Genomic DNA, 72,089 nt, shown 5'->3' with positions numbered 1-72,089 from the left:
ACTATTGACTTCACAGCATTGTCACAAGGATGAAAATGAGATAATATTTACCAATGGGCCAAGCCTAGGACCTGGCACCTAATAGCAGTTAAGTAAATGCTAGTTTCTTTCCTGCCTTTCAAACCTCAGGTGTGAGCATCCTCTCTTTTGTAGTTACTTCGAACCTCCAGCACACTGCTGTGTGAGCGGTAGAAGAGAACTTCTCTACCTCCGAGGGAAGATCTGCTTTTCCCTTTTATTCATTTGCTTTCTCTGTCACTTTGATGGCCCTGATATGAGAGGTATGGAATTTCAAGACGTGGAGGTGACCCAAAAAAATCAGATTCTTCTTAAAAATGAGGAAGATCCAGAAATCCATTATGTTGTAATGAATAATGCTTAGCGTTTCCCTTCTTCTTTCCCCTTCTTTTTGATAAGTGACAAATAACCATTCAGATCTTAATTGTGCTGATCCTAAATGAGATTAACTAATAAAAATTAACATTGTAAAAAGAAATCTGTGTCAATTAAAGATGGAAAAAAGAGAATAAACCCAATACAGAATCTTTTCTATGAAAGATATGTTTCAAAATGTTTAAAGTTTCATTTTGTTTCCATGGTACCTTCATTTCCAACTATTTTCAGTTATCTCGAAATACTCAGTAGGGTCAAGTATATCCTATGATATCCAAGTGTTTTCTCAGGTTTATTTAAAAGCATCATTCTGTAAAGGCAACTGAATGTTTGCAGACATCTGAAGATTAATACTGAAATGAAAATATTTAGCAAAATGTCTATCTTTAGATAATGCTATAATAATAACACTTTGAATTTATCCAGTGCCTTTGTTCTGAGCAGCTCAAAGGGCTCTGAAACCATTATCTCATTAATCAAACAACACATTCCTAAGCTAGAGTATCATGATGTGACTGGTTAGTGGTGTCAGCAGTTCTGCTCTGGAAACTGCATACTGTTACTAGAGGATTATTGGAGCAAAATGAAATGATCCAGGGGAAAAAAGCTCACAGTTATCTCAATGTGCAAGTCCTATTATGAATCATGCTCTCTATCAAAATACTTTCCCCAGAATACACTAACATTTTCTATGTTCCCAATGCAGATATTAGAAAAGAATGCTATCATTTTCCCAAACTGGCAATGCCAAGTAGAGTGGATATAGCAACAGACTGAGGTTAGGAGTCCTGGTTCTTGTGGAGGCTCTTCCTTTAACTTACTGGATATCCTATTATACGTGTTCTTTCCTCTTTGGACTAAACTTTCCTTGCCTGGAAAAAGAGAGGGTTGAATGGACCACTGTCTTCTATACTGCCCTAACAATTACTTTCCACCAAACAATGAAAATCCTCTTCTCATTTTTACTAGTCTTCTATGTAGGTATCTGCAAGATTTCCTGGGAAAAAAATTTTAAGTCTCTACTTCCATATTCATAGCAGCGTTATTCACAACAGACAATAGGTGGAAACAACCTAAATGACCATAAGTGGATGAATAGACAAAATGTGGCATATACATACAATGGAGTATTATTCGGCCTTAAAAAGAAAGTTCTGAAACACGCTACAACATGGATGAACCTTCAGACATTAGGCAAAGTGGAATAAGTTAGACACAAAAGATAAATATTATATGATTTCACTTATATGAAATATCTCAAATTGACAAATTCATACAGATAGGAAGTTGAATAGTGATTTCCAGGGGCTGGAGAACTGGGAGTTAATATATAATGAGGACTAAGTTTTAGTATTGCAAGATGAAAAGAGTTCTGGAGATGAATGGTGGTAATGGTTATACACAATGTTAATGTACTTAATGCTACTTAAAAATGGTTAAGATGGTAAATTTTATGTGTATTTTTACTATAATTTTTTTAAAGCAGAAAAATTTAAAAGCCCCACTATTAAAGACTAGTTTGAAAGAAGCAAGTAAAATCACTTCCAGATCTGAAGCATGCCTATGTAAATCTGGAAAAAAAAACAGTATTTTAACCAAGAAAAAGTGATGCCTTAAATTTCATTTTGTTATTGTTGGAAGATTGAGTCAATGGTGGTGGACAGCAAAGAAAAACCCCATTTCTCCATACTACCAAAGTAAGTTTTTTTTTTAACATTTTTTATTGAGTTATAGTCATTTTACAATGTTGTGTCAAATTCCAGAGTAGAGCACAATTTTTCAGTTATACATGAACATACATATATTGTCACATTTTTTTTGCTGTGAGCTACCACAAGATTTTGTATATATTTCCCTGTGCTATACAGTATAATCTTGTTTACCTATTCTGCATATGCCTGCCAGTATCTACAAATTTGGAAATCCCAGCCTGTCCCTTCCCACCCCCCTCCCCCTTGGCAACCACAAGTTTGTATTCTATGTCTGTAAGTCTGTTTCTGTTTTGTATTTGTGTTCTTTTTTTTTTTTTTTTTTTAGATTCCAAATATGAGTGATCTCATATGGTATTTTTCTTTCTCTTTTTGGCTTACTTCACTTAGAATGACATTCTCCAGGGACATCCATGTTGCTGCAAATGGCATTATTTTATTCTTTTTATGAGTGAGTAGTATTCTACTGTATAAATATACCACATCTTCTTTATCCAGTCATCTGTTAAGGGACATTTAGGCTATTTCCATGTCTTGGCTACTGTAAATAGTGCTGCTATGAAAATTGGGGTGCAGGTGTTTTGTATTAACAAAAAACTGTTCTCCAGAGTTTTGTAGAAAGAGTTCTTGGTCACTGCTGACTTCCTTACAGAGGGATAGTGGACCCAATAATTTACTTCACATCCAAGTGGCCAGTATAGCAGGTTGGAAGGAGCTAATGTGAGTCACTATTTTTCCCAAAGTTGTTAGATTGGAAGAGAAAGAGAGAAGGGCAAGTGCAAATGGGATTCACACTTAAAATGCCTGAGGGCTAAAGTGAACTACAGCTATCATGAAGTAAGTTTGCTTTTGGGGGGACACTTTAGCTGAGAGATAATTTGAGTCTTACTAGAACTGTAACATCCCCTCCCAGTCTTTCCATCCATGCCAGACAAAACTCAAATCCACCTCTGAGTGAAGGAATTGGGATCCTTTGCCTATGACTTCAGTCCATACTATCACCCTAACTGTAAACCTCCCAAAAGAAAGACAGATGAACCCAGTACACAGAATAACAAAGCTAGTTATGAAATTACATTGTCCACCATCACCCAAATGTGAAAGAAGGGACTGAAACTCTCCCTTTCATCCTAGTCTGTTCTCTCACATTGGGGTAAAAAAATACTTAGAAATAATTCAACCTGGAAAAGAAGAAAATTATCACAAAAAGTCAGGCCTGGCTGTGGCTGGGGTAGGGGAGGGGGACAGTCCATAAAGGAAACTTGGAGAAGGGGAAGGAAAGAATGGAAGGGAGGAAAAGTATTTGCCTTGTTCTCAGAGTAGGAGAGGCCCAGGTTACCAGGGTCTTTATAGTCAAGCTTCCTTGTTGGGGGATTGGTTGAGGAAGGGCCCTGTAGTAATGCACTTCCTCAAAGAAGAAGGCTATAGGTTGCCATGGGAACCCTGGTTCTGTATTCCTCTGACTTAGATGAATGTGTAAAAGTTGCCTAGCTGGAGATTTTATATTAATCACTAAATGTCCTTTAGGAGAGGATTTGAAGAATTCTCTTTAGCAAATGCGTTTCAAAACAAAGCTAATTTCTCACTGAAAGCTAGCTGTGCGAAGACCCAATTTGTTTAGAAGCATGGTGGAAAGCCTAGATGAGGAGTTAGAAAGCCTGGGTTTCAGTCTTTGCTTGGTCACTTGCCAGCTGTGAGACATTAAGAAAACCACTTCACTGGGCCTCAGTTTCTTCATGAAACAAGGATAATAAAACCTCCCCCACAGGGTTGTTTCCAGGCCTTCTCCCAATTTGGAAAAGCAAAGGCAGAGCAGGGAAGGAAGTACTGTAACCTGCCCCTAGGAGTGATATAGAGCTTCCCCAAGGGATTTTTGCATCTGCTTGTTGATATAATTACCAAGACAAGCTTCCTTGTGAACATTTTCTTTCACTGATTCTGAAAGTAGGAGGGACTTCTGACCCCTTCATTTGATAGATGAAGTTCTGGGATTAAGTGACTTGCCCAAGGTCATGCAGTTACAAAGTGGTAAAGCTGGGATTCAAACCAAATTTATCTGACTCCCAAGTTATGTGCTCTTTCCTCCCTACCAATTAGGTGTAAGAACAAATGAGCCTGAAAAAGAAGCTTCTCCACCTTAGAAGTCCAGGAAGGAAAAGCTAATGTTTAAAAACGCCTGTGTTGGCTGTGCTGGCGTATGCACACAAGCACAGCACGGATGTAGCACAGTCATGGTTTCCAGATCAATTAAACAGCACTTTACTAAAAAGCACAGTTTTACTAAAGTGGTGGGTAAAGCGGATCAAATAAAGTAGAAAAAAAATGTCTCTGTAGTTAGCTGGATTCATTTAGATAATTTCAAAGACATTTCTCATTCTTCCCGTTTTTGCAGCTTCTGTACTTTCATTAAAAAGAATAAAAGTCTCCTTTTATATATTTGCACATCTCAGGATTATGCCCTCCTAATACCTCCAAAGTCACACAATAAGATCAACCAGAAAATCTGAATAAAATTGCATACAGTTGGCTCCATGATAAGAAATGCTTGCTTAATGTAGTTTGTTTTCTTCTTAAATAAAAAAACCCTATCTTTAGCCATCAACCAGTTTGACAAACGGACCATCACTGCTTATTCTGTTTTGATATTCCTCTACACTTTAAAATTTGCCTTTCCTTTCCCATGGCAAATCAAAGGTTTTATACAAAATCCTTCACGGCTAAAGTAAAGCCTTAGTTATACATCTTTCTATTCTCTGATGATTAGGGTTGTGTTTTTGTTATGGTAAATAAGTATCTCATAGAAGTTCAGAAGGTCCTTTTTAGCAATCGTTTGCAAAAGTCTCGGAGGAAAACAGTCTCTTCCTAACCTTTATTTTAGACCTATATGATTCTTTTCTCCAGGAATCCTTGCACCAAGTAGGAGATAAGCTTTGTAACAAAGTTGGATGAGTTGGACTAAGTCTTAAGTAAATGAGTGGCCTTTTCAAGAAGATACTCTTGTTGGAGGAGAAAGATGTTCTGCACAATTAATGTTTGCAAGAGGGTCATTGAGTAGGTCAAATTTTAACTGGTGGCAATATATCACTCAACATCCAATGGTGAGTTGATGAAAGCATCTGATTGGCTTCAGCCATATGAACCCAAAGCCAGGAATTTCTGAACTTTGCAAGGAAAGAGGAACAGTGGGGGACAGCCTCTAAAACAGCTGCAAAATGTAACAGCTCTAAACCTCGAGTGATTCTACCCTTTTAAAACTGGTGGCTAAACAAGCAAGTACCTTTTAGCCAGCCACTCATTCTTCATAAGTCTATCAACCAAAAGAATGCTCCTGTGCACAGTATGAGAATCAAACATTTTAATCTAATTCTGTACCTGGGCTGATTCAAGTCTTTCAGAGCGTCAGTATAGTTAGATCAGTTAGCCCTAGCCACCCACCAACTCTTACAGAAAGATGAAAATCAAGACAATATAAGGATGTAGACTTGCGGAATATCAGAACTGGAAGAGAAATTAGAAAAATCAAAGTCGAAACTCTCCTCTCAACTTTTCAGATAAGGAAACTGAGGCCCCCAAAGGTGACTTGCCAAAGTGTACAAAAGCCTCCTCCTAACTTCAGACACTATTTAGCCAGTATTTTGTCCCACTTTCAAACAGAAAATGCCAAGACTTGGTTTAATATTCAAACTAACTCTACCTACTTCATAGTTTTGTTCCCAGGAGCTGCATGAAAGCAACGTCGTCACATCCTCACATCCTCACCCCCACCCCCACCAGAATCCCTAGCTTAACAGTTCCTGTTTTCTCACTATGCCCTTCCAGCTTTGTCTGTCTCCTCCCCTCCGTAAGGGTAGGTCCAATTACTTGGTAGCCCACTTAGCATAGCAAAGAGCCGCAGTCCAGAAACGCTGTGTGGAAAAACCAGAGGGCCCCCAGTTGATGCTTTGTTCCTCCCAGCTGTGCTTACTTCCCAAGCAGAGCTGCAATCCCCGCTGCTGTGGCTTCCTCCAGGTTTGGCTCAGGCTGCAGGGATACTGTTATTACATAATCTTGCATTGTGCCTCAAGGCAAAAAATAGTAATAAAAAAAAACCTACATCTCTTGTTCCATTTCCTTCATTGGAAAAATGGGTATCATCATCCAGGCTGCTCTGTGAACTGGGCCTTGCCCAGGACAATAGGCTTCTGAGGACAAGGTGATTAGGCCGGCAGTGCAGTGTGTTTGATTAGCGCCAACCAGCTCTTTGTAGGGGGACAATATCAGGCCATACAGTAACAAGATCACGTCTTTTGATTTGGGTTCGCTCCCTCTGTTGATACAATCCATTATCCTGTTTGCCTTTCTTACTACACCAAGGCACTGCACCAAGGGCTTCAAGGTTTTTTCTATAATAACCTCCAAATCCCTCAGCACCTGCCTTCTGCCAAAGAACCTCCCTCGTCACATCGGTGCTTTTCTTTGTCCTTTCAACATTACTTTGAATAGTTAGGTAAAGCTATACTCCCATCCCAAGGAAAAAGAAAACTAGGGCGACAACTACAGGGCCTCATATTTAATAAGAAACAAAATTAGGCAGAGCAATTGAGTCATTGTTTACTTAACCCTTTCCCTGCAGCCCTTGTCTTAGTTTCACTGTACCATGCACTATCTTTTCAGTCATTTAAATAGATTCGATGAAGAAAGGAAGACAAGTTACAGAACTTGGGGCAGCAGCCTTCACAAAGGCACATGAAATTTTTTTAAAAAACACACAAACAGTATGATGCCACCTTTCTCAGGACCCTAAACTACTCAACTCCTAAGGCAGAAAAGTGCACTCACCCACAATTTGTCCAGACTCTCCAAAGCTCCCTTAGAAATCACATAAGATGAATGGAATCTCTTGCATTTTAAAGGTGCCTTCCCAACCTTGCAAATGTATTCACATTTGAAAATATTTTACATCCAGAAACTTTCACAGAAAATATATGCCAAAAAAAATAATTTTGATGAGACCATTCATAGTATTTGCTGCTAGAAACCGGCTCATAGGTAAGAGACCAGAGAATATCAGGAATTGAGACTCGTGGGGAAAGAACAGGTTTTGTTTTAGTATGGACTGGCAAACCCCCTTAAGCTCTGGCAGAATTCGCATAATGCAGTATCTTGTTCCACACCCCCACCCCGCCTTAGCATCTTATGTATGTTTATGCAAGATACTCCTGATTAATTAGGATTCATTCCAATTTGGACTGTAAATAGAAGGCAAATTAATAATTTAGGGGGAAAAAAGACCTGGGCCCTTTTCTCCTCCGTTCATTCCTAGGTCAGCCGGCTCGTTTATGAATTAGTGCTCAAGCGGCCTGAATAGCAGAGAATGAATGTTTGACTAAATCCTCTAAGTATGAAAGCTCTTCACACCATTTGGTCTTGAACTGATCCAATAGCGAGGTGTAACCACTAGTGACAATAAAGCGCCATCTGGCAAAGTGAACTCTAGGCAAACAATGACAAGCAGAAGTGAAAAGAATTGCAATGATTTCCACAAACATGTGAAATACTATAAACTGTGGGACTTAGCAGCTTCCTCCCGAGGCAAGTAAACAAATGCAGCACTTTGGCGGTGGCGCTGATGTGTGGGGCTCCATCTCTGGGAGCAGGCTAGGCTCCATTTGCATTTAGCTAGGGAAAAAATGTATGCAGATTGGTGAACAAAAACATATATAAGCACTACTAACCAGACGTCACTTTTCCTTCACTCTTTACTGTCAGGGTGATGTACTGGAAGTCTTTATTTCTTTCAGCTTGGGCCTCTCGGTGCCTCATTCTCCTTCCAGCCTGTTCTCATGCCTTTCTCATCACCTGCTGAGGCCTTGATCACGGACAGAGCAGACGAGCAGCGGGGGGACAATTAGAGAGGAGTTCAGACTTTGATCATTTGACCATATGTGAATACAACAGCTGACCACATGTTTTAAAAGACAACTAACTTAAATGTATTTTAAAAAATCACAAAGCAAGCATAGATACTGAAATTTACATTTTAATTATCTGGCACAATGCTGCATTCAACTTTTTCAAAATATTTAATATGGAAAAATACATCTTGCCCCTTCAAAATAGGAAAGGAAAGCACTTTTCTGTGTTTTCTCCCCACCCCCACCTTCACTCCCCCCTCAAAATGTGTTCCCTTTCAGCAGAACATTTAACCACCGTGGATGGTGAAGAATTCTGTGCCGGAGATTTCAAAAGACACATTCAAAGCTGCCCTAAGTTGAGTATGATTACTAAAGGTAAATTAAGCTTAAAATAAGCACAATCTATTTTTTTAAACATGATTTTATAGAGAAAATATCTGTCCAGCACCAATACTGTAAGCTTTTTTTTTTAAATAAGAGGAGTATGCTCAATGGTTTAGCCTCACTTCCCTAATTCTTTAAAAGAGCCATTACAAAACTCCAAAATGTGTATTCTAAAATGTCTGAAAATAAAAGAATTTTTTGGCAATAAAATAAAATTATTTAATTCTTGGTTAGCTAGAAATAGTCTCATTGCAGCAGCTGTGCACAAATGAAGGTTTTTTTCATGGTTAATTCCATCAAAACATCGTAACTTTTCTTCTGTTTCTCTTTAAACTATGGATGCTGAACTGATTTCAGTCTGGCTAGGTAAAATGTGGAAATAAGACTATTCAGCTTAGAGCCAGTTCTTGTGTTTTTGTATGCAATTGATGATTTATCAGTTGCTTCTGAAGATATAGGGCCCTCCTTATCTTCTCCACCTACTAGATAATTAACATATTCATGAACTGGTTATTTACTCTCAAATAGGAGGATAATAGAAAAATAACACTAATTGTTTTGACAGCAGTTTACTTAAGAGTTATCTAGGGGAACAAATGTTTCTTTTGTAGTGTTAGGAAGACAAGCATTTATCTATGTATTAAGCTTATTTTTGTTCTTATGGTAGACAGACCAAACTAATCTGGGGTGGGGAAAAAAAGTCTAGAAGAAAATAATTTAAGTGAAATTTTATCTGACATTCCCCAAAATATTTTTTGATAGTCTATTTATTTCATCAGTTGTGAGGGAGGTTAGCAATGTGATATATATTGTAATAGCTATATGTGCTACCATATTTATTCATTATCTGTGTCATTGGTTTTTTTTTTAATATATATTACCCTTTACTTAAAAAAGTCCCACCTTGTTTTACTTTACTTTGGTATCATCTTAAATGTAACTGGCTTATATTTATTATCAGATGAGCTTTAAGCATGAGGAATCTTATTTTAGCACACAATGCATTTTTACTTCGAAAGAGTTCATGTTTAACACAACCTTTGAAACAAAGGTTCCTTAAAATACATATTCTTCTCGTAAGTAGGAGTGTCTTTATGGGGCTTGGTGTGTCACCTTGAGACCTTGGGCATGTCATAGACCTCTCTGGGCCTATTTCCTCTTCTGTAAACAAGTTAATAAATTATTTGATCTCTAAGTGTTCTTCTAGTGCCAAAGAATCTCAGATTCTATAATTTCCCTACCAAAACAAAAATCACTGTTGATACCTCTTTATTTCTTTCCTTAATAAACTTTGCCCTGTAGCATGAAGAGAGAGGTGAATGAAACTATCTTTTTACCTACTATGTTCCAGGCATTTTACAGATATTATCTCCTTTAATCCTTACAACCACCCTGCAAAGTAAGCATTATTGTCTCCACTTTATAGATGAGGAAACATAGGGCCACGTAGGCTATGTACCCTGCAACAAGCCCTATAGCTAGGGAGTTGTAGAACCAAGACCTACCGTCAGATAGGCATTCTCATTACTACACAACACTCCCTCACAGAAAGATAATGGGTATCAGAAGATTAAGTTTCTAGTCCTACTTTATCACTGATATCCTGGGACAAATCCTCTACCTCAATTTCCTTAGCCCACATAGGCGTTGTAACTCCATGATCATTATCACCTGCTTCATTATGGATAGAGACAAAATCAGAAGGGTAATAGTAAACAAAAAGCAAACCATGCACTTCCTCCAATATGACAAAAGAGACATTGTCCTTGCAGGTGGCAAAGGGAATGGAACTACCATTTCTGAATACAGAACAGCATTTGGTCGTTGAAATGGGATATGGAAAAAATATAACTTCAATTATGGCATTCTTTAATTTCTTAAGGTTAAAAGAGGTTTCCCAGGAAAATTCTGGGAAACATAATCAACAGCTTCTTTTGAACTGAAATAGAACCTATGGAGAAAGAAAACCCTACAAAATGAAAGAAATTGAAAAATCTACCTTGTAAATATGTTTTATTTCAACTTTGTATGAACTCAAGACTTTTAAAGTGAACACAGAGAAAAATCAGTTGGATTTGAACCTAGCCTAGGAGTCTTTGGAGCCACTGACAAACATGGGATAACATCTCAGAATGTCCATTTTTAACCAAGATTTCTGTAAGAAATGCATTTTTTAAGACACACAGAAATAGTCGCTGTGTTCAAGAGAACAGGAGCATCCCAGGGGAAGGAAACTAAGACAGGCTCAAAAATTTGGGATGCCAGGTAAGAAAGAATGTTAAGAGCTATGTAGATGGGGACTGTGGGCATCTTGTGTGATTGCTGTAATTTTGTAATTTTCCCACGTGATATTTTTGTCTTTTTTCTTTGTTTTATCTACTTTTCCTTAGTGGTTTGTTGTAAACACCCTTCCATCTTTATTTTGAAACATTTTGGAGGCCTAGTGTGCCTTGGAGAATATGAGGAAAGTTATGAAACCTCCTCCTACCCCTCCCCTGGTCCCTGAAGAATGTACAGAAGCACTAACCATTTACATGAAATTTCTTAAGAGTCTGATGCCCATCCAAGAACCCCCAGGTTATGGTGACATACTTAAAACAAGTTAAGATACCAGTGGACCATTTTCAACTATCAGATTGGCAATGAGTAAAATGTTAGACAAGTCCCAGTGTGGTTAAATAAGCAAGTTCACATACCACTGATGAAGTATAGATTGGTGACAACTCTTTGGAGTTTTTTTAATGCACACATTCTTTGATCTAGTATATTCAAGGCTGGAAAACAATATAAATATCTACTGATAGGAGGAGACTGGTTAAATGAAGGTAGGAATATCCACACTTATTTGTGGTGATGATGTCGCATTTGTAAGCAGAGACACTGTCCCCTCTCCCAATAGTCATTATGGTGAGTGGCTGCAGTTGAGAGATGCAGGAGTTGAAGTTTATACTAGGGGTTTAGCTGTGACTTAGCTAATGGGCCTCCTTATAAGGCAATTAGTGAGACAATGAGGGTGCTTCTGAGGTAGTCCTGAAGGGCTGTACTATTAGGGTATTTCAACAGTGGTTCTTAATCTTTTGGGGTTCAAAGACTCCTTTGAAAATCTAATGAGAGCTAAGGACCTATTCTCTAGAAAATGCACATATGCACAAATTTTGCATATAAGTTAGGGGATTCTTTGGCCCCCTGACGTGGGCTCAGGACATCAGGTGAATCCTTGCCTTAGGCTTCAAACAAAAGGAAATTTCTTCTGAGGGAGGCCTGGAGGGAAAAACAACTATATATAGCTAAAGACAATCTAGATTCTTTTTAAATTCCTGATTTCAGACCTCTAATGAATCCTCAAACCTTGCACAGAAATCCTATATTTCTTTGGAAAGCTCCTCTAATTTTTAAGACAACTATTTCAAGTCTATTCCTACCTACTACCCTCCTTAGCTGTGACCTTGCCACTTAGCTCATTGAGAAAATAGAAGCCATCAAACAAGAACGACTCCTCTTCCTATTACTAAGCTACAAACCAAACTACAATTACCCCCATTTCTTCCTCTACTTATGACTGAGGAAATGCCTATCCCATCCAAAGCCAACTCTGCCACTCATGCTTCTGGGTTCCTTTCTCACCTGCCTTTCCCAAGGTCTTCTGTTACGGTCCAAATAAAATCAAAACTCTGCTGTGGCCTACAAGGATAACACAAGATCTCATTTAAATTTTACACTCTTGCTGCTGTGCATAAATCTGGATTTGGAGAGGGAAAGCTGGGAGACCAGATATTTACTGATCACCAGGCACTGCTTGGTGCTGGGGATAAAGTGGTGAGCAAAACAAGCATGGCCAAGGTCTCATGGAGCTTCCAGTTGAATGGAGAAGTAAAGGTACAAAGTGAGAGGGGATTTCAAGGCTCACCCAGGTTCCATAACTTATTTAGAACCTAACAAAGCAAGTGAACCAAATCACAGACTCCACGCTCTCCCCTCAAAAACTTACTGTTATTGTCATTGTAGACAACGTTTTCAAAAAGTTTCACAGCACAAAGTTTGGTTCAGGGGTTCCATGAAAACATGAGCTGCACGAATTTTATTTAAACAACAACAACATAATGTCCACCAAGCAAAAATTTCTGAAAGTGAGCAAAGGAGAAAGCTCTAAAAGGAAATGTAGTAAAATAGTGTTTGAAGTTGTGTTTAAAAGCCAAAAGATTATAGGAGATTTTAAATTTTATTTATTGTTTTACATATTTTCTAACATGTTTTTTCCTCTAAGTCTGAAAAAGTTAGATGTATTGAGTACTCCATGTAGAAACATAAAAAATGCTATTAACATATCGTTAAGTGAAAGGAGCAGGTTATAAATCTAGGTATATGGCATGACTGCAATAGCATAAGCTGTAAGGAGATAGGCAAAGATTTGTAAAGTGACAAGCAGAAATGAAAATAGTTATGCTAGGTTTTGGAGTCAGAATACTTGGTTGGGCAAGCTTCCTGAAACCTCTGTACCTCTGTCTTTCCACCTGTAAAATGGTAATGAGGTTAGTGTGACAATTAAATGAGTTAATATATATAAAACACTTAGGTGGAGCACAGAAGACTTTTAGGGCAGTAAAACTATTCTACATGATACTACAATGATGGCTCCATGTCATTATACAGTTGTCAAAACCATGGGATGTACAACACCAAGCTTGAACAATAATATAAACTGTGGACTCTGGATGATAATGATGTGACAGTGCAGGTTCATCAACTGTAACAAATGTCCTGCTGTGGTAGATGATGTTAATAATGGGGGATGATGTGCCTGTGTGGGGCAGGGGGTACATGGGAACGCTTTGTATCTTCCCTTCAATTTTACTGTAAACCTTAAGCTGCTCTAAAAAATACAGTCTATTAAAAAATGCTCAGTATGCTGACTGGCATATAGGAAACATTCAATAAATGTTAGTTATTATTTTATTACTATGATTATTACGTTATAATATACTGAGGGTCCTGGTAGGTGCTCAGTAAATGTTACTGGTGAATAGTTGCCACATGGTTGCATTCTTCCCCTTTAGACCTCTGTCCTGGGCTCCAGGCCTGATCATTCAAGAAGAATTCCCACTAAGCCACCTACCCCCACCTCTTCACTGTCTATCTGTGGCCCCAGAGCAGTCGTCTCTTGCAGCACTTAGGCCTCCCCACTGTATCATCTGCTTTCCTGCCTGTCTTCTCTACATCACTTCACTGCAAGCTCCCTAGGACAGTGATATTCCTCACTCCTCTTTGTATCCCCTGCTCCCAACTCAAAGTCTGACAGTAAAGAGAGATAATAAAGTTTTCACCGAATGAATAAATAAAAGAAATGAATAAATGAATACATGAATGAATGAACAGCTGGTCCTATCACTGCATATTCTGTTGATTTAATGTGAACATAGTCTGAGCAGTGCCGATATGTCTGGCTCAGCGGCCCCTACACTTCCAGCTCCTCGTCAATGGATGTAAATGCCATCCGAACATTGCAAAGGGGGCCTTTCCTTACCACAGAGAGCGTTTTACTTTGCGGTTCACAAAAAGCAAGAGGACTATTTTTAGAATTTTTGCTTATGAGCCCAGATTTTAAACCCTCTCTACTACTCACACCACACGGGGCAGCCCAGAGACTGGGGCCTTAGAGTCAGCAGCCCCTTTCTGAGCCCTTCTCCCAATGAGACCATTATTATTACACTTGCTGTGGAGTACTGAGGAGAGAAGAAACAAACTCTGCAAAGTTTTCCAAGGAAATGTATTGTTTGCCACTTAAGCCTACCCTCAGCAGTGAGAGTCCCAGATAAAAAGGTAAAGACTTCCATGCTTCTCTCTCTTTCCATTTCTTTCTCCTACCCTCACACATACTATTATATGTATACATGCAAATATATACGTGTATGTGTACATTATACAACTATATCATATTATACAACTATATCATAGTATTAGAATTCAGATTCTTTTCTTGTCTCTATTTTTCAATATTCTATTTTTTGACTATTCTATTATAGGAGAGCTTCAGTCAAAATATAAGAGCATTTGGTATAGAGATATAGTGAAGGAGAAAAACCACTGTAGACAAGTAGGCCGTGGCATGGACAGTAGATGCAGGAAGACTGGGGAAAAGGGGGGGGGGGCTACACCCTGCTTTCCTGCAAGCTCTAGCGGTCCATATTCAGAAAGGTACTTAGGGCGAAGTAGAACGCTCACTAGGAATTTGGAACTGGCCAAACTGAGTTTGACAATTGTTTCTGCAAATGGTTTAACTTCTCAGAGCCTCAGTTTCTCTATATGGGTACAACAATACCTACTTCACAGTATTATCATGAGGATTATACAAAATGTTTCTTAAAATATGCAATGTAGAGAATCTCTAAAAATGTTTTATCTAAATTATAAGTCCCAACATTTTTGAATTTGAGAATACCTTTTGAATGCCAAATATTTCATAGACCCTCCTACACACACACAAACACACACACACACACACTATACTAGTGGATTGGGAAAATACGTGACAAAAATCTACTATATACTTCACACCTACTAGGATGGCTCCCAAAAAAAAAAAAAAAGGAAAATAAGTGTTGGCGAGAGTATAGAAAAATTGGAGCCATTATACATTGTTGGTGGGAATAGAAGATGGTATAGCCGCTGTGGAAAATAATTTGGTGGCTCCTGAAAAAACTCAAGCATGGAATTACCATATGACCTAGCAATTCCACTCTGAGGTATATACTCAAGAGAAATGAAAACACAGAATCAAACAGATAACTTGTATGCCAATGTTCATAGCAGCATTATTCACAGTAGCCAAAATGTGGAAAGAACCCAAATGTCTCTAAACAGATACATGGATAAACAAAATTAGTGTATACATACAATGGAGTATTATTCAGCCACAACAGGAATGAAATTCTAATACATGCTGCAACATGGATGAACCTTGAAAACATTATGCTAAGTGAAATGATATCAGGCACAAAATGACTAATATTGTATGATTTGACTTATGTGAAATATCTAGACTAGGCAAAACTTTAAAGGCAAAGTAGATAAGAGATTACCAGGGTCTGGGGGAGAGGAGAGTGAGGAGCTATTGCTTAATGGGTACAGTGTGTCTGTCTGGGATGATGAAAATGTTTTGGAAACAGATAGTGGTAACAGTTGCACAGCATTGTGAATATAATGAAAGCCACTGAATTGTATACTTAAAATGGTTAAAATGATAAATTTTATGTTGTATATAATTTACCACAATTTTAAAAGGCAAATAAAAAGGCTACTATGAATTCATTAGTGCCTTACATATAAATATGAGATATATTGATTAATCTGCATATGGATTTGTGGACCACTTACACGTATTCTAGTGTATTCAAGGCTGTATACTTGGCAAATATTTACTAAACGCTTCCTGAGTAAATGGGTCTCTTTAGCACAATATCCAAGCAGTTCATATTAGCCAATTAGAGACTTTGTGAATAAATGAGTGTGTGTGTGTGTGTGTGTGTGTGTGTGTGTGCGCACGCGCGCACGCACATGTGTATTGGGGGGAGGGGGCAGAAGACAAGAAGTGTTATAAGAAACAAAAAGGGAATGCCCCTGAATTCTAGCTAATTGCTTCCTTTCAGGAGAAGCACCAAGGATGGAGCAGCCTGGCCTTTGCCCCCATGCTGGTTTCCGCAGGTGCAAAGGGAGGACTACTGCTAACACGACAGAGATGCGCCATGCTGCATATGGTGCCCAGATAAACAGGTCCGGAGCCTACAGAGCTGTTAGCCTAGTGCCTTTTATGAGCCTTAAAAGTGAATCAGAAAGAAAACAAAGAAGGGTCACTCTTAAGATCTGTGCTTCTCGCCATTGCTGGAAGTAAAGATGAGGCATCTGGGAGAAACAGAGCCTATATTCAAAAGTTTACATAAAACTGAACAGGACGGGGAGCTAGGGAGGGGTAGTAAGAGATGTTATACAATAAAAAAGCAGACAGAGCATCCTTTCAAAATATATTGAGAGCTTCTAACACTCATCATTCAGCAAGAGCGAATGAATCTGAATTCCTGTGTTGCTATCAGTATGAACAGTACTAAACATTACCACAAGATGATTCTTTTTCTCTTCACTCCTTAAAAAGTAACCAAAATCGCAAGCTGATTTCTTTGGCTTAAATAAGTTTGCTTTTTCCTCTGGAATGAGCATGTGAAAATGTATTCAACTAAAAGTTGTCACTGATCAATTTTTTTTTAAAGTTGCTGCAAGTTGTCTTTGGTGGCCATACTTTGAAGTAATCAGCCATTAAACACTGGAAACATTTCAGACATATTCATTGGATTTTCTGATTTCATTAAAGGGACTACATTTCTTTGTAGTTAGAGCAAAATCTGCCAATACACAAAATTCTATTAAGTGATACCTATTTTTCCACTTGATTTACATTATAGGATTGGAGACATGTTTTACTTGGGGAGAAACTGATCCTTCTATAAAATCAAATTGCCCTTTATACTAGAGCAATTCTTAAAAAAAAAAAACACTCATTTTGACATATGTCTGTATGTGCATACTGAAAGCTCTGAAAGAATATACAGCCAACTTTTACTGTAGTTACTTCTGAGGAGGCGCGTGGGATGGGAAACAGGTCACAGGGAAATGTGAATGGAGACTTTTACTGTTTATATATTATTCTGTGTTCTTTGAATTTTTTTCACGATGAGTATATAATTACTTTTATAATTAATAATTTAAAAGTAAAGACAAATGAAGCTCCATGGGTGCTGAGGGGAGTGAGTAAACTAATAAAACATCACTTATTACACCATGCAAAATAATTTACCTTTTTTCTCTTTTTATAAAATATTAGAGAGAATAGTACAATGAAGCCCGATGTACTCATCACCCAGCTTCAAAAATTATCAGTTCCTGCCCAATCTTGTTTCATTCATACTCCCTCAAACACTTAAAAATACACACAGCTAAATTTGTTAAAGCAAATCCCCAACATTATATTATTTTATCTGTACATACTTTACACATTTTAACTGAAACTATACAACAGTATAAGCAACTTTTCAGGATCATACCAACTTCCTAAAAATGTGTTTTCAGAAAGGAAGAGAAGGCAGGTTTTACAAAAATAGAAATGTGATTTTCCTGAGAATCAACACGACCCTTATTCAAATAGTAAATCATCCAAATCTAGTCTACTTAATCAATGACCAAGAAAATGTGGTCAAATAGGGCAGAACCAAAGAACAGCAAGTAAGTTAGAAAAATGAGTTCAAGAAGATACATCTCTCCATCTGCCACTTCTGAGCCTTAAAGTAAAGCGTGCAAATACTTTCTTGCTAGTTAGTTCTTCACAGCTAGGTCTAAGCATTAGAAAATATAGTTGCTGCAACCTGACAAAATGACTGATGAATTCTTCACGTATGCACTGAACTGAAATCTGCAACCTGTGGCTTCCCTGAGCTTCTTCATGACAGGTGAATACAGCATGAAGCATGCTTTAAAATTTAGGCCAGGGCTTATACCGTGTAACCTGCATTGTCCACCCTCCCAGAACTAGACTTTAAGGTCCCTCCCTCAAAACTGAGGAGGGGCCTGGGTAGATACCCAGGTGTCTCGGTCCCACACATCCCCACCGCTGCTCGAGAAATCATTTCTGGCCCGTGGCTACTGACTTTAAGACCACCTCTTTACTTCAAAGCTCAAGCAGGTTTTAGTCCAGGGATGTTGCCTTGGCTCACAACCCCTAACACTTTGCCCAAATGTGCAAGTCCTTTTCTCACAGGCAAAGCCCATTAACAATTCCCAGGAAATAAAAATAGAATCTGGGTAATAAAATGAAGTCTAACCTTTTTCTTTTTCTTTGTGTTCATCCTAGTTTCATTTGCTCATTAGGGTACTGCTTGCAGAGGCCTCACACCCGGAACTTCAGACCAGAGTTCCCAGTGCGAAACGACTGCGCGAGGCGCTTCACTTCAAGATGGCGGCGGGGGCGGCAGCGGCGAGGCGGCGGGCGGGTGCGGAGAGGCTGCTCCCAGCACCGCGACCTGGAGCATCAGCAACACGCCTGCGCCCACGGACATCCCGCGAGAGCTCTGCCTCTTCCCTGCTGACGAGATCTCTATAAAGCAGCCCGACACCGCGGCCTGCCGGTTCGCTCTAGAATGTTAGCTCGTACTTCTCCACTCTTTGATCAGAAAAGAAAGCCTTCCTTTGCTTCTGAGCCCAACTCGATCTCATTCTATTGGTCCGAATGACACCGGACAGGAGGTCCTTTGTTGGGGCCCAACTCACACTTTGGCTTTAAAGTTTTTTAAAAACATTCTTTTGGGTCTTTTCCTTAGGCTCATGAAGCTAGGTGAGAAACAGTTAACCGTACCACCGTCCCTGAAGTGTATCAAGCCAACATTCACCGACCTGGACAATGGTCTAACAAGCAGCCTACGTTAAAGCCCTTTCATCTCATCCGTATGGTTCCGTGGCACAATCATGGTAAGCATTCTTACGTCCCTCTTACAGATGAGGAAGCAGAAGCCCACAAAGATTAAGTGACTTGTCAAAGTTCTCACAGCTATAGAAGATAATCAAGTTTGAATCCAGGTCTTCTGATTTCTAGTCTATTGCCCTTTCTACTAAACCAGACTGGCAATCTACAGGCCAAACCCAGCCTCTGAACGTATGTGGCTGACATCTAAAAATCAGCAAAGTTTTCAGAAATTTTTGAAAAATGATAGGATAGTAGCCACACTGGGTCTGCATTCCCAAAGGGCAGTCATTTGGCTGGGGGTGAGGAATTTCTGGCCTCTGAAGACAGAACACATTATTTCCGTTTCACCTCAGTCTCCCTCGGCCCACTTTTTCATTTATGTTCCTGGCCTGGTCCCCACAGGCCTTTGAGATCCTGGCTTAAAACCAAGGTTCCTGTCAAATGTGTAGAATTTGATTTTGGAAACTTTCATGCTAAAAATATGAGATGGTTATATTGCTCAATCTGCCTTCATTTTCTTCTCTTTGTAGCATATAAGCAAATAACAAGCCCCAAATCGCATGAATTTAGACCCTTAGGCTATGAGCACATCCTAAGTGCCACATTACAGACTTGGCTCCCGCGGTGACTACAATGATTGCAGCAGTTTGGATACTTAGGGAATCTCAATTTGTCCTCGTTAACTCTGTAAGTTGTATGCTCTTGAAAGTAGACTTTGCTGTTGCTTGGTCATTAGAATTTTTTTCGATGAGTATGATTTACCACAAGTTTGACTGTCAGTGAGACCTTAGCATTCAACAATATGCTAGGAATGGACCCAACAAAAATAGATACCAAATTAACAGGTTAGTAAGTCCTCACTGCATCAGAGGACACAACATCACAGACTCAGAACTGCCCATTGCTGAATAACCAAACTGCATAAATATACAAATGTTTTGCTCCACAGTGCTGGTCATCCTGCCCCCATCTTGCTTCTGACACAGCGGACTCTTCAGTAATGCACTCTGCACCCATCATGGAGTGGACATAGGAAGAGAAAGCGGGTGTTTGCAGGTTAGCCTATCACACACTTATGATAACCCATTATTCTCTTTTTTGGAGAAGTCATAACCAGTGATATCTCTGTGCCTACATACATCAGCAGTTCCCCTTGGCTGGCAGATGTAATCCATGCCACTTACCCATTTCTTTCAGAACCCTAGTGATCATAATGAGGATGGAATCAGCATTTACTTGTCAAAACTTGTCAGATCACACACAAATATACAAGTTTGACACTATTGTGCTACCCTATTTACGGCTCTGATCCTTGATTTTTCCGGGATGGTATTTGTTTGAGTGGAGAGAAATAATTATGAAGGCATGTGAAAGTGTTGGAAGGGCCAGGCTGACATTAAAACGGAAATTTTATGTGGATACTTTAAAGGGATCAGAAGCACAAACTTAGGTAACAAGGGAGTTATTCTCATTCCTCACACCCCTTTGCAATATAATATGGTGAGTTTACTGTGGAACAATAAACAAAAGATAATTGTCCTCAAGGGTCAATGACAAGATACACCTATGTCACTCTAAGGTGTGTGTACCTCTATTGATCACCAGGCCCTATAGGTGTGTAATTCAAATACTACTTCTTTTGGAAGTTGAACACAAGAGCCTAGGTTCTATTCCTGATAATGAGGGCAGATACCCTGGTTGCTGACATTGAACCTGAGAAAGTCCATGCATCAAGTAAACTGGAGCCATAGAGCTTTGGCATGGAGCTGCCCAAGCATTTCACTGATGTCTTGTATCTATTAACTTATTTAGACCCTGGTGCATTCTAACACTTGAGAATATTCAATGGCTGAGGTGAGGTAAAATTGATTAATTTAAGTTGGGTTTTTTGTAATAGTTAATTTTAATGTGTCAACTTGACTGGGACAGGGAGTGCTCAGATATTTGGTCAAACATTATTCCGGTTGAGATTAACATTTGAATCCATAGACTGAGTAAAGCAGATTGCCCTCCCTAATGTGGGTGACCCTTATCCAATCAGTTAAAGGACTGATTAGAACAAAAAAGCTGAGTAAGAGAGAATTCCTTGTGCCTGACTGCCTGCGAGCAAGGACTTTTTTTTTTTTTCTAAATTCGGACTCAAACTGAAACATCAGCTCTTCTGAGTCTCGAGCCTGCCAACTTTCAGACAGAAACTACACATCAGCTCTCCTTGGCCTCTGGTCTCCAGTTGTTGACTGCAGACCTTGGGACTTGTGAGCCTCCATAATCACGTGAGACAATTCCTTATAATGAACCAATATCTCTCTCTCTCTCCCTGCCCCTCCCTTTCTCTCACACACACACATACACTCACACATACCCTAATGGTTCTGTTTCTCTGGAGAACCTTGACTAATATAGTTTTGATGTGCCTGAAAAGGTTATGGACTACAGAAGATTTATAAATTTTAGAAATAGATTGATACATTTAACATTATTTATCATGTGTCTCCTATGTGCTAGGCACTGAGCAAACTAGTATGGAATGAATAAGGAAGATCAGAACATTGGCTTTGTCCCTCAAGAAATTTACAGTGTAGTCAGACATTTGTGTAAACTTCATATAACATAGACATGTGTACCATAAAATGCATTCAAAGTATTCAGACAACAGGGGGATGAGTTTTGGCTAGAAAGAATCGGGGGGTGGGGGCTTCATGTAGGAAGTGGTATTTGATCTGGCTCTTAAACAATGAATAGGCCTAACACATGCAGATACAGAAGAAAATTCATTTCAGGAAGAGGAACTAGCAGGAGCAAAGCAGAGATGGAATACATTGGCCTTTCATAGGATGCTTAGGTAATTCAGTCCAGCTAGATTGTCTGGTCAATAGAGAAGTAAGAAACAAGTCTAGAGAGGTTGGTTGGGATCATCTTAGAGCATCACAAATGCTAGGCTAAGGAGTTTGGACTTTATTGATTAAATACTTAGGAGATACTGAAGGGTTGAATTAGAACTGTGTTTAGGACAATCAATGTTGTAGCAGTGTGTACTTTGCACAGGAATCTATTATACTAGCCTAGCAGAGAGATAACAAGGTTCTGAAAAAATTTGAATGAATCTGCAGATGGATTGGATGTGTTGTTAAATGAGGAAAAGAGAAGAATCAAAGGTGGCTCAGGATTAGACCCTTAGAGTTGGACAATACCTTTGATGTCATCTAGTCTTGCTCACTGACTCTACAGATTGGAAATCTGAGGCTGAAAAAGGTAAGTAATTTGTCCAGAAAGCAAATAAGTAGGTCAGGACTAGTACTAAGGTCTCCTGATTCCCACTTGAAGGGCCAGTGGAACCTTTAATAGAAAAAGGGAAAACAGGTTTTGAGAGAAAGAGGAGGAGTAGGTTTTAGATTATGTGAATTTGGATGCCTCTACAATCCGAGCAGAGACAGCCAGGGCAATTAGCTATGCAAATCTAGACTTGATCTCTGTGGAGCCACTCTTACCTCCTCAGGAATCCATTTTCCCCTCTGTTGTATCTTCACCTCTTTTTCTTATTTGCTCTTTCTTATAAGGATTAAAGATACTTGTATCACTCTCATCTTAACAATAAAAAATAAAAGAAGCCTTGTTACCTACCACTCCCATTAATTGATTGGCACATTCATTCACTAAATGCATTTTTATTAAGTGGCTAATGTGTATCCAGCACTGTTCTAGACACTAAGGATAAAACAATAAGTGTGTCATGGTTTCTGCTCCAATTGGAACTTAAAGTCTGACTGGAAAGACAAATTTGGAATAAGAAATTAACAAGAGGGTTTAGAAAAAATTTACAAGTGAAGCATCATTGTACTATTCTCCCTAGTTTTGAATTATGAAGTTTTTCATAATAGCAAAAGTTTTTTATTTTTTTTTATTTTAAACTTTTTTTAATCGAGTTATAGTCATTTTACAATGTTGTGTCAAATTCCAGTGTAGAGTACAATTTTTCAGTTATACATGAACATACATATATTCCTTGTGGCATTTTTTTTCACTGTGAGCTACCACAAGATCCTTGTATATATTTCCCTGTGCTATACAGTATAATCTTGTTTATCTATTCTGCATATCCCTGCCAGTATCTCCAAATTTTGAACTCCCAGTCTGTTCCTTCCCAGCCCCCTCCCTCTGGCAATCACAAGTTTGTATTCTATGTCTGTGAGTCTGTTTCTGTTTTGTATTTATATTCTTTTTTTTTTTTTTTTTTTAGATTCCACATATGAGCGATCTCATATGGTATTTTTCTTTCTCTTTCTGGCTTACTTCATTTAGAATGACATTCTCCAGGGACACCCATGTTGCTACAAATGGTGTTATGTTGTCGTTTTTATGGCTGAGTAGTATTCCACTGTATAAATATACCACAGCTTCTTTATCCAGTCATCTGTTGATGGACATTTAGGCCATTTCCATGTCTTGGCTATTGTAAATAGTGCTGCTGTGAACATTGGGATGCAGGTGTCTCTTTGAAGTAGGGTTCCTTCTGGATATATGCCCAGGAGTGGGATTACTGGGTCATACGGTAAGTCTATTGCTAGTCATCAATCAGAAAAAATAATATAATAATAATAATAGCCAAAGTTTTTTAATAGAGGTATAATTAACATATAACACTGTGTGAGTTTAAGTTGTATAACATGTTAATCTGCAATTTGATATATTGCAATTTGATTACCACTATAGTGGTAGCTAACACCTCTATCAAACCACGTATCATTTCTTTATTGTGATGTGAACAATTAAGATATAATCTCTTTTTTTTTTAATCTCTTAGCAACTTTAAAGTTTATAGTACGGTATAGTTGACTATAATCAATATGCTGTGTATTAGATCTCCAGAGCTTATTTATCTACTAGTTGCAATTTTGTACCCTTAAACAACATCTCTTCAATTCCCTCATCCCCTAGCCCCTAGTAACCACAATTGTACTCTCTGTTTTTATGAGTTTGGCTTTTTTAGATTTTACATATAAGTGATGCCATTCAGTATTTGTCTTTCTCTGAATTATCTCACTCAGCATAAGGCCTGCAAGTTCCATCCATGTTGTCATAAATGGCAGGATTTCCTTCTTTCTCATGGCTGAATAGTATTCCATTATATATAATATAATATAATATAATATAATATAATATAATATAATATAATATAATATAAATCACATCTTCTTTATCCATTCATCCATCAAGGGACACTTAGGTTGTTTCCATATCTTGACTATTGTGAATAATGTTGCAATAAATATGGGAGTGCAGATATCTCTTTATAATCCTGTTTTCATTTCCTTTGTGTATATACCCAGGAGTGGAATTGCTGAATTTCGAAAGCAAACATTTTTTTAAAAGGTTGCTATAGGAATGTATAAGAGGGGGATTTAACCTCAGTCTCAGGGAAACTCTCAGGGAGGACTTCCTGGATGAAGAGAATTTTAAACTGGGTCCTGAAGGATGGCTAGGAGTTAACCCAGTAGAGGATTAAGAGACCGTTCTGCAGTGAGAATAACAGATCGAAAGACTGAGGCAGGAAAAAGTTGTCTCACTGGTAGTCAGAAATTCAGTCATTAGTTTAACCAGATAATACTCAGGAGACTAAGAGTCTTGCCCAGCAAGAGAAAGAAGGGAGAGAGAGAGAAAGAGGACAGAGACACAAAGAGAGAGACAAAGGACTTACGTAAAGATTCGATTTTAAGGACTTACATCTTTAGGGATAGAAAGAGTAAGAGCTAGAGTAACCTGTGTGCCCTATGGTTAAATACATTTTTATTTATATATTTATCAAATATATAATAATATATAATATACATTAACAATTAAATAACATAAATATAATATACAACTTCATTTTATTATACACACAAAGTTCCTATAATTTCTCTCAGGATCACACTTTAGATTGAAGGAAATTTGCATTTTTGCGCAAAGTGTTTTTTGGGGGTAGGGGGTGGTAATTAGGTTTTTGTTCATTTACTTATTTATTTATTTTCATGGAGATACTGGGGATTGAACCCAGGACCTCGTGAATGCTAAGCATTCTACCACTGAGCTATACTCTCCCCGCTACAAACATTTTTGAAAAGCTTAGATTTATAGGCTGTAATCCATAAATTCTAGCCACCTGTTATAGTATCATTGAAAAGTATGCAATAAACTTTCTAGATTTCCCACCTATTGGACACAAGATATTAGGATCTCAACTGGTGAACAGTATATGGAATATTTGAGAAAATCCAAAGCTCTCTCCTGTAAAGACTCCTGTCTCTACTTGTGCATGCTGCTGCTGCCCACCCCAATGTGGAAATGAGCTGGTCTTCTCACTTAGTGGGAATATAAGCCTGCTGTGAAACTTTCCCGATACAATAATGGCTTTGTCCTCATCACATTTGGAATGTCATGAGTGTCACTCTGGAACTAATCAAACACAAAAGTCATGCTTACTAGAGGTGCTCAATTCTGAATTGACCACTCCGCAGCACCTTTAGTAAACTGGATGAAAATAATCATTATTAATCTCTAGCCCTTAAAAGTTTGATCACTAGAAAGCAAAATACTTATATCATATAATTTGAATCCCTTTGAGAAGTGTCTACCCTGTTGTGCAATTTTATACCCTCAATCTTGTAGTTGATACCCACTTATTTAAATAGAGTTGCCATACCTCCTACAAAACTCTCATTGAAAATATTGTTGATTGTTATTCAAAATGGTTTATAAAAGATCTGGCAAAGCAAATTCCCTCTTGGGCTTAATCTCAAGGAGAAAAACTATGTATACCCATAAATGTATAAAATGGCTCTTCTCAGATAAGGAAAACTGTACAATCCAATCTCTTTCCTATTTGGCCTTTGCTACTTGGAAACAGCACAATTCACTTACCTGTCAGCATCTATTCTGCCTAATTTCTGTAAAACACATCTATTTTGTTTAATCCTTAATTCTCTTATTTTGCATTATGTGTAAGTCTGTAAATTGTATCAAGTCCTCCAGAAAGTATATATCTTAAGTAAAATACCTCCTCATTTTGAAGCTATAAATACATCAGGCTTGAACTGCAAAGAAATCAACAGAAATGAGCTCTTAGGAAATAACACAAATGATTAAGATAAAGATTAGGAAAGATATTTCTCATTAAGTGAAGAGCAAACAAAAATTTTAACTTTCACAATAATTTCCTAATTATCTACACACTGACTATACAGAGAAGAGGAAAAGAAAAAACAAAGCAAGAGATTATCCTAAATTGTTTTAGTTTAATATTGGAATCAACCAGTATACATTTCTTGAACTTCTGATATGAGTTCGACTCAGGCTTTCATTATCTAGTATGAGAGACAACAAACAGTGAGCAAATTTAGCAGCAAACCTGCCACATTCAACAAATATCATCAGCCAGACTATACCCATTCATCTATTGTTGAACACAGGTTGCTTCCACCTTTCAGCTATTGTAAATAATGCTACTATGAACATTGGTGTACAAGTGTCTGTTTGAGTACCTCTTTCAATTCTTTTGGGTATAGACCTAGAAGTAGAATTACTGGGTTATATGGTAATTCTATGCTTAACTTTTTGATGAACCGCCAAACTGTTTTCCACAGTAGCTGCAATATTTTACATTCCTGCCAGCAGTGCACAAGGGTTCTAATTTCCCTACAATCTCCTCAACAATTGTTGTTTTCCATTTTTAATAGTCATCTTAATGGATGTGAAATGGTATCTCATTTTGGTTTTGATTTGCACTTCCTTAATGACTAGTCATATTGAGCATCTTTTCATGTGTTTATTGGCCGTTTGCCTATCTTCATTGGAGGAATGTCTGTTCAGGTTCTTTGCCCATTTTTGGATTGGATTGTTTGTTTTTTGTTGTTGTCAAGTTGTAGGAGGAGATCTTTATATATGCTGGATGTTAATCTCTTATCAGATATATGATTTGCAAATGGTTTCTCCTGTTTTGTGGGTTGTCTATTCACTGTGTTGATAATGTTCTTTGGTGAACAAAAGATTTCAATTTTGCTGAACTCCAATTTATCTAATTTTTCTTTGGTAGCTCATGCTTTTGGTGTCATATCTACAAATCCATTGTCAAATCCAAGTACATGAAGAATTGCCCCTATGTTTTCTTCAAAGTGTTTTATAGTCTGAGCTCTTACGTTTAGGTCTTTGATCCATTTTAAGTTAATTTATGTGTATGGTGTAAGGTAAGGGTCCAAATTCATTCTTTTGCATGTGGATATCCAGTTTTCCCAGCACCATTTGTTGAAAAGACTATCATTTCCCCATTGAGTGGCCTTGGCACCCTTGTCAAAATTCTATTGACCATACAGGTGAGGGCTTATTTCTGGGCTCTTTATTCTATTCCATTGGTCTATATATCTGTCCTTATGCCAGTTCCACACTGTTTTGTTTGCTATTACTTTGTAACAAGTTTTTTTTTTTTAAGTGTTAGTCCTCCAACTTTGTTTTCTTTTTCCCTGGCTCCAGAGTCCCTTGAAATTCCATATGAATTTTAGGATAGGTTTTTCTATTTCTGCAAAAAACTGTTGGAATTTTGATGGGGATTATAGTCAATTTGTAGATCACTTTGGGTAGGACTGTTGTCCTAATAATGTCTTCCAATCCATGAATACAAGCTATCTTTCCATTTATTTAGGTCTTCTTTAGTCAGCAGTGTTTTGTAGCTTTCATTGTACAAGTCTTTTCTTTGGTTAAATTTGGTTAAATTTATTCCTCAGGACATTATTCTTTTTGATACTATTATAAATGAATTTTTTCTTAATTTCCTTTTGGAAATTCATAATTCATTGCTTGTATATAGAAATGCAACATTTTTTGTATGATTGCCTTTTGTTGCTACCTTATTTATTTCACCAGGAAATCATAATATGGGTGTTCAGCATTCTAATTCATTTGGCTGTTCATCTATTTTTATGAGTGATCATATACTTTATTGTACTAACAGCAACACTTTCTAGAGAGAAAAGGACACTATCGCACAGGTGAAATAGGTGTTAATTTGAATTTCCCATAGAAAGCATAGATATATGGTACTCTACCTCCTGAGCATACATAGAGGGCTCCTACATCACTGAACTACATTTACCTTGGTGCTATAGTGGTTTATAAACATTCTGTATCCTGAACCAGTCTACCAGCTTCTTGATGATTAAAAACAATTTCCCACTGTCATTGTATGTCCCAGAGTCTAGCACAGTGCCTTAAATGTAATAAATACCCATGAAATGTCCATTGGATGAATAACGACCCTTATTTATCTCCACAGAAATCCTTGTTCTTCTACTCACAGAGTCCCTCTGAAAGGGAATTCCCCACATAGAACCACTAGTAGTAAATAAAGAGCAGTTGACCTATGACCTAAGGTAAATAAAACAATCATACGGTTGATTTAAAAGATCATCTTCAAACAACCTACAGAATTTAGCTAGCCATACAGTAGGATCCATCAAGATGGCAAAGTCATTTCCAATTTGCACAAAAATTACAGAATACTAGTATTTTTATTAACAATTTGAATAAATGGCTGGTTAAGACTCGCACGCTCTCAAGTCACTTCCAGTAGCAACAATTTATTTGGGGAAATGGGATAACAGTGAGTTCTACAGAGAATGTGATGTGTCCTCAGACATTTTAAAACATATTCAGGAATTACCCAATTTATATGCTTTACTTTTCTACTAGAACCCAAGTGATGAACTATATTCGTTTTCTTTCCCCTTTGGATGATGAAGACAAAAAAAAATCAAATTGGACCCCTACCTCACATCATATACAAAAGTTAACTCAAGTGAATCAACCACCTAAATGTAAGAGACAAAACTCTTAGGAAAAAACATAAAGGTAAATCTTCATGACCCGAGATTTGGTGTATCTATACTTGGCTGATGGAAAAGTAAAATGTTGCAGCCGCTTGGAGAAGAACATCACATTAAACTAGAAGTGTGATGTTCACCCAATTTTCCTAGATGAACCCTAGTTTTTCTTTATAAGTCTCAGTAGTACCAAATCTAGATTTTCATCTGTTCAGTGTATGACAGCTGTTAAGGGGGATGATGCTTCCCAATTCCTGATGTTCTCTTCCATAGGAGGGAGTTCAATTAGTGTGGCATTTCTAGACTCTTTCCACCTTTTCACAAACCAAACTACAGGATAGGTGGGGTGACTTACCATTTAATGAGTCTGGGAAGAATAAACAAGGTATGTTAGGCACAGAGCCACCTTTTTTCTTTTTTTAGATCAAACTTTCTAATAGAATGCTCTTTCGTATTTTAAATTTTCTCTGGGCAGGCACATTGGACCTGGTCCATTGCTGCCAAGGCTGGATCAAGTAAGTATACCAGTTAGTTTTTACCATGTAACAAACCAATTCCAAATTTAGTGGCTCGATTAGTTTCCTAGGGATGCTGTAACACAGTATCACAAACAGGGTAGCTTTAAACAACAGAAATTTATTTTCTCACAGTTCCAGTGATTAGAAGCCTGAAATCAAGGTGTCAGCAAGGCCATACTATCTTTTAAGGCTCTAGGAGAAAATCTGTTGAATGCCTTTCTCTTAGCTTCTGGTGACAGCCAGCAATACTTGGCATTCCTTGGCTTGTAGAAGCATCACTCCAATCTCTGCCTCCATAGTCACATGGTATTCTCCCTATGTGTCTGTCTCTGTATTTCTCCTCTTCTTATAAGGACACCAGTTATATTGGATTAAGGGCCCACCCTACTCCAGTATGACTTCATTGTAACTTACATCTTAATTATATTTGCAAAACCCTATTTCCAAATAAGATCACATTCACAAGTATCAGGGGTTAGGACTTCAGTATCTCTTTTTAGGAAACATAATTCAACCCACAACAGTAGCTTAAAACAGTAAACATTATTCTTCATGATTCTATTGGTTAGCTGGACAAGACCTTCTGATCCAGGTTGGCTCAGTTGGGGCTCGATGGCCTACTATAGCTTCACTCACGTGTCTGTGGTCTCACCTGGGACAGCTGAGATAACTGGTACAGCTGGGGCCTCTGTCCACATGATCTCTCATCCTTCAGGGGTCTAGCATGAGACTGTTCTTATGTTGATAGATTTCCCAGCAGTAAGAGGGGAAAGCTTCAGTGTATAAGTTTTTCAGTTTCTGCTTGTGTCATATTTTCTAATGTACCATTGGGCAAAGAAAGTCACATGGCTGAGCCCAGAGTAAGTGCAGGAGGGGACTTCCCAGGGAGGTATGAACAAATTGGGGCCATAACTGCAACAATCTAGCACAGTAAATATCTTCTTAGGTTCAGCATTCATAGTTCTACATGCCTTTAGATATAAGAAATGTCCTCTAACTTAACCATTAATTAATAGTAATAAAGATGACGTTATAGTCTCTAACTGGCCCTCCTTTATCTTTTTTCTCATTTTTTTCACAAAGAGGATGAGCAGTTTATTGGAGCCCCCACAACTTCATCATTATTTTCATATCACTTCTAAGAAGTGATAGCATCATTTATTCATTCAACAAGCATTTATTGCAAATCTGTTACACAGCAAGCACAAGAGTTTACATTCCAACTCCCAGTTTACAGGTCAGGTGATGGTGAAACCAAACAGCAGCTGAGGGTGAAGAGAGGCCTAATTTCCTTCCTATAATCTCTAAAAGCTAGCCTCCCTTCAGTGCCACCGCAAGGAAACACAGAAACTATGAAAAAATATTGCATGCTATGTAAACACAGCCTCAAAACAAACATCCTAGCCCCTTCCAACAAGATGCCTTCCCAGAGCCTTTTCTACACAGAAATTCTGGAGTGGTCACCAAATTCAGTATTTCTCCAACTCTTTTATAAACCCAAACTAATTTGGAGGCCATGCAACTGGCCGAATTGAACCAGTGTTCTGGTTTCACCACAGCTTGAAATGCTGGTCACAAGGTAATCCTCATAAGGCACCCTTAATGTATATTTCGCAATTTTTGAAACAGCTTTATTGAGATATAGTTCAAATACCATACAATTCACACATTTAAGGTTTGCAATCCAATGTGGTTTTTTTGTAATTTCACAAAGTTGTGCAATCAAACCCAGTCAATTTTAGAACTTATTTATTACCGTAAAATGAAACACAGTACTAATGAGCAGTCACTCTTCATTTTCCCCTCAAGCTCCCCAGCAGTAGGCCACCACTAATCTACTTTCTGTCTCTGTGGATTTGCCTATTCTGGACAATTCTTATAATTGGAATCATACAGTCTGTGACCTGCTATGACTGGATTGTTTCACTCAGCCTAATGTTTCCAAGGATCATCCATGTTTGTAGTATGAATCAGGACTTCATAACTTTTTATTACTGAATAATATTTCATTGAATAGATATACTGCATTTCATTTATCCATTCATTATGTGATGGACATTTGAGGTGTTTCCACACTTTGGCTATTATGAATAATACTGTGATAAACATTCAGGTACAAGTTTTTGTGTGGAGTTGTGCTTTCATTTCTCTTGGATATATATGTCTCCAAGTTTTTGAGGAACTGATAAACTCTTCAAATGGCTGAAACATTTAATTTTCCCATCAGCTGAGTATGAGGGTTTCAATTTTTTCACAGCCTTGACAATACTTTTTATTATATGTTTTTTAAATTATAGCAGTCCTGGTAGGTGTTCACCCTTAATTTTATTCTGCACTGGTACCTGGGTTATAATCAATTTAAGTAACTATAACTTAAGACCTTACTACCTCAAGGTGTGGCTTATGGATGAGTAGCATAGGCACCATCTTGAAGCCTGATAGTAATTCAGAATCTCATGTCCCAACCCAGACCTACTGCATCAGAATCTAAATGTTAACAAGATCCTCAGGTGTTTCCATTTGTATCAAATACCCAGACCAGGTAAAACCATAGAGAATGGTAAATCCATAGAGACAGAAAGAAAGGTAATTGTGGTTGCCAGAGGTGGGTGTAATTGTGAATTAGAAGTGACTGCTTAATGGGCAGAGGGTGGGTTTTGTGGTGATGAAAATATTTTCGGAGACTTTTGATTTCTGGTTCCACATGCGAGGAGCTTGGAAGTTAGACTCCATCATAACAAGTAAAAAGCTAAACAAACTGAAAAATCAACAAAACTTCTAGGTTCAATAGAACAGAGGAGAACACAGGATATACTGCTGCCCTCCAAGATTGGAGAGACCAACACGTGAACACATAGAACTGTGGATTACCAAAGCAGAGAATCACAAGCAGAAACCCCTATGGGAAACAGTGCTGGGGTAAGAAAGCCTGAAATTTAATTGATGGATTACTGGAGGCTATGTGTGGACGACTCAGAGAGTTAAAAAATCCAAGGAGACCTAGTCATGAAGGGCCACAATTTGTGAGATTTACCACCAGAAGTTAGATCAGGTTCTCACAGTAAATATGTTTTCTTCAAGGGGTTAGGGGGAAGGAACCATTTTGAAATACACCACAGTAATGTTATTAACAAGGCCTGCCATCAAGAGAAACCAGTTAACCAGAGAATAATCTGTTGGGGTATTATCAGAGCCTAACTGACCTGGGGGAAGGAACATATTCAACTCCAGCTAGCTCTAGCCTTCCAAATAGGAAAAGGGAAATACCCAACTCTAGCTCACTCTAACCATCCTGCTCCACGTAACATAGGAGAAAAACCTAAGAATCTCTTGTGAAACTCACAGTCTAGAGGAATAGGCTCACTAAAAGACTGACACCTAATCATAGGACAAAAGAATGGTTCTCCTCCCCCTACACTTCAGTACCACATCACTGAAGGCCTGTTTACATCAGTTCCTTTTACCTAGTAAATCATGCCTGGCTATCAAGTAAAAATCACAAGGAATACCAAAAGACAGAAAACACAATTTGAAGAAATAAAGCAAGCACAAGAACATGACACAGCAGGGATGTTGGAATTATCAGACCAGGAATTTAAAACAAGTATGATTAATATGCTAAGAGCTCTAATGGATAAAGTTGACAGCATACAGAAACAGAGAATGCAAGCAGAGAGATGGAAATGATAAGAGAGAACCAAGAAGAAATTCAATGGATCAAAAACACTAAAAGATATGGAGTACCTCTGATGAACTTATTAGTAGGCTGGACACAACTATGGAAGAATCTCTGCACTTGAAGATATCTCGGTAGAAACCTCCAAAACTGAAAAGCACACAGAATAAAGACTGAAAAAAAATAGTCTGGAAAAAAAAAAGAAATAGAATATATAAGGACTGTGGGACAACTAGAAAAGATGCAACATACACATAATAGGAATACCAGAAAGAGAAAAAAGAGAGAAAGAAACAGAACTATTTGAAACAATAATGACTGAGAAATTACCCAAATTAACCTCAGGCACCAAATCACAGATCCAGGAAGCTCAGAGAACACCAAGCAGGATAAATGCCCCAAAAAACTACATCTAGGTATATCATTTTCAAATGGCAGAAAATCAGAGATAAAGAAAAAAATCCTGAAAGGAGCCACAGGGAAAGACTTTACCTATAGAGGAACAAAGATAAAATTATACCCTTCTTCTCCTCAGAAATTATGCAAGAAAGAAGAGCGTGAAATGAAACATTTAAAGTGTTGAGAAAAAAATCATCAAAATAGAATTTTGTGCCCTGCAAAATTATCCTTCAAAAGTGAAGGAGAAGTAAAGGGAAACAAAAACTGATGGGATTTATTGCTGGTACTTCTACTTAGCAAGTAATGAAGGCTTTAGAGACTACATCAAACTAGAAAGCTTTTGCACAGCAAAACTATCAACAAAATGAAAAGAGAAGATATTTATAAATGACATGTCCGATAAAAGATTAATATCCAAAATATACAAAGAACACATACAACTCAACATCAAAAAAAACCCAAACAAACAACTTAATTAAAAAGCAGGCAGAGGACCTGAACAGACATTTTTCCAAAGACAAACAGATAGCCAACAGGCACATGAAAAGATGCTCAATATATCTCATTATCAGAGAAATGCAAATCAAAATTACAATGAGGTATCACCTCACACCAATCAGAATGGCCATCACTAAAAAGTTCACAAACAGTGTATGCTGAAGAGGGTGTGGAGAAAAGGAAACCCTTGTACACTATTGGTGGAAATGTAAGTTGGTGCAGCTGCTATGGAAAACAGTATGGAGGTTTCTCAAAAAATCAAAAATAAAACTACCATAGGATCCGGCAATTCCACTTCTTATGTATTTATCTGAAGAAAATGAAGACACTAATTCAAAAAGATATATGCACCTCTATGTTCATTGCAGCATTATTCACAAAATACCGAAGATATGAAAGCAACCTAAGTGCCCATCAATAGATGAATGGATAAAGAAAGTATGGCATATATTTACAATGAAATATTACTTAGCCATATAAAAGAATGAAATCTTACCATTTGCAACAACATGGATGGACATAGAGGGTATTATGCTAAGTGAAACGAGTCAGAGAAAGACAAATACTGTATGATTTCTCTTATATGTGGAATCTGAAAAACAAAACAAGTGAACAAACGTAACTAAACAGAAACATAGAACAACATAGATACAGAGAACAAGTAGGTGGTTGCCAGAGGAGAGGGGGAGGAGAGAGAGGTAAGTGAGATTAAGAGGTACAAACTTTCAGTTACAAAATAAATGAGTCAGGAGAATGAAATGTACAGTGTGGGGAATATAGTCAATAATTATGTAATATCTTTGTATGGTGACAGATCGTAACTAGACATATCATGGTGATCATTTTGAAATGTATAGACATATCGAATAACTATGTTGTGTATCAGGAACTAACATAGTGTTGTAGGTCAATTATACTTCAAAAACAAACAAACTCATAGAAAAAGAGATCAAATTTGTAGTTACCAGACGCAGGGGGTGGAGGGAGGGAGAATTGGATGAAGGCTGTAAAAAAGTACAAACTTCTAGTTTTAAGATAAATAAGTACTAGGGACTTAATGTATAATGTGATAAATATAATTAACACTGCTATATGTTATATATGAAAGTTGTTAAGAGAGTAAATCCTGAGAATTCTCATCAAAAGGAGCAAGTTTTTTTCTATTTCTTTAATTTTGTATCTCTCTGAGATGATAGATGTTCACTAAATTTATTGTGGTCATCATTTCATGATGTATGTAAGTTACATCATTATGCTGTCCACTTTAAACTTTTACAGTGCTGTATGTCAGTTATATCTCAATAAAACTGGAAGGAAACCATAAAACTGCATAAAACTAAATTCTTTAGCAATAAGGAAAATAGTATAGGTCAGAAACTTGGATCATAAAGAAAGGAACAGCATGGAAGAAGGAATAAGTAAAGGTAAAATAAAAAGTTTTACTTTTCTTATTCCCAGTTGATCTAATAAATAATAGTTTGTTCAAAATAATGGTAGCAACCATATATTCAATTATTTATGCTTATGAATATATCTTATGTGTATACAAGATGAAGGAATTTGGATTATTTTGTTATTATAAAGTACTCACATTACCTATGAAGTGGTATAGTGTTATTTGAAAGTAGACTTGGATTTGTTGTAAATGCATATCGCAAACTCTAGGGCAACCAATAAAAAACGTAAGAAAAAGAAGTATAACTGATATGCTAAGAAAGGAAAGAAAATGGAATCATATAAAGTCCTCAGTTAAAACTGCAAAAGGCAAAAAAGAAAAAAGAGTAGGAGGTGAAAACAGGAATAAAGAACAAGGGCATTAAGTAGAAGATAGTAACAAATATGGTAGTCATTAATCCAACTTTATTAATAACTTTGAACGTCAATGGTGTAAAGGTAACAATTAAAAGACAGAGGTTGTTAGATTGGATCAAAAAACAACTGAACTATATATTATCTACAAGAAACCCACTTTAAATAAATAGACATATGATTAAAACTAAATGGGTGGAAAAAATATACCATGCTAACACTAATCAAAAGAAAACAAAAGTAGTCATATTAATTTCAGACAGAACAGAGTTCACAGCAAGCAAAGTTATCAAAGATACAGAAGGGGACTGCATAATAATAAAAGGGTTAATTCTCCAAGAAGACAACAATCCTTAATGTGTATGTGCCTAACAACAGTGTGACAAGTGATGAGGCAAAAACTAATAGAACTGCAAAGAGAAATAGATGAATCCATTACCAGAGTTGGAGACATCAACAGAAATGGACAGATACAACAGGCAGAGTATCAGTAAGGACATAGTTGAATTCAACAATACCATCAATCAGCTAGGTATAACGGACCTACATACCGACCATGTGATCTAACAACAGCAAAATACACATTCTTCTCAAGCTCACGTGGAACATTCACCAAGATAGACCACATTTTCGGCCATAAAACACACCTGAGCAAATTTTAAAAATGTTTCTTCTCAGATTCCTTTGTCACTAACATTCTGTATACAAATTAGGTTTTGCTGATTTGATGCACTCACATGAGATTTGGAAGGCAGAATAAATATGAAGGCCATCTTCTGTTATTGCAAGCACTGCTGTGGAGATAATGAGTTTTTCCGTCAAACTGCATTTCAGTATTTAGTCTCTCATTTCACTGGTATCTCCAGGTAGCTACTGGAATGGCAGTGGCAAGATTTAGCATTTTCCTACTCAGTCACCAGCTTCGTAGGTGTTAAAAGACAGCAGAAGTGGCAGAAAAAAACGTCATGATTAAGACTTTCCGTTCTCTATAGTGCAACTAGAACAGTGACTTTGGGACGTGAGCCTTCTTGACTGTGGCACAGGTAGTGTCTCCCCAGGTAGGGAAACTCTGCACTGTTGTTGGAGTCATTCTGAGAAGCCCAGACTTGAACATGCACCTCCAACCCTTGTGAAGTTTTTCTAAGCACCTAATTCCCTGTATAGATTCATTTATGCTTAACATATCTAGAGTGGTTTCAGTTTCCTCCGCTGACCTCTGATACAGAAACTCTGGGTGGTTCATATTCTAACTGCTAAGAGATCCAGACTAAAGACATTCCATCTGGAATTCCATCTTGAAGAGTCAGAAAGGTTCCAAGGAGGATGTGGGACTTGAGCTAGTCCAGGAAGAAAGGAAGGCATGTTGTTGGCTGAATTGAATTCAGAGAAAGGGAATTTGGGGGCTGAGGTGACTGTCAAACACTGAGAGGAAGTCATTCTGTAGAGTTCATCTCGCTGTTCCAAAACTGAACTTGCTTGAGAGGTTCTTGGTGCCTCCTTTTGAACTCCTGCTACTTGTCATGATGCTGACGGACTCAGCTTCTCATATCATAACTGACACTGGCCTAACCTGCCCTCTGGTTTCCCTCCATGCCAGTCCCCTAAGTTGAAAAGATCAAGACAGGAGCAACATTAAACAAAGACTAGAAACTGGGTTCCTCAAGGAGTGGAAAACACCGGCCTGAGTTGTGAAAATAAGAGCAGAAATTAATGACACAGAAAATAAACTACAGATACAGCGGAGACACACCTCTGGTAAATTGTTTAAGAGAAACAGTGAGAAGGCAGACATTAAAAACTACAATGAAGAAGTTATAATCACAAGTACAGTCGAGATTTTTAAAATAATAAAATACCTAAAATAAAAACATCTCAACATTTTGTGCTGGGAACTTTTCCAATTATTTAATGCCCTGGATGAGTCTAGGAGATAAGTACCGTTGATATTTCTGTTTTATAAAAGGGGAATTGAGCTATAGAATAGTTAAGTAACTTGAATTAGCTAATAATAGCTAACATTACCAGAATTTGAACACAGGCGTTCCAACTCCAAAGCCTTCATTCGTAACCACAGGATACTATGCAAGATTTTATGTCAATAAAATAAAATTGCAGCACTCATTATAATGAAGAAAAGTCGGAAGCAATCCTACTATTTCTTGGTGCCGTATGGAAAAGGAAACTGTGCTTTATTCATACAATATAGTCCATTAAAATATAAGAAACAGATCAACCTATATCAGCTTATATACATCTCAAAAACATAATACCGAATGAAAAACATAAGTTGTGAAATAATATGAACAGCATGATTTTGTTTATATATAAATTGTTAAGACACACAGAGGTGGAAAAATACCCAGGGGTGGGAAAACTGCCCCCAAAGGGCTAATCTGGCCCCCGGTCTCTCTTTGTATGTCCGGGATCCAAGAATGGTTTTTATAGTTTTGAAGGGTTGTTTGAGAAAAGAATGCAGAATATTCAACAGAGACCCACAAAGCCTAAAATATTTACTATCTGGCCCTTTACAGATAAAGTTGTCCGACCTCTACCATTTTGTGGAGACACAACACAACGCATATAACAAGAAACTTACATGAGAATGATGCTCACCGATTTCCTGGTTGGTGGTTACCTCTGGGAAGGGAAAGAATAGGAAATATATACTTGTGCCATTCTGTTTCTTTACAAAAAGGGATCAAAACTGAATATGGCAAAACATTAAATTACATCTGTTTTATCCTGGGGAGTGCATAAGTGTCTGGCATATTATACTTAGTTTAAATGTTTGAAATGTTTGATAATTACAAATAACATTTTAAGAACCTAATGAGTAAGTTTATGCAAAAATATTGAAGCCCTCCAGCAAAAATTGGAATAAAAACATATGAAATTCAAATGTGACAGGTTAAACTTCCTAGAGAAATTTGGGGAGCTAGGGACAACAGGTGAACACTGAGATGGACTTCAGGCCTTCTGGGTACCTTGTAAGAAAGGCAGGGGCATGCGTGGGGACTTCCAGAGATCTCTGCCATTTTGTGGTTTCTCTGGGTTTGCTATTTGTTCTCACTTCTTTTTTACTTTTCTTTAGTGGTTAGCTATACAACCTTTAAGTGCTTTTGAAAATACATTTTTGAGTCTCAGACCCCTTTGAGAAACCAATTTATCCCTTCCCACCTTGGTAACCATAAGGTTGTTTTCTATGTCTGTGAGTCTGAAGATTTCTGAACCTCAGTTTTCGGTCTGTAAAATTCAGATAAATAAATGTCCTTAATTTACAGGAATGCCCAGAATAAAACAAATAACAGGATTGGAAGGGCTTCCTGAACTACATCACTAAAAGTAAGATATTACTCTAAGGTAAAGGTCTTTCCAGTGCTAAATAAAATAAGCATCAGATTTCCACTTCTTGTTCACACAATGATGGATTTGTCTGATTTTGCCCTGCACGTTTTCTGAACCATGCTAGATTTTTAACTCATGATCAGATTGTGGTTTGCCATGATCCCTCTACTGTAGACGAGATTATTTGGTGGAAAGATTAGAAGATGCTTAATTCACAGCTGCCCATCAAGATAAATGTATCTTGTCTAGTACTTCAGAAACCAAAGCCATAGTCCTCAACCGAAGCTGACCCCACCTATCCTGAAGGGGCTCGTAGACCGGGGAGACAGCATCTTTGTCAGAACAAGGGACATTCCTAGCTTTAGTGGACAGAGGACAGTGCTAAATGCCTTGTAATGAGAGCACACAATGAAGAACTGTTCCACCCCAATGCCAACAGTTCATAAAAAAAAATCCCTGCCCACTCTTAAGGAGAGGCTTGTATTGATAGGTTGAAATTTTGTTCATAACATATTTAACAACGCTTCCATCTAAAAGAGGGTTGTCCTCTTCAAGAGTCCGTTTGGGAAGTTGCACTCTTACTCCAACTATAAACCCAGTAGTTTTAACCTTTTTTTTTTTTTTAAAGTTTCTTTTGGAATTAATGTCCCTCTCCCCTAAGAATTGTTATGGCTTTCTATTTTCTTTTTTTCATTCCTCTTAATGATTGGCAAATATTCATGTCTAGGAGTGGTTGTAATTTCTGGAAAAATTCAAACTCCATTCCAAACACCAGGAGATAAGGCTAATATGTCTTTAAAAATGACAAGATTGTTTTTTCCCCTCCTGTGGCTTATATTTGTTGAGAAATAGAAAAAAACTGAAAAGTGATGGCCCAAAACATATCCCCTCCTGAATAATCAAGACTTGGCCATTCTTGCTGTTGGAGTTAGGATGACCACCAAGTAGCCACATTATAGGTGATTTTTATTTTTCCTATTAATATACCCCAGGATTTCCTAGTTTTTCCATAATTACCATGTATTACTTTTATAACAGGGAGAAGTCAATTCAAGTCATAATATAATAATTTTCTCACTATGTTCAGTTTTTCCTTTCCCACCCTCCTCTGCTCCTTTCCCAGGAGAAGGGGACATACCATCCTGAGAGCTCACATTACCTACCACTCACCACAATAGGAGAATGACTTAATGAAGTAGGATATATTTACTCACTGGGAGGTTACACAGCCATTGATAGGACCATTTTGAAGACTGCAGAAACATGGTAGCAGTATATTTAACACAGAATACCAAGTGAAAAATTCAAACTATAAAATAATAGTTACCTAATGATTGCAATGATATAGAAACCTATGCATATGGATGAAAAGTCTTCAAAGAAAATAGACAAAAATTAAAATATTAGTCAGAGGTTACAGGGGTTATGGATGGGTTTTCTTTTATCAAAATTGTCCTAGATATTTTTATATCATCTTTTCATTTACATATATTTTGACTATAAAAGGGAGATATCTGAGTTCATTACATTTATTCCAATTGTCCTAAAGAAGTATTTTTATAATTTAAAAAATGCACAATGATTGATAACCTAGTATTAAGTAATACATATGTGATGTTTTTGTGAATTCATTTTATGCAGAAATTATCATTAGTTTGTGAAACATAATGTCTTACCCTGTGTAACCTTCCATTTTCCCTTCTATGGGAAATAACATTTTCTTTGTCTTCACTATGTCTGGATAAGGGCTGATTGTGGACTACTTCACATTTATGGATATTTGAAAACTAAATTAAGTGATTGAAAGTAAAGATGCAAGGCTTTTGCTTAATTTTTTCTCATTTTCTCCTTGAGGACGTTAAATACTCTAAACAATTCTCCTGGAAAAATAGAAGCAAACATAACTGACTTTGAAAAGATCAAAACCCAAATCAAATTATTATTTGTTCTCAATATTATCAGAGGTGTGGTTTAATTGCAAATGAAAAAAAAGAGAATGATTTATGAGTCCTATTTTCCAAATTATCACTAGCTTTCTCCTGCCTCTGTGATCTTAGAATAGTGCAAATTTTTTGGCCTTTATTTTTCTCTCCTGGGACTGCAAATAACTAGAAATGGATGTCCTTTTAGTGTAATTTACTATTTGGAGAGAGTCATATGGTAATATCTCTGTTAACAAGGAAACTATGTACCAGACCCACATTTTGCTGCCAGAAACTTTATTACCAAAGGCAGAGAGAAAATTCAGGATGAGAGAATGGATCCAGAGTATAAATTGCCCCCTGTGTACCCCTGCAAATCATTCCCCACTTCTCACCTAACTCAGACCTTATCTCCTCAGCCTCTGAACAAGGTGGGGAGGAGGCAATGACTTCTACTTTAACACACTTCTCCACCCACTGAAGATCACAAGCTGAGACTCCCTTTGCCTCTAGTTGTCACCACCCTGATCCAGCTGCAAACTGATTGGCATTTTCCCCAATGCCCTCTGTGCCCAGGAAGACTGTATAAAAATATGCTTTGACACTCATTCATTCATTCACTCACTCAACAAATATCTGTTGAGCTCCTACCACTTGCCATGTTGTCAGATGTGGATCCAGGTTTCTGGGTCTTAAAGTTTATACGATTTGTAGGACTATCTTTAAGAAACAGAGTACAAAAAATGTAAATACAAAATTAGGTAATAAAATAAGTATTTACTTAGAATTGAGAAATCACAACAAATCACATATTTTTAAAAGCCGAAATAGCACAAACATTACAAAATCCATAAAAATAACATAATATTTATATTCATTAACTGCTTGCCACATGTCTACATTTTCCCACTTTTTAAGCTGCATACTCTTTGATTATCTTTTCGTATGACAATGATTTTGTAATGTTAATTTCCATAGAGAAACTAGAAAGATAATGCAATCTTTCCTCCAGTATGATTGATCAAATTTTGTTTTTATTATTATGGATAGTTTAGAAAAGTTTCTTTCATCATCACAAATCTTTATTATTAGTATCATGTAAACTTAAGAGTTTTTATGAAAATAGGAGGAAAACTCTATCCAGTTTCTCTCATAGATGACCTGTAAGATTTGGAAGAATTTTCTACAGACTAGCTTCTGGTTCTGTAGATTTCAATCTAATTTCTCTAGCACTAACCACATACTTCCAATGATGGGCACCATGGGATGCATTCATATCAGGATATCATTTCTGGGCCTGCACTTCCATGTCATGGTGCCAGGTGAGATGGCAGAGGGAGTGGCAGTGCAAGCCATTCCTACCCCTTATAGGTAATGATAACATGATTGTAACCCCAGGTGACTGCAAATAACATAAATATATCCCATTAAACCTCAACTAAATGTATCCCCACTTCTACAAAGTTTCAATCATATAAGATGAATAAGTCCTAGAGATCTACTGTACAGCATAGTGTCTATAGCTAAAAATATTGTATCATATACAATATTGTATAGTGAAAAATTTGCTAAGATAGATCTTATGTTAAGTGTTTAAGTCATCATCATCATCATAAATAAAGAGGGAGGGAGGAAATTTTTGGAGGTGACGAACCTGTTTATAGCATAGATTGTGGTGAGAGTTTTATCTTCAAACTCATCAAGTTGTACACAGTAAATACGTGTAGCTTTTTGTATGTCAATCAGACCTCAATAAAATGGTTTAAAATATATATCCCCACTTCAACTTCCCCTTAGCCCACCCCCAAAATACCTGCAGTGACTCAGATGCTACTCTACAAGAAGGCAGGTATGAGGGAGAGGAACTCAAAATGGAGAGAAAGTTTTCAAATTTTGCAAAAACATAAGACCACATGAACACATTGCTTTGGGATGGGGCCATGTAAATGATGGACCCTGATGCTTATTCCTAATTTGCTTTATGGTAAACCCCCTACTGCTTATTGTGTATATAAAATTTCCTGTCTCTGTCCACTGAGAAGGCCTAGAAACATTAACAGCCCAGCAGCAATGAGCACACCTAGTTCCCAGATCTTGATGCTTTAAATAGCATTCCCCAATAAATGGAGAGAGATGGCTGGTTATAGGCCTGGGAAAGGGAAAAACACAAGATGAGTCTGGGAAATCTTCTTGTGCCAGAAAATAAGAAAGCCTCCCCAAAGTGATGAGGGCATGCCAAAAGGACACAAGAACCAACCTGAAGTGGTTCTCATTGACCAAATCTGAGATAACTTGACCATCAAAATAAATAATGATGGTAACTAACATTTTATAACCTAGTCTGTAAAATAGAAATTCATATGTCTATGCTATATTTTTGTAAATAAACAGGGAGGAAAGGAAAGTTGTCCCTTACAGTAGAATGCTAACTAGTAAGTGGTAGAATTAGAAAATCAGCATTGGAACAGAATATTTACATAGTCTCAAAGTATCCCCCAACAAAATATTTCTTTATAACAAATGGAAAATGTAACTTTTTAGTAAAGAAATCTGATAGATACCATCTTACCAGTGATTAAGTTAACATCACTAGTAATGGGACAATTCAGTGTGCCTCCTGATATGATACACTGAGAAAAACACAATGTTACTTCTGTGATATTTTTGCCAAAAAATACATAAGTAGATATACTCATAATGAAACATCAGACAGATCCAAACTAAGGAACAGTCTACAAAGCAACTGAACTGTACTCTAAAAATGTCTAAGTCATGAAAGACAAGGAAAAACTGAGAAAATATTCCAGATTGAACAAAACTAAAAAGATGTGACAGCTAGTTGCAACGTGTGATCCTGAATTGGATCCTGGACGAGAAGAAAAATATATTTTATTTATTGATTAATTGATTACTGTAAAGGACATTATTGGACCATTGGTGAAATTCAAATGGAGTCTGTGGATTAAATGATAATATTATAAAGATGTCAATTTCCTTATTTTGATGGTAGCACTGATTATATAGGACAGTATTTTTGTCTTTTAAGAAATATACACTGAAATATTTGAGGGCAGTGGGCATCATGTTGGCAACTTACTCAAGATTAGTTAGGAAAAATAATAAAATATATTTATTTTAAGAAAGAACGATAAAGCAAGTTGAATAAATGAAGAGCATATGGAGCTCTTTGTACTATTTTTGCAAGTTTCCTGTAAGTTTGGAATGATTTCAAAATAAAAATTTAAGAAGAAAGCAGCTGGATACACATTGCAAAATATGACATTAAGGAGTGGGTTGTCTACTTAATCGAAACTAGTCTACTTTAAACACTACATTTAGCTCACTAACTACTTTGAGTGGTTAGAGACCTCAAGGAAAACCATTCATAACATAAAGGATCTTAACATAATTGTAAGGGTCAGTGTAAAAATATCGTTCCCCTCTTGACCTGTTCTTAATCATACAGAAGTTCTTCAACACTTCTGGAGTGTAAAGTAAGCTATACTAATTTGTGCAAATCAGTCATGTCAATTAAACCTGAGCTAGAGTTACTGGATTTATTAAGTGAACAATGGAGGTGGTAAGAGATATTAATAAAAAAAATAGAGAATGTGATTGTAACAGTAGCATTGGCATTCACTCTCAATGTTCATTGACAAGAGTCTTAAAAATTAAGTGAAGGAGATAAAAACCTAAAAATTGATCTAAAAGACTGCCAAGTCTCAAGTACCGAGGAGAAAAGAGCTATAAAATACCAACTAGTGATCTTGTGACTATTGTCATTATGCTCATTAATAATTTTCTCAAGCGCATGATTGCATTACCTCCGCACTGTGTCCAAGTGGAGTGGGGCAAGGAGGACAAGAACATTCTCTTTAGGGATTTCTCTTTTGGTTATAGAAGCCAAAACCTAAGATAGGACAGCAGTTTGGGACTTTTTATCAACTCTTGGTAAGATGCCTGATTTGTAAGGATATTGAGGATATAAGGGCTGGGAGGGTCCCACTTAAGAGATTATGTCTGCTACGAAATCTTGATTTCACTGAAACTAGTCAGTGGCAGAGTTAGGGCTTTAAACACAGTCCTTCCCTAATGCAGGCCTAGCCTTCTTTCTATTGCCACTCTGCCTTTCTGATGCAACTACATTATTTTTCACAAATCAAAGGTTTCCTTTAGAAACCTGTGGCACTTAATGAAAAAAATTTAACTCCACACCAAGTATAGAAGCTGGCACGAGTACTAAGCAGTGGCAGTTAACATGAGCACTGTTATTAGGGAAAGTATTTAGGCCACTTCTTTCCTATCTCACTGAATGTTTACTCCCCAAATCTCAATAAAACAAAACTAAACGGAACCACCACCCATTTCCGGGACTCAAGATTGGAAGGACTATTACCAATGAGCAACATCAACAGAAAGCCTAAGATCCGCTTTGAACACATCCCTCATCCGAACCATATTACAAGGAAAAGCAGACTCTTTTGTATAGGAGAAAAATCTCTGTGAGAAATATGCAGAGGAATCATTTCATTTCTTTGCATCTGCCCTCCTGGTGGGAGGTATCAGGCCTTGGATAGCCCAAGAAGCTATAGGAAGCATATTACAGAGAGTTTAATTTATTCAAAGAAAATCAGAATCAACTAATCAGAAGGAAGGGAAAAATGCATTAATTAAACAGCTTTACTCATGCAGAAAAGCTGCCAGCATGAGCATTTCAAATTACCTGGGCACACCTAATGCATTTGCATTTGCTCGGGAGAAATGCGTTCTGCCCTACAAAGCCACGAACATTTCATAATTCCATTTGAGCGAATAACAAAAGGGAATTGACAGCTAAGAACCACCTTCCACACTTGGGGGCTATAGCCTTTTCCTAGGAATTTTTAGCTCATGCAGAAATTCTCTTCTTGACTAGATGTGGAGGGAGGAAGTTGAAAGTCTTCTGCAAAGTAAAAGGCTAAAAAATAATCCCCCTCCTCTCCACCCCCCCAACCAAGGAGGTGGGGCCTTTACTGGCAGGAGGCTAACAGCATTCCTTTGTTAGATATTAACATAAAATAAGGCAGTAGAAATGGATGTCCATCAACAGAATTAGAAGGAACTAAGTAAGTTTTAAGAACAAAAGGTTTACTTCTTTAAATTACAGGAGTTGAGAAACAGCTGGGAAGGCAATTTCTTTCCCAGAGTAAAAAACTATAAAACGGTTCAATGTAATTATGTTGCAATATAATTTTATTATTTCAGACTGAATGTGTATAATCATTCTAACTAAAATAACTCTATAGGCAATACTTGAATATATATATTTATATGCTTTAGCTTAACTTTTTTCAATTCAGTTTATTCATCAAATAGCACAATATTTTGTTTTGGTATTTACTACTGAGAAAGCTTTCCAATGTGACATTCAAGCATATGATATTAACCAATGATATCTACCTTTAAATTCTTTTAAAGATGCATTATATTCTCGGTTGCTTTACTTTTTTACATCACGTTTTTCCATTCCATATTGCACAAGAAAAGATGGCACAGTTACTACTAGGTTTTATTACTCTAGATTTTTGCAGAAGAGAAAAATAGAAATGATCATTAGAAAAGTTCTGAGAATTTTCCTTTCTACTTCAGGAAGCAAAACATTAATTTGAAATCCAAAAGAACAAATGAAATGAGAGAAATACTCAACTTTGGTCTGTTTAATAGATAATACATGAGATTTACCCAACTTTGGTCTAATTTAATGCATAATACATATAGTTTTATACTCAAAAAGAGAAAATTTGTATTTGTTGTCAAGAGGCATATGAAGTAGGAAACAGATTAGATAAAGAGATGGATAGATAGAGATGTATTTCCTTGAAGTATATGATTTGTCATATAGTGCTCACTAAAATATTCTGTAGTTATACCTAAAATGCCTTATCTGTGCGAACTGGGATCAAGCCTCTAACCAAACTGATTGTCTCAGATCTGCCTAAAAAAGTGCAGGTTAAAATGATCAGGATTTAACCGTCAAAACGTAAGCAGGACGTTTCCTCTGGATCAAACAGAATAACAGAAAAGAAGTTAGGAAGAAAGTGGGTATGTATTCCAGAGGCCTGAGGAAAACCGCCCAACTAGATTGTGAAGGTTTTGGGAAACTCAACTGTTATATTTAAACACGGTCTCATCAGATTTTATGAAGCCTTTTGACACATCTTCACTCCTCTAACTAAAATAAACTGCTTTTGTAGGATATCTTTCCATGAATTCCTTTGAATGCAGTCACAATTTGTGGGACATAAGAGACAATAATTTCAAATACTAAAGGACTTAAAGTGAGTGGCCTCTCAAATTGCAAACACCTTGGCAGAACACTGCTGACACTGTAGCCTGGGTTTCAATGCATTTAGGACCTTCACCTGGAAAACAACCTTTAATAATTAAGTATACTAGGGTATAAATGTACTGATAAACAGGTGTGTGATATGTGAATGAAAGTTTGAATATTCAGTTTTAAATATCCTGATAAAAGAAAATACAAAGATATGTCATTGATCTAATTAATACTTGTTTGCGCATTCCTTAGAGCTGTGCTTAAAGTAGTATAATAGGATTTCTACAGGCCAAAACAACAAAAGGTGTAAACTGCCTTTTCAATTGCAAACTTTGTTCATTTATTCCATTGGTAAAAGTATGCAAATCTTAATTCATTTTTTGTTAAGCGACACCAAGTCTTTCTCACTAAATTTTTTTTTCAGAGACACGGGTAAAGTTCAGAGTAAAGTCAAGCTTCTTTCTCTGGAAAAATAAAGGCAGTTTAAAGAAATTTTACTAAATCATCCCTGTCAATTAGGACTTGCTATTTAAATTAATGCTAGTGCTTGAGGTATTTTAACATACCCGCACATATGTATAATTCAGGAAGATAGATTTGAGTATTCAAGAATCTGAGCAGTATTTTCTATAAATGTTTGTAATGCAGTATTTTTTTTGGTACCTGAAAGCATTTATTGTTTTGTTCTTTTTTTTTTAACATTTTTTTATTGAGTTATAGTCATTTTACAATGTTGTGTCAAATTCCAGTGTAGAGCAAAATTTTTCAGTTATACATGAACATATATATATTCATTGTCAAATCAAAACAATAGCAACATCTTTCATGAGTTTGCACAAACCCAAATATCCATACACCTTGATTTTACTTCCAAGTAAATATTTACCCAAAAATATAATGGGAAAAGTAAGATATTTTACTCACTGTTATAATTATTTTAAAGAACCAAATAATGGCTAAATAGTAGGTGTGCAATAAAATGTGAAGAAATGGCCAAATGGTTTACATAAACAAGAAGGAGAGGAGACTCAGCAGACAAGAGAAATGAAGGAAAGGCAAAAGTAGAAAAGAGGCAGAGAAAAGGAGAAAATGGTATTTGTAATCATAAGTCTGGCCATTTCAACTACTTCAAAAGATTACTTCAAGTAAAAAATATATCTGATTTTATTAATGTTGACTTTAATCCCTAATTTATATACACAAGTCATTTTAAAATGTACTACAGATGTCCAAAAAGTCGACATTAATAACAAAGTTAACTAATTTTTACTCACATAGACTATACCAAATTCTATAGGTTATTAATGTGGATTCTTTCCTCTTACCTGCACTCCAGGGTCTTATCAGTAATTACCTCTAAGCCCCAAGTTGTACTACCTTAGTTAATTCAGAAGTTAATTTATCTGTCCCAGATTGGAGACTAAGGAGACATGATGATATCAAGATGGAAGTTTTCCTATATCCTCTTAAGTTAACTCCTTCAGGGTCTGTGAATTAAACTAACAAAAGATAGATTAACAAGAGAAAAGGCATATAATTTTTACTCATGTTTTACATGCATGGGACTTCACAGAAAAGAAATGAAACTCAAAGAAGTAGCTAGAAAGACACAGAAGCAACCTAAATGTCCATCAACATATGATTCAATAAAGATGTGGTGTATCTATATCTATATCTATATCTATGTAATGGAATACTACTCAGCCATAAAAAAGAATGAAATAATGCCATTTGCAGCAACATGGATGGACCTAGAGATTTTCATACTAGGTGAAGTAAGTCAGACAGATAAAACCAAATATCACATGATATCACTTATATGTTGAATCTTAAAAAAAATGACACAAATGATTTATTTACAAAACAGAAACAGACTCACACACATAGAAAACAAACTTATGGTTACCAAAGGGGAAAGGAGGAGGACGGATAAATGAGCAGTTTGAGATTAGCAGATACAAACTACTATATATAAAATAGATGAACAACAAGGTCCTACTGTACAGCACAATGAACTATATTCAGTATCTTGTAATAACCTATAATGAAAAAGAATATATATAACTGAATCACTTTGCTATACACCAGAAACTAACACAACATTGTAAATCAACTATACTTCAATTTTAAAAAAAGAAGTGGGTAGACTGTGGGGATTATATACCATTTTAACAAAGGAAAGGAGGCTTCAAGGAACAATAAATTATGGGTAAGTGCCTAGGAAATATATGGGGAATCAATGGAAGATAAGGGCTATTTTAGTAAGGTTTGTTTTATGCAGATTCATCTCAGTCTCAACTTTCCATCTCTGGTGATGAGTTGCTCTCCTCTTACTGATACAATAGAGGACACCTTCATAATGGGAAATTTATGTCCTGCTTTTAGGCAGATAAAGGAAGAGCAGGAAACTTTCTGAATTTGTTGGTTTTCAGTTGCCTTCAACTCAAAATAATCCTTATGTCAAAGTAGCATAATTTGTGGTAGCATATCCTAATTCCCTTTAAAAACCAAAAGCAATGTGGGTTCCAAAATTGAATACCAGACCAGAGAAAGGATATTAGTGAGGTAACTGCCAGAATATGAATGTCTCTATCTGCACTGTGTAATAATACACTCATCACTAGATGCATGTGGCTATGGAACACTTGAAACGTGAAAAGTCCAAATTGAGATGTTCCCTAAGTGTAAAATACATATGAGATTTTGAAGCATAGCATAAAGAAAGAATGTAAAGTATATTATTGACATTAATTTCACCTGTTTGATTTTACTGTTCAAAGTATGGCTTCTAGAAAATTTAAAGTTACATATGCAGTTTGCCTTATGTTCCTATTGGACAGTGCTGGTTAAGAAATTCACAGTAAGGAGTTTGTACTTCATCCTGGGTAGCCACTCTAGGTCCTTGAGCAGGTATCTGAGATTGGTGTTTTGGCTGTAGCTTGGAGGATGGGCTGGAGGGAAAGCCATACTAGCTGGCAGCACACTGTGGGAGTCCAGGAGGGAGGAGATTGCAGTTCTGGACTAAGGTCATAGCTGTGGGGATGGAAAAGAAGGATATAATCCAAGAGAGCCCCACCTCCTCCTAGACCCCTATTCCCTTTATAAAAAGAGAAGAATGACCCCAAGGGCGATCCGGAGATCATCAGGGCTGCCACTTCCACCACAGGCCAGGGAACAGGGCCAGTTCCTTCTCAGTTCCAAAGGGTGGGACCACCTTTTCATATTGACAGGCCAGAATGACCACTCCCAGTGCATCAGCGGCAAGGCCCCTGCAGAGACCCTCAGTATGGGGCAGTGTCCTGTTGAGCCATGGGGGTGACGTTGCCACCCCAGTGATCTTAGAGGGCAGAGCATTGGAGCAAAGAGTATAATTCTTGAGCCTTAAGATCTCATGGATTTGCCTTACTAGGTTTTGGATTGCTTGGGATCCATCATCCCCTTCTTCCTTCCTTTCTTTTGGAATGTGAATGTCTACCCTATGCCTGTTCCATCACTGTATTTTAGAAGGAAATAATTTATCTGTTTCACAGGTCCATCACTGGAGAAGAATTTTATCTCAGGGTGAATCTTACCAAGATGATATTTAGATGAGACTTTGGACTTTAGACGTTAAAGTTGATGCTGGAATGAGTTAAGATTTTGAGGATTGTTGAGACGGAATGAATATATTTTGCATGTAAGAAAGACATGATTTTTGGGGCAGCCCAGGGGCAAAATGTTATGGGCTAAATGGTTGTGGCTCACCCCTGAAATTCATATTTTAAAGCCCTAGCCCCCAATGTGATGGTATTTCAAAGTGGGGCCTTTGGGAGATAATTAGACTTAGATTGGGTCATGAGAGTTGGACTCTTATAAGAAGAGGAAGAGAGAAAGAAATCTCTCTCCAGAGTGTTATGAACACATGATTATTATTCAGTATTAATATTCATAAATTTATTTGATATGGAAGCAAATGGCTAACTATTCTGGACACATTGCACCACTGACTTATTCCCACTAAGTTCAAAAGAAGTCTTCCATGTTAAAGTTTGTAAGCATTTATAGGATTGGAACAGTATCAGAAATGAACTCCATCTTTACACATAAAACCCTTGATTGTTATTTTTAAAGATTATTTTATTTTACTTGGAACTTTGAGAATCAAATAAAATAGCTCTTCTAGATTGCTTGTGCTAAAGAAAGTGTTTAAATTGATTCCAAGAAAGAATATGATATAAAGTAAGAAATTAAACTCTGTATTTATAGTCTGGAAAGGATCATCTATATGACCCTAACTCATTGAGTCATAGAAGCATGGACTGTATTAGTTGGAAGGGCTCTTAGGGATCATCTGCCAAACTCCTCATTTTACAGATGGAGAAATTGCGGCCCAGAAAGGAGAAATAGTCCAAGGTTTCTCAGTTAGTGAAAAGTACCAGTACTAGAAACTGCATATCCTGATTGTTAAGACTGCTTCTATTACAGTCTCTCATTGTAAAAGTCACCATTCTTTCTTCAAGACTGTATAGGACATAAGTGAAGAGATTTAGAAAAAAACTTTAAATGTGTAACTTGATCTTGAACATACTCAGAAAATACCAATTATTTAGCCGGATCCCATTGGCTCCTGAGCAGTCAGTCATTGGACCAAATCTATAGAAGGGAGATAAACTAGTATCAATGAATACTATTCGCAACTGAATGACCCCTCCCGCATCCCTCTCATCTGAATTATGTGACTTGCTGTTCAGGCCTTGTTAGAAACTTATCTCAAATCATTTATACTAGCTGTCAAATCCATGTGATAGTGATGAATCAAATGTCTTTAGAGGACTATGCATAAACCGTCCTAGCACGGAGGCAGCTTCCAGTTTTCTCCTCATTAAATCAGTAATAATATTGGTCACCTACCTATGTCTATATTATCAAGTCTATCCAATTAGCATTTTGTCACTAGAATGCAAGCTGTATGAGAGCAAAGGGTTTTGTCCACTTTGTTTGCTGCTGCATCGCCTAGAACAATGCTCGGCTTTTATGAAAAGAAGAGTAGATGGTATTTTCTGCGTCCCAGTTTTTATATTTAAATTTCCTGCTTATCATGACTTAATTCAATGATATTAAAATGAGGCTATCATGTAATTGTTGCATAAAAACTTGCAGGGTATCTGGGATGGTACTATATACTAGAGATTTTCTCATGAACTTCTTGACTCCTGGTAGCAGTTCCAGAGGTCTTACACAACTTTCTTAAGACTTAGTACTCTTATGACTCTTTAACAGAAACTCCAATCAATGAGGAAGTGGTATAACTGAAAAATTATGCTCGACACTGGAATTTGACACAACATTGTAAAATGACTATAACTCAATAAAAAAAAGTTTAAAGAAAAAGAAAAAGAAAAAAAAATGAGGAAGTAGGTCTAGAAGCTGACTGTCCGTAAACTCACCTTTCCCTGTAAATATTTTATCTGTCTCTTTAAACAGTGAAACTGGTAATTAGGGAAAATGTCTAATCGTTTCTTTTATATAGCACCTTATTATGTCAAGCAATGAATTCTAAATGAATTCTAAATGAAGTCAAATGAATTCTAAACATGAAGCAACGAATGTTTAGTAAAACCATGAGGAACCCACAGAATGCAAATATTATTTATAAATAAGGATTTTAGTTCTTTTCTCTTTTTCCTGGCACCTGATATTAGTAATGTGACCAATCTCATATAGCCCTATCGTGTTTAAATTAGAAGTATAGAGTAGAACAAAGGGAAGGTTACTAAATAAGACAGCGCAGTACTTAGGATGGGGACTGGAAGATAGCGGTGGGAGGGGGTGGAGAGATGGGAGGGGCAGCTTTGCAAGTGGTTCATAAATAATGGACTGCATCCCATCTAACAACATATAAGAATAAAAGGAAACTAATACATTTTGTTATTGTTTAGAAATGGGATGAAATTTTAAAACGTTTCAAATGAGCAATTTTGCCCTCACATTAGTACTCTGGGGACTGCTAGGGCTTCTCTTTTGTCTCTTCCTGTTGCCTTGAATGGTGATCAGCAATGCATGATCAGCCAAGTGGCATCAGCTCTAATGCTATCATCATATGCCAGCCAGAGGGGGTGTGAAAGGGGAAATGGGATTTGCCACTGCAAATGCCATCTCGATTAATAAATATCTGAGACACACCAGGACCGAACAAAATCACTCTTTTTCTTTCTGCATGCACCTTGCCTTTTGGGTTTATTACTTGTATAATAAACCCTTTTTTAGAGTCTGTTGTGTTTCCAGGCAGCTGACAAGCAGCTCAAGCCTCCCCAAAAAGGGTCATGTTAATCGCTGTTTCAAACAGCGATCTAAAAATGCATTCTAACATGCCTTTGCAAAGGTATAATTCAAATGATTACCTCATGTGTTCCAAAGGGGAATCGGGTGGTGTCCTGTTTCCATAGCACACAATTTCACAACATTTTGCAGAACTGCTCTGTGTGATGTCTTCCTTCAAGAGTAGCAATAGCACAACCATAACTTTCTAAATTTGGGTCTGCAGTAATGACAGACTTTGAATGAATGCTTTCCTATGGTACGGGAAAGCACAAGTTCAAAAAATTAGATCTTTCCCAGCTGTAAGCTCTAAGCTATACTAAGGTGATTCACCTTCCTTTTGATCTATGTGAAATGCCTGGCCTTTGGATTAGAAGGTCAGAATTCACTCTGCTTTCTGCACTTGGCTATTCGAATATTTTTACAATGATCACTTTTATAATCAGAAATAAAATAGATAATATATAATTTAAGAACATAAATCTATGTGTACCCATTATTCTTTCTTACTATAGAATCCTGTCTGAAAGAGGCAAAAATGACAGTGAAGAGACCTGGGTCCAAATCCAGAGGCTGCCTACAACTAGCTTTTTGACCTTTGACTTGTTTATTAAGCTCTCCAAACCCAAATTGCCTGATCTGGTAATTAAAAGTCTCCGAGAACTTCTCCAGCTTTAAAAAAAAAAAAAGGTAACTTCTGTACAAAAAGGAGGGAATTAGTGTCCTAGATGTTAAGTTTCTGGATGTACTCTAACCTGACATTTAAAGACACTTGATATTGTTATTGCGTGTGGCTTGTTATTTAGGAAAAAAATTTTTTTCGTTTGTTTCAGAAGCATTAAAATTCAGTTTCACAATCAACAAATCGAGTTGTCAAGAAGAATTTTTCTACTCTTTTTACCTTGCTCTGTCTAAAATGGTAAAATTAAAGTGAATATCATTGAAATCAATGATTTCTGCTCAGAAATTATGCAATTTTTTTTCATCATCAGAATATTTTCTAACACTTTCTCATTAAAAATTGTACATGTAGGAAAAAGCTGAACTAAACTATGAAGCAGAGTATTATGATTTTTAACTATTTTCTAGTAAAACTCCGTTCTGCTAAATCTGTCCTCTTGTGTTCTACATGTTCAACACGGCTGCTCACCTTTAGTTCTCTGTCTGGTGTTTGGTGGCTATAGCCTGAAGACCTAACTAAGTGTTGATTAAAGTCAAGAAGTTCCACAAAACAAAAACAAAAGTAACCTCCCAAACACTATCCCTTAATCGAAACAGCAAAAATATGTCTATATCGCATAACAGGCAAAATGTGGCTGATCTCTATGATTTTTGTTCTTGCGCATATAAATAGCAGCAGTTACTAATACCGACTGAAACTTAGGAAACTTCACTCTTTAAAGTTTGGACATCATAAAGTGTGTCAGACTATTAAAAAGCAAAGTCTGGAATGTACGTACTAGAAATGATTGACTGTGCGAGGTTCAGTGAGTCCTAGAAGAAAGGGATGCCTCTCATAGGAGTCTTAAAAAAGAGCCAATCCAATTACTTTGTTTGATTGGAAGTCTGGTGTATTTGTCTGTTTTTAACATTTGACTTGGAGTGCCTACGGTTTTGATGAAATCATTTTTTTCTTGGACAAAGTTTTATTATTGTGATTTTGGTTGCAATAATTGTAATCCTTTTCCAAGATGCTTACCATCAATTGGTTAGATGTGGACAATCTTACTTTCAGCAGTTTACGTTTGCATGATATTGCTGACTGGTGTTCATTCCCCTGTTCCCCACAGCAACACATCAAGAGTAGAATCAAACTAGTACCTAGAGTTTTGATCTAGCTAAAAAATGTTTTGACTGAGGACACAGCAGTGAAAAAAACATACACCTTTCCTACAGGTAAAGAAACAACACATGCAAGAGTCCTATGACTGAGTCAGATCCCTCCATTACAGACACTCCTGATGTGTTTTGTTGTAGTACTTGTCACGGTTGAAGATTTACCTTTAGGTGTGTGAATATTTAATTAATGTCTATGCTATATCTCAGTAGAATGATATTCAAGGTCTTCAATTATATCTTAAGAATTTTGGTCTTTATCCTTAGGATAATGAGAACCCACCCACTGAAGAGTTTTAAGTGTATTGTTAAGGGGGGGATAGGATTGGATACACCCTTCAGAAAGGTCACAGTAACTTCCATGTGGGGAATGAATTGGAAAATGATCTAGTGGTTCAGGGAAAACAGCTAAGTGTCTACTGTGACTCTCTCACTTAAGGTCAATTGATTTCTGACAAGGGTGCCAAGAGAATTCAATGGGGAAGAAAACAGTCTTTTTGAAAAATGGGTCTGAGACAACTGGACATCCACGTGCAAAAGCATAAAGTTGGATTCCTACCTAACATCACATACAAATATTAACCCAAAATGAACCTAAATATCTAAGATCTAAATATAAGAGCTAAAGCTATAAAATGCTTCAAAGAAAACATAGATATAAACCTTCATGACCATAATCTAGGCAAATTTCTTAGATATGACATTAAAAGCACAAGTATTCAAAGAAAAAAAAGATAAATTGGACATCATCAAAATTATAAAGATTTATGATTTTAAGGACACTATAAAGAAAGTGGATGAACCTCCTGAATTGGAGAAAAATATTTGCAAATCATATATTTCTTAAGAGATGTGTACCTAGAGTATATAAAGAAAGAACTCTTACAACTCAATGATAAAAAGACAAATGACCTGATTTTCTAAATGGGAAAAGGAACTGTATAGATTTTTTTTCCCAAAAAAATGCGTGCAAATGGCCAACAAGCACATGAATACATAATTAGTCATTCAGAAAATGCAAATCAAAACCAAAGAGCTACCACTTCACATCCACTAGGAAGGCTTGAATCAAAAAGTCCACTCCTGAGTATATATTCAAAAAAGAAATTAAAACACTAATTTGAAAAGATACATGCATCTCAGTGTTCACAACAGCATTATTTACAATTCCCAAGATATGGAAGTAACATAAGTGTCCACCAACAGATGAATGGATAAAGATGTGGCATATATATACAATGGGATACTATTCAGCTTTTAAAAAAAAGAGTGAAAAGAATAAAATGTCACTTGCAACAACATGGATGGGCTCAGAGGGTAAGAGAAATATGTGTCACAGAAAAAGACAAATACTGTATGATATCACTTATATGTGGAATCTAAAAAATACAAAAAACTATTCAGCCATAGAAAAAATAAAGCACTGATACGTTTTACAACATGGAAATTTAACAAAAAGGAAACAGACTCATGGATATAGAGAACAAACTAGTGGTTACCAGTGGGGAGAGGGAAGTGGGGAGGAGTAATACAGGGGTAGAGGATTAAGACATACAAACCATTATGTGTAAAATAAGCTACAAGGGCATATTGTACAACACAAGGACTATAGCCAATATTTTATAACTATAATTGGAGCATAACCTTTAAAAATTGTGAATCGCTATATTGTACACCTGTAACATATACTATTGTACATCAACTATACTTCCATTAAAAAAAAGTCAGATAACAAGTGTTGGCCAGAATGTGGAGAAACTGAAACCATATACTGCTCTTGGGAATGTAATATCATGCAACAAGTTTAGAAAAAAGGCTGGCAGTTTTTCGAAAAGTTAAACATGAAATTACTATATGACCCCATAATCCTATTCCTAGGTATATACCCAAGAGAAAATGAAAATATATGCCCACACAAAAACTAGTACACAAATGTTCATAGCAGCATTATTCATAATAGCCCAGAAGTGGAAACAATTTAAATATCCATCAACTGATGGATAGATAAACAAAATTTGGTATATCCATACAAGGGAATATTATTCAGCCATAGAAAAAATGAAGCACTGATATATTTTACAACATGGATGAACCTTGAAATATTATGCTAAGTGAAAGAAGCCAGTTATGAAAAACTACATATTGTATGAAACTTTAATGAAATTCCCAGATAGGCAAATCTATAAAGACAGAAAGTAGATTGACAGTTACCTAGGGCTGACCATGGGATGCATAGGAAGGAACGAGGAGTGACTGCTAAATGTTATGGGGTTCTTTTGGAGTTGATGAAAATGTTCTAAAATTAGATAGTGGTGATGGTTGCCCATTGCTATAAATATAATAAAAACCATTGAATTGTATACTTTAAATGGGTAGATTTTATGGTATGTGAATTATATTCCAATAAAGCTGTTACTAAAAAAAAGTCTACTGCAATAGCTTGACTACATATGGTATTAATAGAGATGGAGATAAGTGGATGAATTTGAGAGTATTTCAGAGGTGAAATCAACAGGACATACTGGTCAATTTGATGTGGAGTTTGGGAGAAAGGGAAACATTGAGGATGACTGAGATTTTTTACTTGCCCAAAGGAGTAGATTGTATGACTGGAGCAATCATGAGTTTACTCTCAAGCACGTTGAATTTGAGATACCCTTGAGATAATCAAGTAGAGATGCTTAGTTGCACATAAGGGTGTAGAACTCAGAGAAGAAACCTGGGTTGGGGATATAAATCTCACTATCCACAGCATGAAGATAGCATTTTAAGCCATGGAAATGGATTAAATCACTCAGGTAGATAGTATGGAGTGAGATGGGAAGAGTATCTAGAATAGTGCCCTGATGAACTTCAGTGCTTAATAGCCAAGCAGAGGAGGACAAACCTCAAAGGAGACCCCCAGAAATGGCCAAATAAAACCAAGAGACTATAGTTTCATAGAAGGCAAGAATATAATGTACTTCAAGAAGGAAGGAATGACTATCAGTATCAAATGCTGCTGAGAAATTGAATATGATGAGGACTGAAAATTATCTGTTAGATTTAGTGACCTAATGGTCATTGGTGACCTTGAAGAGAGCTGTTTTAGCAGAGTGGTGTGGGTGTAAGCTTCAAGGACCATAAGGTCAAAAGACAAACTATTGAGTTAGGGCTGAGGGCTGGGGGAAGGAATCAGACATAAATATCTAGGAAGAACATGTCACTGGAAAAAGTCAGAAAGTTATTGACATATGTTTAGAGAATTTCATATCCAGGGTCAATATCAGAATACAGTATTTGTATGCTTTAGTAGGTTTATCATATTAGAAACGCAATACAATGAAATAACCCACGGACAGCCTTGAGAGGCTTTTATAGACCATTCATGTGTTTCAAGAATACTCTGAGAAACACTGATCTATGTATCAAAATAGCTGCTTGAAAAATAAATTTAGTTCTTAAAGCCCAAGGAGAAAAATTACTTCTTTTCCTTGGGCCTCAGAGTCTTCAATTATAAAATGATAAAGGTAGGCTAGGTTATATCATTGAGGTCTCTTCCAACACTCTCATTTTATCAGCTTTCTCTAGATTTATTTAATTCATAAATAAGCACCTTTCCACACTTGGTGTTTTCAAAGAATACTTTCTACTTCCTGCCCTAACAAAGATTTGATCTTAAACACCCAAATTCTGGAGTGGAGAGGGGGCGACAGCGCAGGGAATCAGCACCCTCCTGCCTTTCCATTGCCTTACCAGTCCATTGTTCCCGCTTCATGAGGAGCCCCTCTGCCTATAATGTTGATGCCATCTGGGGGTCCTATCTTCTACTTTTCCCTGGGATGACTATTTACCATTCTCTTGGACGTTCCGCTTCATGCACTGAGGACTCTGGCATCTGGCTCACTGGCATCCTCTCTACCCCAATTCCTGGCACCATTGGCCAGATGGAAAAGCCATCCCACATCCTACACTCACATTTGTTGAGTTACTCAGCTCTATTCATCACATCCTTAATATTGCCATCTTCTAGAATAGCTTCACCTTAAAGTCATAAATTTGGATATCCCATTTTCTGACCAGCACCCCTTATCTTCTAGACCAGGCCTTCTCCCTGGTCAAGTTCCAACTCTGGTCTTCCCTACATCTTATTATTTGCCAGATCATATTAAAACTCTTCATTAACATAGCCATCTCTCACAAATACTTTGAGGGCAGGAACTCTTTCACTCCCTCTGCAAACCCAGTGTCTGGCACTTGGTAGGCACTCAAATCTGAATGGGTGTTTCTGAGGGACTTTTATAATCAAAGCACTGTGCTTGGTATTTGAGGACCACCCAAGGCTGAGTGAAAATGTGTTCTGCTTCTAGGAAATTTAAAAACTAGTAAAAGATATAAGACAAATACATTAAAAACTAAATTTCAAGGTGGAAAGTGTGGGGAGTCTGAAGAAATATAAAAGCAAAATGCTATGAGATTGCTAAGGTAATAGAGGTGGGGGTGGAGAGATAGAAGACAGAGATCGTCACTGTGAAGAGATCAGAGAAAGCTTCATAGAGGAGATAGCACCTCCGCTAGCCTGGATTTGGATATATGACAAGAGGGGAAGAAGGAGTTCTAGGAAGAGGGACCAGCATGAGCAAAGACAGCAAGCTACGAAAGCACTGGGTATAACTGAGGAGCAGTTGATTTAGTGCGAGCAAAGGGGCCATAAAGGAGAAAGTGAAAGCAACTAAGTTGACCTAATTTTGGAACAGCTTAACTATCAATTTTTGTGTTATTTTGGCAACGGGTAGACATAGGTAGAATAGAGTTCCTTGGTGTCCAATTTATCAGTTAACCCTTAAGCCACAAGCCTTTCTTCAAAAGAATATTTCAAGGATTAAAGAAAACTTTTTACAAAGGCTTTTCATCCAAGATGATAGTTATTTATTATTCCTACCTAAGCTTACCTTTTTCTTTTTTTTTATCAACGCAGTCATTGTTTCCTATGACAAAGTGATAAACAGGTTGGTTTGTTTTCTAAAGGAAGGTAAGGCCAAACAACAAAGATGGGGATCATTTTCAATTCTTTAAATTCTTTAGATGATATTTTATTTCCATGAACATATTTTCCTGTTATTGTAAATTTATACTAAGTAAATAATGATGGCATTAACTGGCATTCTTGATGTGCTTTTGATCATCTTTCTCAAAAAAGGACTGCCAAGAGAATTTCCTAACAAACATCACTTAACTACTAAATGGCTGTGAGTGTTAAAGGCAATTAGGCAATCATTATTTAAGAAGCACAATGAAAATTACCCACTTTCTCTGCTAAAGAATTTAAAATACACACACACACATACACACATCTAGCAGAGCCCTTGGGACACAGTCCTCTACAGTACTTCATTTTAGAATCTGTTCAGGTTTTCGTCCTCAGAGTTGGTGGCTCTAACAGTATTAAAAGAGCTCCTCAGACCAGTAATTCACTTCAGAATTCTTGCTCTGCCACTTACTAGCTGTGTGACCTTGGGCAAGTTACTTAACCACACTGAGCCTCAGTTTCCACATCAATAAAATGTACATAATAGTACCTACTTCGTAGGGTTGTTATGAGAACTAAATGAGACAATGCACGCAAAGTACTTAGCACAAAGCCAGGCAAATAAATCAGGCCTAATAATTGGTGACTGCATTATGACTGTAGACAAAAATAGACTTTGCACTAAACAAATCTATTCTACAGTATGGATTTGTACATACATGTGAAAACACCTCACTCTATGTATGAAACTGAAGTGCTCTTAGGGTTAGGTTCCTGTATATTTTCTGTCCCTTTCCGACACTACACAACTAAACCATTGCCAGATTTGGGACAATCCTAATTCTAGGGTTGTTGGGACTACTCTGATTTTAAACTATTTTGCAAGTTTTCAGCCGCAGCCTAGATCAATCACATACTCTTCTGTTAATTGTACATCAAGCTCGAACTTTTCCAATGAATTCCTTTCCTTTTAATCTCATGAAACAGGCAACTTATTTCCCTTCATTTCAATTCAGTGTCAAAACAAAATGGCATTTACTAGTTTCTGATCTGATCCACATGCTGGACTGGCTAGTGCAGACGTAAGTATACAGGCAAAGCCACTGAGCTCCTTGCAACCGTTGGCATGTGTCCCAATTCCCAGCGAGAGTATCCAGTTCTCCCTCACTGCCTGACTAGGGAACTATGTTAAGGCACTGATGAGACTGGCAAAGTATAAATTATGGAGCTCCCTCTTCCCTCCCTTGCTTTTAAGACAATATGACATATTTTCATAAGAAAATGTATTACTGAATGGTGGTGGACAGAGCTCACATTTCCCTCCTTATATCATTCACAAGACTTAGAAAACTTAGGGCAGTTCCCCTCCAGGCACCCAAACACATTCATGGACGCCATTGAGCCAACCTCTGCCCCCTCAAAAATTATGTAGAAATGTAGAGTAGCTCTGTCTGGCTGGAATGGGAGTAGTCACACAATATCTTGGGCTTTAGAAATTGAGTTCAGTTCAGCCTTTATTGAGCATCTACTCTGGAAGGCTATTCTGTGCTTTAAACTGAGGAGAAAATAGAGCTCTGTAGGATACAATCTCGACCTTCAAGAAATACAACAAGAATAACCTATAATGGAAAAGAATATGAAAAGGACACGTGTATGAGTGAAACATGATGCCATACAGCAGAAATTGACACATGGTAAACTAACTGTACTTCATTTTAAAAAAAATCACATACCTAAACTATACTAATGGAAAAAAAGAAAAAAATACAAGCAGATTTTTTGTCCTGAGCAGGAACATACTGTTCCTGCCTCGATTAGCCGACATCTGTTTGAGCTCTAAAATCCCCGGTGTCGGGAAACATGGAAAGGCAGCAGAAGTGCCTGACGAATCCAATCACGTTGAAGTATAAGTGGGGACTGCGAATGAGAAAATAACCTTTAGAGGCAACAGGCAGTAGTAAGAAGAGACGCTCTGGGATCAGGCAGACGTGGGTTCAAATCCCAGCTATACCACTTACTAGCTGTGTAGCCTTAAGCAAATAGCTTCACCTCACTGAATCTGTTTTCTTTCCATAAAAGAATAATATTAATAATATGATTATCTGTTCCACAAGATTGCTGTGAGGCTTAAATGAAATAATTAAGTTAAAGTACAATAAGACATGCTTAAAAGTATTAACTATGAATGTTATTATTACCATTAAGGCTTGAGACCTTTCTGGAGAGGTGGATGTACTTCAGTGGGGAGGATATAGCTCAGTGGTAAAGCACATGCTTAGGATGCACAAGGTCCTGGGTTCAAGCTCCAGAACCTCCATTAAAATAAATAAGGAAATAAGGAAACCTAATTACCTCCCCCCAAAACAAAAATAATTAATTAATTAATTACATAAAATAAATATTTTTTGAAAGGCCATTACACAGAGTAAGAATTGTTTTTAAAAAAAGTAAAAAAGAAAAAGCTCACGTCAGCAAAAGGAGAGATTTGTTTCTGAGATGTCACCATTAGTAGGAAGCCAGGAAATCCTTAATCCATCAGAGTCTGGAAGTCACTGTGCCTAAAAATTAAGGTTAGGCCCAGAAAATCCAAAGAGGAAGGCACCACTTTGTTAATCCCTTAAATAAGGGTACTCCGAAGATTCTATCCCAGTAAATGGACTCCAGTCATTACAACCCAGAAACACAATAACTTAGTGCTCCTACCAAGTTGCCCTAGCATTACCCCTAAAGCATCTAAAATATGGATTATGCTAGGAATACATTTTATCTTCTCTACCTGTATTTCTAGCTTGGGGCTTCATCACTTCATCAACATCAAGACACACCCCTCCTCCTACCCGTACACACTGAGGTTCTGTCACTGTCCTGGGCATATCATATTCAAATGCCTGAGCCCTGGTCCCTGACTTAAGGGTCTTCCTGTCCAGTTTGCGAGACCGGATATGCTCAGAGTGAGGTAGTTTACCCTCGAAGCCAACGAACAGTATAGCAGAAGATGTCTGTGGGCTCCAGAGGATACAGAGACTGGAATATTCTCTGGCTCAAAGACTCCCCGACCCCTCACAGCGTTTTCCGTCTCACTTAGAGTAAAATCCAATGTCCTCACCATGGTTTGCCAGGCTCGATAGGATCTGGCTCCTTCCCAGCTCCCCAGCTTCATCTCTTCCCCCTCCCAACCCTCAGACTCTCTGCCAGCCACGGTGGCCTCCTTGCTTTCTCTTCAACAGGCCAGGCATGCTGTACCTGGGAGCCCTTGCAACGGCTATTCTTTCTGTCTGGAAATTTCTTGCCCCTAATCTTTGCATGGCTGATTCCTTGTCTCCACTCAGGTCTTTAATTCAAGTCCCTAGAGAGGCCTTCCTTGACCCTTTATTTGAAGGACCTGCCCCTTCCCCCCACCCTTGTCACTTTCTATCACATCACCGTCTTTTATTGTCTTCATAGCTCACTACTCTCCAGCCAAAATGACCTCTTCTCAAGTTTTCCTTCTTGCCTCTGGGTCTTTGCATATGCTGTTTACTTTCCCCGGAATGCTCCTCCCCTTCTCCTCATGTGGCTTTTTCTCAGCCTTCAGATCTCTGCTGAAGTCTCACCTCCCCAGAAAGGACTTCCCTGACCACTCTGTACAAAGAAGCCCACACTCTTACTCCCATTAACCCCTGTTTGCATCCTGTTCCTTTCCTTCATGTCACTTACAGCAGTCTTCAACATTATATGTATCTGGTTTTTATTCATTTTCTTTCTCCTTTCACTCCAAACTGAAAGCTCCATGAGGACAAGGATTTTTGTCTACTTTGTTCACCACTGGGATTGTCAGGTAAGTCCTCCCCAAGGAGGTGAAATTTGAGCAAAGACCTGAAGAAGAGATTAGCACTAGTGTTACTAATACATTGAGGTCAGAGACTTCTGCCTGACTTTCAAAGCCTTTCACAACCTGGCTCCACCTAACCTAGCCAACCGTCTTCCTCACTCCTGCCCCAGGACACATTCTGCACTCTAATTGGAACTGTCTCACACATTCCCACTTGAAAAGTCTTCCATACTTACTTTTAACAATCTTTAAAACAATATGATATAGGTGCAATAATTATATCCATTTTACAGATAAGGAAACTGAGATTCAGAGAGATTGAATAACTTGTCCAAGGTCACACAGCCAGTAAGTACTGGAGCAAGATTGGAGCCCAGATCTATTTGGACTCTTGAGCCTGTGTTCTTAAATACATGATACCAACAACATAACAGAATAGGCAGCATGAAAGAAATAAAAAAAAGAGTAGAGAAGAGAACTTAATAGATTCTCAATTAACTCAAGTCTTTCTGACACCAAAGCTTGTGCTTATAAATTCCAAGTAAGGCACCCTGGCCTCAGATTTGTCTGGGACAATACTGATTTACTTGTTTTTCCAGCCTAATTATTAATAGTGTACTCTTTCACTTGCAAATTTCTGTCATTTTAAATGAAATTGGGTATTTTTGCCTTCCCAGAACTCACAGTGCCATTTCTCTCACTCTCATGAAATTAAGAAAAATGAGAAAAGAAAAGGAAAGAAAAGAAAAAGAAATTGTGAGTGCATCCTTTGGCATGACATTTTCATTACGAGAATTATTTGTGTTTCCTGTGTTACATTAGCATTCCTTGAAAATCGCACCTGACAAAGAGGATATGGGAGTGACTGCAACTGTCTAATACACAGTGTATGCGCAATGAACATTGGTTGAATACTGTTAGAAGATGGTGAAAATAAGTCCAACTTTTGTCTCAATTAAATGGTCTACATATCCTTGTAATTGTTAACACAGTTGACCCTTCAACCACACAAGTTTGAACTGCAGGGTCCACTTATATGTGAATTTTTTTCAGTAATAAATACCACAGTACTACATGATCTGTGGTTGGTCGAATCCTTGGATACAGAGGGCCAATTGTGTGGGGGGTCGGCACCCCTAACCCCATATTGTTCAAGAGTCAGCTGTGTTACTGAGAGTTTAGTATGTGTCAGACACTGTACATGCATCACTTCATTCAATCTTCACAACTATCATTATTCCCATTTTTAAAATGAGAGAACTAAGGTTCAGGGAGGTTCAGTAACTTGTCCCAGGCCCCAGAGTTGCTAAGTGGATTTCAAACCCAGATTGACCTGATTCCGAAACCTGCATGTTTAACCACAATGCTCTCCTACCCGCTTCCGCACTGCAATGTCTCATAACTGCATTCCGCAGTCAAAATCAGGACAGAATATCCAGTATTTACCCTAGAAAAGGGCTGTGAAAGGAAATGACTTCCCTAAAGTCCCGCCAAAGCACCCCTTTACTGATGCATTAAAACGTTCATGAACAGAAGGAGTTAAATACCAATACCCCCATTCCCAAATCATAGGAATGCAACTAATAAAACATAGCAAAACCCACACTGAAATACTGTTTTAACTCCCCTCCCCACCTGTGTGATGTTATCCACACGCAGAGCCATACAGGGGAGGGAGCCCAAGGAGCGCTGTGTAGCAAGGTTCAGTTGGAGAGTGAGTGTTGCCTGACGTGGAGCAAATCCCAACCATGCCCCGTTCCTGAGAACAGTCAGTGGATTCAATTCCACCCACATCCTCTGAACACTTGCCATGTGGTGCTCACAACACTTGGCCAAGCACTGAGTACACAGAGATTAAAAAAAAAAAAAGACAGCCTCCATGCTCTGGTCCCCATGGCCTGTGTTTGGAGGAGAGAGGAAGGAAGAGGAGCCATGCAAAAAGACTAGTACAAAAACCTTGTCCCTTCTCTGAACTCCCTTAGCTCTTCGGTTGTGCCTCTCGTATGGCACTTTCCCCTTCTTTCTAGCTGGTGTTCTGTAGCGAGGCAGGCTGGTGTAACAGCGAATACTGAGCTCGGCAATCAGATGTTGCCTTAAATCCCAACTCCTCCATTTAAGCCACTGGGTAAGGTTGAATAAGTTATTTAACCTCCCTTGGCCTCAGTGTCTTCACCTTGAAAATGGGATTTACAATAACTATCTTACAGAACTGTTGGAAGGAGTCAATTGGAAAGATACTGTAAAATGCCTAGCACAGGACCTGGTGCATATTAGGTCTTCAATTTGGAGCATCAGTCATTATTCTTATGAACATGCCTTACCTCCTAGACTAGAGGTGAGTGCCTTACGGACCTTATTTGAATGTATTTTATGTCTGTGTCCCCAGAATATTGAGCACATGGCCTTGCATATAAGAGACTTTCAAAAATAGCTGTATTTTGTTTAAAGAATGAACAAATTATTATAGCTCTAGTATGATAATCTGTGATCAAAAGAATTACTAACAAAGTGCTTTAAGGATTCAAGGAAGGACAGCAACACATTTATTGAGGGCAGGAGAGAAAAAGAGGGGTCAAGAAAAGCTTTAAGGAAGAGATAGACGTTGGTAAGTAGAAGTGATATGGAAAAACCATTCGTTTCTAAAGGAGTTTGAATCCACATCTATCTGGCTTCAGTGCCTCACTCTTTCCAAGCTGATTCCAGACCGTAACTGACATTATGGTCCCTCCTAGAGCATAAGTGGAAAGCCATGGTGTAGTATAAAGCTAAGAAACCCAAGTGTTAGTCAGCCAAAGATTTACGTTGTATTCTTAGGCCTGGCACTTCATCTCTCTAAGCCTCGGGTTCCTCATCTATAAAATGGGAACTTAAAAACAAAGATATCTATTTCACAGAGTTGTTGAGAGTCACATGCTCAACAAATGGCAGCCGCAGTGTCTTCCCACTGCTGCCAATGAATCTGCTCACATACTCTTCAAATTTGGCAAAAACAAGCCCGACGTACAGATATGCTCAGCTGGCCAGGCATCCCAGTTGCCTGGACTATTAGATTATGTGTAAAGCTTTGTATATCACTTTTTACTCCTAGTTTTAATAAGCACTATAAGAGCTGGGACATCCCAACTCTTTTTAGCATGATTGAAACTTCATACAGCATATGACAGTTTTGGAAAAATGGGATTGCTAGATAATTTTGTAAGACTTTAGGAGCCTTAAGAAACTTTGGGGAACATTGCCTCCAAAGGGAAAGAAAATGAACGAAAATCTGGCTGAAACACTGATGTGGCACGCTGATAGGAGTAGTTCTGAAGAAGAAAGTGAGAATGTTGCTATTACAAAGACAACAAGGAGCCAGGCACAGAAGGCGATGACACAGGGGCACCAATGGGGAGCTTTGCCTGCACAGTTTTATATCCAACATTTTTGGTTTAAATAAAGCTATAGACTGTATCAGACAAAAAGGAGGGAACTTCCAGAACCATGATGATATATTAAATTCCATCCCAGGCTCAATAAACTATGACTTATAAGGCTTGTAAAATCTTTACAGGGCTCCTGACAGCTCCACATGTGCTGATGGCCAGAAGAATGGAACTTTTGCAAAACATCTGCTAAATCATGCATCTTGGCTAGAATTTCTCTGTCTGCCCATGATGACAAAATACAGAGGGAGTGGAGTGCATTGAGGTCTGAGGGAGTGGATGTGGGTGTTTTTGCACAATATAGGGGCTGCTTATTTAAAGTGGCATTTCGTCATAGCTTCCATCTGTAAGATGCATTTCTGACCATATTGGATGAAAGCTGCTCTCTCCTAATTTTAACCATGCCTGAGCAACAAGACTTTGTTCGTCACATATTGAATTACATTGAGGGTCCACTAGAAGACACAAAGCTCCTAGTAACTTCGGACAAACATGAGCTTGAATAGATTATGCTCAGCAGGCTAAAAGAGTTTCCTAATAATTTTAACTGGAGTTCATGTACAGATGGAAAAAAACAGACTTTCATAGACAAGCAAATGGTTTTCCATTGTCCAGGAAAGTTGCAAATCAAGTGATTGGAACTTTTTCGTATCATGCTGAGTTTTGCTTCAGGAACTCAAGTGCTTGAGGAGTGAGAACATGGAGAAACAGGCTGATAAAGGCGGCTTTCATCTTTCACCTTCTCAGTGTTGCTTGGGATTTTGAAGGTTTTAAATAGTGTATTGCTCAGATGATGGGAATCTGGGGAAGGAAACAAAGGGAACTGGAGTAGTGTTCTTCTTCCTCTTCATTCGCCTCTCAGCTTTTACTCGCTGCTTCTCTTGCTGTCCTCAAAGGACTGTACAGTGTCGGGGAACACCTGGAACTGAAGTCAAGAGCCTTTGCAACTCGGATCTCTAGCCAAACCCTTGGGCTTGAAACCAACCAGGTAAAGATGGTGCCACCTTTCCAGTGTCTACTGAATTTGGTTAGTTGCTTATTTTTGAAAAATACTGGGACAGGAGATGGTTTTTACTATGTCTGATTACAACTACATGAGACAACCTTCACCAACCTCTATCTCAGGTAGTTGCATTTCAGTGAGAAACAACCAAATCCTAACAGCCACTGGCCGTTTATTGAGCATCTGCCATTTGCCGGGTACCATGCTCGGTGTGAGCACACAGGTACAGCAGTAAAGAAGATAGGTAGGTGTGTGTCCTCATGGAGTTCAGTAGAGCAGATTGGCAGGTGACCAGGCGAGGGCAAGGCAGAGGGATAACTACTGCGGCAGAGAGCACAGAGGTGAAGCTAATACAGTCTGTGCCCATAGGAAACTCGGGGTCTAGTGGGAGGACGCAATAGCAAAGAAGTAATTCCAACACTCAGGGATAGTCTATGGGAGAAGGGAGCTCAGGGACTATGGGACTGCAGAAGAAGGAACTCATTCCTTTGCCTGGGAAAGATGGGAAGGGGCTTCACATAAGAGGTGCCATTAAACTAGGTCCTGAAGGATGCGATGGCTGAGGACTTACGTGGTCTAGGGCTCTAGTACACTAGCAGTCACAGTTTTCTACCTTCCAGTGACTATGACCTTTGAGTCAAGACTGATGTAATCCTCACACAGTGAGCAATAAAGAGTTAAACCTCACTTCTGCCAGTCCTTTTAAGGTTCTTGAAATCCCAGGGGAGGAAGAACTCGAATCCTGCCTCATGGTAGTAGGAATGCTTTAAAGGGAGGAAACTAGGAAACATCAAAGACAGGGTGTGTTTCTGGGTGAGTGGAAAGAGCCCTGGGTTTGAGTCCTGGTTCCACCACTAACTAACTAACTGACTGGCTGACTAACTAAATAAATAACTCTTTGATCTTCAAGGAAATTTTAAATTTTCTCTCATACTCAGTTTCTTTATCTATAAAATGGTAGTCAGCACGTCTGCCTTCAGGATGGTTATGAGGATCAAGTGCAGTGATGAAAGGACGGGCCTTTGTAAACCAGAAAGCCTGATGCAAATGTCAGCTATTGTTTCCTGGAAGGGGAGTGATGGCAGAGCTTGGGGGAGCAGTCGGGGTTTATTCCTGGTGTCCTCTGCCAGGAAGCCAGTCCTTTCCCGATGAAACAAGCAGGCTTCCTGAGGGAGATGCACAGCGCTTGCCATCAGCCCTGTGGAGACTAAGAGGGAAAACAGTGACCTGTTTGGCCAGGCCTCCCGGGGTGGGAAGGTAGCGGTGACTTCATGATCTAAGGCATGCAGTGTGGCCTGCAATTGTGATCTGGAGGAGAACAGATAATACCAGGACATCCACCCAGCCTGGTGAAGATTGAGACCTTGGTAAGTGCAACTCAGAGGAAAAGGAGTTCTTGGATGGGAGAGCTGCAGCAGACAGTAGCTGGGCAGGTAACAAAGAGCACTGTCAAGAGAGGGTGATTTGCAGCAACATGGATGGAGCTAGAGATTATCATAGTAAGTGAAGTAAGTCAGACAGAGAAAGACAAATATCACATGGTATCACTTATATGTGGAACCAAAAAAAATTCTATTTACAAACCAAAAAACGGACTCACAAACACAGAAAACAAACTACGGTTACCAAAGGGGAAAGGGTGGAGAGGGTTAATTAGGGGTTGGAGATTGACAGACTCACATTACTATATATAAAATAGATAAACAAGGACCTACTCTATAGCACAGGGAACTACATTCGATTTCTTGTAAAAAAATGTAATGGAAAAGAATCTGAAAAAGAAATGTATTTGTGTAGTATATGTATATGTGTAACTGAATCACTCTGCTGTACACCTGAAGCTAACATAGTAAATCAACTACATTTCAATAAAATTTTTTTTTAAAAAAAGAGAGAGGGTGAGGGGAGCAAAGTCCCTCCAAGTGGAGGCAGCAGAGCAGAGTGGTTAAAAGCACAGGCTTTGGAGCAAGGCACCCTAGACCTCAAGTACCGTCATGCAATCTTACATAAAATGGCAAACTGTTTTGCTGGTTCACTAGTTTACAATGATACATTCCCTTCCTGAACAAGGCTTCCCTAAAGGTAGAATCTACTCTCCTGCCCCATTGACTTTGGACTTGGCCACGTAACCTGCTTTGGCAAATGGCACATGAGTGGACATGACATATGTTACGTATAAGCACAAGCAGGCTTTTAATGGGTTTGTATAATTTGGCTCAGCCCCTCGTGCTCCTATCCTGTGAGAACAGCACATCCCACACAATGGCTCCTCTTTCACTCGGGTTCCAGAATGAGAACTGTGATGCTGAGCACAGCCAAGCTGGAGAGAACCCCTCAGGGCCACAGCTGACCTGCAGCCTCCACATGATGTGAACAGAAAATAAATAGGTGTTTAAGTCAAGGGACCACAAACTACAACCCATGGGTAAAGCATGGCCCGCTACCTGTTTTTGTAGAGCCATGAGCTAAGAATGTTTTTTCACATTTTTAAATGGTTACAAACATATCAGAAGAATATTTCACGACATGTGGAAGTTATATGAAATTCAGATTTCTGTGTCTATCAACAAAGTTTTATTGGAACACAGCCGTGTTTATATGCTGACACAGTGTGTAGGTCTATCTTTGTGCTACAAGGGCAGAGTAGAGTAGCTGTGACAGAGACCATATGGCCCACAGCGCCTTAACTATTTACCATCTGGCCCTTTACAGAAACTTTTTGCCAAACTCTGGTTTAAGCCCCAAGATGCTGGAGTTATTTGTTTATAACCTCATCAAAAGATGACTAGCATATTCATAAAGCACCTAAGTTCACCAAGCCTCAGTTTCCCCATCTGCTAAACAGAAAGGAAAATAGGACCACATTCACTGGGTTTTTAGATAATTAAATCCTGTGGGCACCTAAAGCATTCAGAGTGCAGCCTGGCACATAACAAGCATCCACAATGATCATGAAGGGGCCATCAGATTCCTGCAGCAAGCCCAAGAAGGAGGGAGGACAAAGGAAAGGAAAACTGAAGATAAGGACCAGACAAAATGCAGCAGAACTGAGACACTGGTCTAACTACGTGTGGCTAGATAGTGCCCTGGATAAAGCAGTCACACAAGACTGGCTCAGGTACAACATGGTTATAGTAGATTGGAAAGTTGATATTAACTGCTGGGTAAATCTGTTTCAAAGTCATCTACAAGATTTGGTTTGTTGAGTGAATATCTTTGGGGCATAAGTCACAACTTAAGAAACCCCAAAGGGGCATTGTTAATATCAGAAAATCTCCTCATTGACCATTCTTCTGGTGTCTGGACTGGTATCCAGACAGTAGCTACCTGGGCCCCTTCTACTTGGTAGTTGAGGAGCCAGGTGAATAATACCCTGCAAAACAATGGCCACATTGAGCCACATTCCACACCGACTGAGAGTTGATGGAGCATCTGAATCCTAGCGGTTAGCAAATTGCATATATGATTTTTCAATATAGTTTTCTTCCTTGACTCCCATG

This window comes from Camelus bactrianus, chromosome X (genome assembly GCF_048773025.1).
Source record: "Camelus bactrianus isolate YW-2024 breed Bactrian camel chromosome X, ASM4877302v1, whole genome shotgun sequence".
NCBI lineage: Eukaryota > Metazoa > Chordata > Mammalia > Artiodactyla > Camelidae > Camelus > Camelus bactrianus.
The sequence above is the reverse complement of the archived record's forward strand: the minus strand, read 5'-3'. Positions refer to the sequence as shown.